Below are 72089 nucleotides of genomic sequence, written 5' to 3' on the forward strand. Positions count from 1 at the left end.
ATAGGGACTAAACATCCTGGCTACCATCCCTTCATTCCCTCGACAAGAAAAGGTTAGTCAGCTACAGGATCTTTGACCTTGTCATTGGCGTTGCGACTTTGTGACAGTAACTTAAGTCAGATTGTTAAAAGTGGATACAAATCAGGCAGTTAGACATTGCAACCATCCATGAGGAATGGATGCCAGTGCAGAACGAGAAAAGGTTGCAGTTGGAGGCTCCCTGCGGCACATATCTGTGATATGAAGCACATCCTTCTCACGTGTTCCTCGCCAACACCACTGAAGCCTACACCAAGAAGGATCACCCAATGTAATACAGCTACAGTGGGGTGAGAAAATGAAGACTTGTATGGACTAGAGAGGATATTATCTTCATTAGTTAGATAAATAAAATGTGTATATAAAAATTTAAAAATACGTAACAGTGCAAGACAAGACAGCAGTTGGAGGCCACTCAAGGCGCACGTCATGACAAGAGGTGCTAACACTGAACACCGAGGTGCATTAATTCTGCTTCCCCTCAGGAAAGATGTGACATTTTTAGATGCTAGCTCATTGTCCACAAGTGCCTGGAGTAGGGAGGCAGACAGCTTCATGGTTAACCTGAGATGAGATGACAGGGTTCACACTGTGAGAATATGGTCTAACACAAGAGGATGACCAAGCAGCTTTGGGATGAATTCTCTTGACTTACAAGGCACTCGTGAATAAGTCTGAAATAGCCAATATGTAGCTGGCACAGTATGACTGCATCTTTCTGAGAGGCTTGGAGAGAAGTATCCCATGCCTTGCAGGCCCCCTTTATTGTCCTCAGCTTGGTGCCATTCCATATCCTGAGCTGTCAAAATCTGATGTCTCAGTTGCAATCACAGGTCTGTGCCTAGTACTCTGACTTCAAGTTTTTCTCATGTGGTTGCTTCTTTAGGTAATTAGTCAGTGAGTTCATTTCCCCATATGCTCATGAGGCTTGGAGTCCAGATGAATGTTATTGTGGGTCCAGAGTTGTGGAGGTCAACCAATAGGTCTTGGATGTTAGCATTCAAACATTTGACTACGAAGGCTTTCCCAGCGTAATAATTGATAATATTCTTCTCGGGTGTGCACCCGGATCATAACATCATCTTGACACAATATTTCAGTGGTCCAACTGGCCACCATCTTCAGGTGAGAGTGCTGGTACACGATCTCGCCGGAACTGATCATGTACCAGCACTCTCATCTCTTGACTTACAAGGAACTCATGGGTAAGTCTTAAATAGCCAATATGTAGCTGGCACAGTATGACTGCGTCTTTCTGAGAGGCTTGGAGAAAAGTAGGTATGGAGAACTGAATAGGATAGGCATCTCTTAATGGTGGTGTCTGCATTTTCCTTAGTACCATGGAAAAAATCCATCAAAATCACTGTGTTACAGCATAAAGTCAAACACCGGCACGTCAGTTGGGAACGATAGAGAAGAGAGGGCTGTGAGCAGACGTCAGCCAATTGCACGCTGACTGACCCCTCTCCAGGATGACAACGCGACAGCCCCTATGTGAAGAGAACATATGCGCCATGCCCGACTGGCCGCAGCCCTGTCAAAGAGAAGTTTCAAGACTAGTGACTCAATAGAAGTGTCAACTGTATTACTTCACTTGTATTAGAATGGTTATACTGAAGAAGCTTGTTTATTTCAGATGTCGCCCTTTGCTTGTGATACATCTATGTAATTCTCAAAGTTAAGTATTCTCATTTACATACAATAATAAAACTCATCAGTATGATTTGTTTGAATGTTGTCTAGCAATCCGAGAAAGCAGATTTCCTAGACAGCCCATATTCAATGACTAGGCAGGTTTAACATTTGGCAACAAAGTCAAAGCATCCCATAGCGGCAACCCTGTGCCTGGCTGCCACAGGTTTTCATGTGTTTTTCTGTTTTGCTAGCACCTTAATTCTACTTTGTCTTTTCTTTGCAGGAGTGTGTTTACATGTTTTAGCAATGTCTCATATAGTGTTTTTTCAATTCAGTGTTTTCAGTTGGGTGTGCAGAAATTTTCTTTGCTTGTGTACAATTGCTTGCCTTATCCATTTATTGCATTTTTCTCTTCCGATATGTCAACGCATCTCTCCCACCACCTGCTCAGGAGCCTCAGCTGCAAGTGATAAATGGAATGCAGCTAACACCAATGTTTCGGTTTCAGACCCAGCAAATTGTCTCACTGCTAAACATGGTACAGCATCTCCTGACAACTCAAACCACCAACACAGTCTAAAATACAACTCTAGCTCTGAGTGCCATACCGCCATTTCGCCAGGTTAACGAAAAAGACGAGTAGTGGCTCAACTGGTTGCAACAGTTTGAACCCCACGTAATTGCTCATAATGTACCAGGTACTGTGAGACTACATTACTGTTTGTCAACGGTAGGAAGTGCAGTGTTTCACCCCATTCAGAAATTCTTCTCTAATGCCACTCCGAAAGATCTTCCCTAGGGATCGGGTTGTAGATTCGCTAACTAACTATTATGACCAACAAGTGAATGTAGTGACAGCTAGGTAGCAATTCTTTCATTGCAAGAAATGGTCAGAACAAACTTATCGCGAGTGGGTAATAGATTTGCAAGGTATGCTGAGGAAATGCAAGTTCATATGTGTTTGTGGTGCTTTATATTCAGATTTTATGTTGTGTGATCGTGTATGGTGTAACTGATGTCAGACATAGAGAACGGATTTTGAAGCAGTCAGATCCACCATTTCAGAATGTAGTGCAAATTCTTGATCAGTATGATTCAGGTGCCATGTCAACTGATAAATTTGAGCATCCACCAATTTGTTGGGTTGAGTCACCCCTTGCTTACGACTGGCCCACTAGGCAGTGAGAGCATGTGTACACCGTGCCATTTGAACAGTACTCCATGCAATGTAAACAGCTCTCTAGAAAGGCGAACGGAACTAAGTCATGTTCTCGGTGCCATTCACAGCACAGACGCCGAGACTGACCATCCAGACAAGGACAGTATTACACTTGTGGCAAGAAAGGTCATGTACAATCTGTATGATTGCAAACTTAAGAATTCTGTCTACTCACAAAAATATAGTCACAAGGCCCATGTAATAAATGCAGTGTATTCAAAACCTGCTGCAGGCATTAGCAAAACTAGCAAGCGAACAATTTCTTCCGTGCTATGCCAGTCCAAAAAACTTTTTGTTCATTTGTATATTAGTGGAAAACATGTGAAATTTCTGCTGGACATGGGTGCCTCTGCTGCTTGCTGAATCGTAACACACATGAACTGTTGTGCTCCCCACGCCTGTCTAAAACTAGTATGCACTTGACGGCTTGTAATAGACGAGACATTCCCATTCTCTGAAAATGTACTTTGCTGCTACGTATCACTCACATATGCGAACTGTGACTTTTACTGTGCTACAATCATGTGATTGTGATAACATATTTGGCCTTGTTTTGTTTGGCTTTCAAATTCAGGACAATGTGCTTTCAGTGACTGCATTCAATTCTAAAGACAGTGTAGTTAGCTTACTGAAAGAATTCCTGAACTCTTTTCTGAAGGTTTTGGCAAGGCTAGCAATTTTGTTGCACATATTACTATGAAAGACATGCTCAGCCAAAATTTTGCCAGGCCAGGACTGTCCCCATTGCATTACGGGACAAAGTCACTGTTGAACTTAAAGAATTGCAAGATAGCGGAACTATTGCACCCACACGAGCTAGTCAGTGGGGAAGTCCACTGGTTCTGCTCCCCAAACCCTCAGGTCACTTTTGTCTCTGTGTTGACTTTAAGTCTACAGTCTATCTGCAAACTGTGAGTGATTCTTATCCATCACCAGCCAGGACGGTGGCTACTTTTGCAGAAGCATATCATCAAATACCACTAGATGAAGAATCTCAAAAAGTATGCATATGTGTGGTAAACACTCATTTGGGCTTGTTTAAATATTTGCATTTGCCTTTTGGCAGTGCTTCCCCACCCGCCATTTTCCAACGGTATTTGGAACAGCTGACTGCTCAAATACCAAACTGTTCAAATTATTTGGACAATATTGTCATAGCAGGTAATACACCTGAAGAACACATTGCAAATATGCATGCTTTATTTTGCATGTTATCTGATGCAGCACTAAAGTGTAGACTGGACAAGTGTGATTTTTTTAAACCTGAGTTGCAGTATCTTGGTCATGTCATAAACAGCCAAGGTGTACATCCTCTTCAGTCACATTTGTTAGCCATATGAGATCTGCCAGTTTCTCAGAATGTCACAGAATTGCAATCAGTCTTAGGAAAATGAACTATTATAATCAGTTTGTACCAAATACTACACAAACTGCAGCTCCATTGCATCGCAGCAACATCCCCTTTGTTTGGACAGATGAGTGCCAAGAAGCTTTTCAAAAACTTAAAGACGCATTGCTCAGTGATCGATGCTTGGTTCACTTTGATCCTAACACACCAGTTGTGTTGCAAGTTGACGCTTCTTCTTAGGGAATTGGTGCAGTGTTTTCACACAGATTTGGTGATAAAGACAGGTGTATTGCTTTCGCATCAAAAGTGTTGTTCCAAGCTCAATGTAACTATTCACAAATAGAGAAAGAGGCATTGGCTATTGGATATGGCATCACCAAATTCCACCACTATGTGTATCGCAGAAAATTCTACTTAGTAATGGATCACAATCCAGTGCAGTCTTTGTTTCATCCAATGAAGCTGGTTCATATACGAACTGCCCAAAAATTGCAATGATGGGCTCTGTTGTCTCAATACCAGTACGAGATTTTGTATCATCTGAAAGCTCAACATGGTAATGCAGACGCATTTTCATGTCTTCTGATTGACCTTGATACAGACTTTAATGCTTCTGCTGCATCTTGTCACATCGATGCCAAGGATTCTGAATTGCTTCAATCCTTTCCTCTGAACTATAGGAAAATTGTACGGGCCACAGAAGCTGACTCAGGTTTGAACATTTTGCTTACATTTTAACATCTTGGCCTCACTCATTGCATAGCGCAATAAACTATGTAGTGTGCTGATACCTTGCATATTGGCATAACCTCTCTATACAGCAAGGTGTGATTCTTGTTCAAAATGACAGTGGCCAGTCATGTGTGTTGGTCCCTAAAGCTTTGCAAAAAGAAGTGTTGCAGTTACTTCACTAAGGACAGTGTGGAATTGTTTGTACAAAACAGGTAGCATGTCAACACTGTACTTGGCAGGGTATGGACACTCAATAGAAGAGATGACGTGACAGTGTCCCACAAGTGCAGAAAATCAGTCCACTCCACCACAAAAATTCTCTGCTTGGCCTAAGTCACAATCGCCATGGCAACATGCGCATGTTTAGACTTTGCGGGACCTTTTTGGAACACTCATTGGTTGATTGTGGTAGACTCTTATAGCAAGTTTCCTTTTGCTGTGCCAATGAACTTGACAATGCCACGCAGCACAATTCAGGCGTTGTCCTCTATTTTTTGCCTAGAAGGTTTGCCTGAAGTCTAAGTGTTTGACAACGGCCTTCAGTTCATGTCAAATGAATTTGCAACATTCTGTGAACGCAAAGGTATACAACATTTAACTAATGCACCATCCCATCCACAGTCAAACAACAAAGCGGAACATTTTGTCAGAACCTTCAAGCAGCAGACGGCCAAACTTTGCACTGCACACACCAGGAATCAAGCACTGCAACTGTTTCTCGCCCCCTATTGTTCGTATCCATAAGATGGACCATCACCAGCGGAATTGCTTCACAGCTGGTGCCATCAGACACTGCTCTACCTGCTCCACCTCCTCAGCATCTGGCGCCAAAGGAAGGCCACAAGTATCACTTTGTGCCACATGTTATTGTGCTTTTCAGAGTTTTTTATGGCAGCAGTCAGTGGGCGCGAGGTGAGATCATTCATCAACTTGGTGCATGCATGTATCTCATTTCAGGACCAGACGGACTGCAGTGCCGACATCACACTCAGATTCACCACTGTCATGTACACAGTGGTCCTTTTGTATCTCTTCCCCCAGATTCACAGATCCCGAGGACAGTGCGGACAAAGCAGCCGCCAGAGGATGTCATCACGACACCGCAAGATGACCCCATGGAGACGGAGCCTTCGTCTCCTCTCGTCCTACCGATGGAGCTGCACCCGCCCATGCCACAGCAGCCAATGCCTTATGGGCCTCAGGACATGCATACCTTTCTGGGCACATTTCCACCAAAGCGAAAACCAGATGGCGGGGTACAACTGGAAGCCTGATGTCCCCTGCAGCCACAGATTCCAGTCCACTACAGTGCCCCTGCTCCTGCCTCCCCTCCCGTTGTCATGCTCCCTAAGCAATGACAGTCCATTGCTCGGAGGGTGGGGGTGGGGGGAATGTTATGGCATATAGTCAAGTGCTGAAATGCCAATTGGGAACAACAGAGCAGAGAGGGCTGTGAGCAGATGTCAGCCAATTGCACACTTACTGACCCCTCATCAGGATAACAACGTAAAAGCAGTGGCCCCTATGTGAAGAGAACATAAGTGCCATGCCTGACTGACCACAGCCCAGTCAAAGAGAAGCCACCGAGCGAGGTGGCGCAGTGGTTAGACACTGGACTCACATTTGGGAGGACGACAGTTCAATCCCGCGTCCGGCCATCCTGATTTAGGTTTTCCGTGATTTCCCTAAATCGCTCCAGGCAAATGCCGGGATGGTTCCTTTCAAAGGGCACGGCCGGCTTCCTTCCCCGTCCTTCCCTAATCCGATGAGACCGATGACCTCGCTGTCTGGTCTCCTTCCCCGAAACAACCAACCACCCTTCGTCAAAGAGAAGCTTCAACACTAGCAACCTGAATAGGAGCGTTGGCTGTGTTACTTCACTTGTATTAGAATTTTTATACTGAAGAACCTTGTTTATTTCGGATTTCACCCTTTGCATGTGACACATCTATGTAATTCTCAAAGTTAAGCATTATCATTTACTTTTTGTAATAAAACTCATTAATACAATTTGTTTGAATATTGTCTAGCGATCTGAGAAGGCAGGTTTCCTAGACACTCGATATTCAAAGACTAGGTGGGATTCAACACACTGGACTGAGTACACAACTTGTGAGGTGCTGAGAGTTTGTTGGTTGGTTTGGGGGATTCAAGGGACCAGACTGTGACAGTCATCAGTCCCTTGCTGAGAGTGAACTCTATGCACACAGATAAGAGGAGAATGAGAGCCTTGCACAGAGGCTCAAATTGTATCCCAGCTGGTCTACCTACTTCTAGGCACTCCATAAACAGTTTACACTGTTGGTTGTGAAATGTAGTTGAGTAATGTAGATGGGTCAGCAGCTGACAGTGTGTTGTTGCACAGTTCACCAAGAGTTGCTGGTATCTGACTTTCTGGTGGGATACTAGAATCCATCAGGAGGCTATGGAGCTGGTAGGAAGGCTCCAGTTGCCAACTGCTCATCACTGTGATGGACAGAGTTTAGCAAGCTCAGTACTGATGGCGCTGACGAGCAACACATTAATAGTCTGGGCATGATAAGGTCAAAGCTTTGTAGAATCATAGAATAACTGTGTGGTCTGTTCACCAATAGGTTTTGCTGAAACATCTGAGAGTATTAAGTTTCCTCATGCAGTTTTAGCTGACATGTGTGGTAACTACTTTAACTTATCGACAAATAAAAGACCTAAAATTTAAAATAACTTCAACTAAGTGGTTACCTACATAAAGTGGGGGTCAGAATGCACAGCTCTGAGTTTACAAAATTACATGATGTTAGTTCCACCAGCTCATGATACGGTGTGTACCTGTCTGGGGATAGATAAACATTACAAACTGTTTCCTTAACTGACAGGTGGACATGGACTGCCACAGCTTTTAATGCAATGTTTAATAACATCAAATCATTGAAAGTCTCTGGACATAAGAGCCTGTAGATTCTTCCAGACACCTGTTGACATTAATGCAATTTTTTCAGTAATTTGTAATTTCTAACAGAGAGAAATTGGGTTTCTGAGAATCGTGTTTCAATTGCCAAACCGACTGCAAAGTAAGCAGCCATCTGATGACAGATGGCTGCTTACAGGAAAGGGATTAAGGGGAGAATGAGTTACTTTGCTGTTGAGTTGTGCTCCATCTGAATGTGGTTCTACATTGGAGTTCACGACTTGACTAACTGGAACAGCAGAATCTGGTTTCATTTTTGAATTTATCTTTTTTTTTTTCAGGGAGCTTTCAGTTTCTGCAAGAAGTTTTCTGTCTTGACCTTTGGGATGGAAGGTGACTGGCCTTTTCTATGGCCCTCTCAGCCACTGGTAGGTGTTGCATTGCTAGTATGTTTTATCCTGGAAGGTAGGCATCTTGGCAGGTATCCTCTTCACTGGTGATGCCAGAGGAGAACAAAGTGTCTTCTGCTGTAGCGGTGGGGTTGTTGCCACCACTACTGTGGATCTGAGGAAGCTGATGCCCTCACCTCTGACTGAAAAATGCAGCTGGGGACGGGAGCTGTTGTTCAAGTCATCTTCATGCTAGGTGCAGATTTTTGCACAGTGACATCACATTAACTGGGTAGAGTCATTCATACTTTTTCTTGGCATCTTGATATGACAGGCAGGCAAATGTTTTATACTCCTATATTTTCTTCTTCTTCTTAAAAACTGAACATATCAGTGAACAAGGGGGATAGCATTCTGAGCACTTTACGCACATAGCGCACTATTCATAAGGCCTGACCTTGTGCATTATCATTCAACACACCCACAAGTTGGTTCATTCATACAGTTGGAGGATATTTTTCCAAAATGCAGGCACATAAAGCATCTCACAGGTGATGGGAAATAGTGTTTGACATCACACCCATAAACTATGACCTACCTTTCTCAGGGAAAACATTTTCATTGAAGGCTAGCAAAAAAGCTCCAGTGTCCATCTTCCTTTTGTCTTCTCTGAATGTGATTAACAAAGTGGAATTTGTGCCAAATAAGGTTAATGTGCTGTACTTCAAGTGTTTAAAGAGAGATGGTAACTGGTATATCCCTAGGATTGTTATAGGCTTGAAGACCTTGTGATTGGTTAGTATTCAAAATTTTGATCAACATACATCCAGTTCATATTTTTGCTATTGCAGCACCTTCTCCAGCCTACATTTAATATTTTCAACAAAAAACAGTAACTTCATTGTTGCAAAATACTCTCCTTCGATTCTAGAGCATGCCAAGATAAGCATACTGTCTACCTCCTTTTCTTTTTAGCTGACTCTCATCCCATTGTTTTGCCAAAGTGCACTGAAATCTTATTTCCTATCTGCTGAGATGGCCATGAGGCAATGGCTATCAGTGTGGATAAGTCTAATCCAATTCATTGTTGACTGTTTGCCCTGATGGAGGCACTCCCCTTGGGGACCACCCACCACAGCAAAGGCTATCTAGCTCAATAGGCAGTGCCCTGAGACCTGGGTCAGCCAGGCACCTACTCCTTGGTGTACACAGGGAGGTTACAGGGCAGGCATCAGCAGTGTGATCTCTGTATTCTCAGAAGGTCAAACTGTGATGATACATGATGACCCTCCCACAACGGACTGACCACCGCATTGGATTTCAGGTGTCAACATAAGTCCACTGCAATATCCTTCCCCAACAGCCTGCACTTCTGTGAAATTTAGAAAAGTGGAGGTCAAACCCTAAAAGGGGATCATCAGTAATTAAGCCAAAAAGGTTGACTGAGAGGTTGTGATGTGAGGAAAGACTTATTGTCCTGATAATAGCCAAGTTATCGAGCAGGGCTAAGCACACTGGGCTGGCATTATTGACGTTTTCTCAAATCCCTGTCCAGACACCCAGATTTCCCTACATTACTTAAAACAAATGCCAAGATTTTTTTCTGCGTTTTTCTTAAAGTGGAAGTTCGACTAGGTATAGGACTCTTTAAGTAATTTCTTACAACAGGCAGGAGTTCTCACTGGTCTATTCTAGCCTCTGATACTGCAGGAGGGAGGCAGAGGGGGGAGCTAATCTGGAAGAGATACATCCACTTGGTGTGGATTAAGCTCTTCAATTAGCATGGCTTGTGTGGATATACCCATAGACTGTAGTTTGAGCATGCTCAGGGCTGGACCCCCAGCTTTACTTAGTTGGAAACTGCTGCCCTTACTTGTCAGCTCAGCTTTTCGTGTATCTGTAGTTTTAAAACACAATCTCAGACTGTGAGAATGTGTTGGTTTGTTTTAAAAAATTGGTGCTGCTGTACGTCATACTATGTTCACTGAAGAGGTAGTACTCCACCGCAGCTGACTTGATTATTCCTCATGTGTGTGACACTTCTTTCCTGTATTGTACAGATGGTCTGACCTATGGACATTTTCTTGCGGTGACGTGGGGTACAGTAGCTCCTGCTTTTTTGAGTTCTTGATTGTCCTTAACTGACCCCAATAAGGTGGTACATGAAATACACACTTGATGCTTTATTTATGGAGTAATCTGCCAATTTTCATAGATATGTTGCTGACATAAGGGATTAAAGCCCTCACAATAGATTGTTCTTTTTCATCTGCAAGCCATGGCCTAGGCTCTTTCAGTTTTATGGCCCCACTTCAGTGTATATACATAAAATCATACCTATACGAGACCAGTAAGGTCTCTGGAATTGCAACATTTCATTTGTATAAGTAAATGCTCCTGGTTTCAGGCTGGATCCTCCATTTACATTCAATGTAGAGGTGCTATTGTAAGACATGGAGGGCCTCAACAATTCTGTTTGTGTACACAATATCATACTGTTTCAGACCAGTAAAGACTCTGGAATTGTGTCATTCTAGTTGTAGAATCACCAATTATGATTGCAGTGGGCATGAGATCATCGCAGTCAGGCCATGGATCAATAGAACTGTGTCACTGGGTTGGATAAATCACATAAAGTTGTTTGCGAAACAAAAACTTTGGTAGATAAAAAAATCAGTCTCATTACTTATCTCTGTTAATTTGCGCAAACATAGATACTGCAAAATGCCTGTTTCCAGCTGTGTTTTTTGAAACCAACCTGGCGTCATTTAACAATGCTTACGAGTAATACAGCAGCTCTTTGTCGTTTGTTATCAGAACTTTAAGAAATTCCTGAAAGGTGATGGTCTGTCATCTAGGCATTTCTAGATCATTCAAAATGATCATTCAATTTACACAACATTATATAATTTTATTATTTTAATTTCCGAGTAGTATCAGCATGAGTTAACCTAAGTCAAAAGTATTCAACAGATCACTGTTACTAAGAACCAATTAAATATCATCTGAAACATTAGTGACCAGACGACTTGTGCTCTTAGCTACATGTGTCAGAGAAGGCACTGGCTTTTCATGTTCCTTCCACCATGCAAGAATATAAATTTCTGTCTCTGCGATCTTTTTGGTAGCAGAGATGGAGAGACACAACAATACTTTGTGGTGTTTGTCCTCATGGTCCAGACTTCTCGCACACCTCTGGAATTTCAATGAATGCACCCTGATGTACTTTCAGGTGAATCACAAGTATCTAGAAAGAACTGAATCATAATTTGCAGCCACATTCACTCATAATCATGTTTCAAGATCATAGAATAATAGCATAAATAGTTATTTACTCACCTGAAATGTTTACTCACTGGTACCAACCTCTTTGAAAACTGCCTTCAGTGCTCAGAATCAAAAGGTCATGATATGGGGACCCAAAATGTTATGATCCTGTGGAGCAAGTGCAGTTCAATCTTACCATTCCTACTATTCAAGTAACTTCTGTATCTTAATTTATTGTATTGCCATGGCATCACTATCTGTATCATCATGACTCACGTGATCATCCAGAAGTGTACACCTCCAGAGAAACCAAATGAAGGGCTGGATAGTTCTCTCATTCTAGATTATTATAACTTCTTTGAATAGCCTGAGGAACATGATAAGCCCATTTATGGCTTGCTCATCTATATTCTGAAGTTTACTCAACTCTTTTCGTGGGTGCAACTACTTAACCTTGATCAGAGTATCATGTACTGAAACCAGCATATCTAGCAAAGTGTTCCAGAGGACTTCAACCTCTTGTTTTGAGTGATCCTGAAAGTCCACCTCTCTTGAAATACTCCACTAGTGCTTTACATGAGTTTATTGTCTCTACACAAGTTAGTTCTGTATGCAATCCTAAAATCTCCTACTATTTTCGAACGTAGTGCTAAGACAATGACAGGCGTAAGGAAGAGACATGAAGTCTTTCAGACCTACCACTATACTAGAATCTTGCTCTGTTATGAAAGGTGGTGACATTGCAGGTTGGGGCAGGTGGAGAAATCGGCCGTGGCAGAGCATGCACTGAGTGGGACCGGCCACGTAATAAAATTTGCCAACATGGAAGTTCTAGCTGCAGAGAAGCACCATCACACCCGCTTGTTCCAAGAAGCTGTAGAAATACAAAAACACACGAACAGTTTCAACAAGAAAGAGGAAAGCCTTAAGGTAAACGGATCCTGGCTTCCCGTACTGCAGCGAACGACCATCGCAGGTAGCAAGAGAAGAACCGCATCAGAAATGACCGCGGAGAAGCCCTCGGACGTTGGCATGCCAGGTACATATAGTCTGCAGCCGCGAGCTCAGCTCCAGTTCAGTACCGGCAATGGAGGGTGAAGCTTTGACAATGTCAGCCACTTGAGCTGGCGAAACGTCAGTAAAATCATCAGATGAACGTTGGCTGAAGAACCCGAGACAGAAGCCAATAGGCAGTTTGTCAAAATAGGTAATGTTTTCTCCTTTTCTCGAAAAGTAATGAGGGGGCAAGTACTGCAGTAATTCACCAGTATTCTCCTCCTGTTTCCAATTTTTTAAATCTCTGCTCAAAAATAATTTTGTAACAAGGACCATGGCACTATTTGGGAATTACAGTGCTAATGGGTGAAAACCATTTCCAAGGGCTACAAGCAGATAAAGGCATGTGATATAGTCAGAGACAGCAGATAAGCAACTTTCTATTTTTATTGTGAACTATGAATGAATTGTTAAGATTGTAATTTATTACTGTTGCCATAACTCCCTTTCTCTTTTATTATTTCATACAAATGACACAAGTTTGATAAACTTTTGGGTAAAATTTACAGAATTCTTTTTCTTTAATTATTTCAAATGAAAAATGCATTTATTAGTCAAATATACACTACTGGCCATTAAAATTGCTACACCACGAAGATAACGTGCTACAGATGCGAAATTTAACCGACAGGAAGAAGATGCTGTGATATCCAAATTATTAGCTTTTCAGAGCATTCACACAACGTTGGCGCTGGTGGCAACACCTACAACGTGCTGACATGAGAAGAGTTTCCAACCAATTTCTCATACACAAACAGCAGTTGACCGGCATTGCCTGGTGAAACGTTGTTGTGATGCCTCGTGTAAGGAGGAGAAATGCGTACCATCACATTTCCGACTTTGATAAAGGTTGGATTGCAGCCTATCGCGATTGCGGTTTATCGTATTGCGACATTGCTGCTCACATTGGTTGAGATCCAATGACTGTTAGCAGAACATGGAATCGGCGGGTTCACAAGAGTAATATGGAATGCTGTGCTGGATCCCAATGGCCTCGTATGACTAGCAGTTGAGATGAAAGGCATTTTATCCGCATGGCTGTAATGGATTGTGCAGCCACGTCTCGATCCCTGAGTCAACAGATGGGGATGTTTGCAGGACAACAACCATCTGCACGAACAGTTCGATGACATTTGCAGCAGCAGGGACTATCAGCTCGGAGATCATGGCTGCGGTTAACCTGACGCTGCATCACAGACAGGAACGCCTGCGATGGTGTACTCAACGACGAACCTGGGTGCACGAATTGCAAAACATCATTTTTTCGAATGAATCCATGTTCTCTTTACAGCACCATGATGGTCGCATCCGTGTTTGGCGACATCTCGGTGAATGCACATTGGAAGCATGTATTCGTTATCACCATACTGGCGTATCACCTGGCGTGATGGTATGAGGTACCGTTGGTTACACATCTCGTCACCTCTTGTTTGCATTGACGGCACTTTGAACAGTGGACGTTACATTTCAGATGTGTTACGACCCGTGGCTCTACCCTTCATTCGATCCCTGCGAAAGCCTACATTTCAGTATGATAATGCACGACCGCATGTTGCAGGTCCTGTACGGGCCTTTCTGGATACAGAAAATGTTAGACTGCTGCCCAGGCCGGCACATTATCCAGATCTCTCACCAATTGAAAACGTCTGGTCAACGGTGGCCGAGCAACTGGCTCGTCAGAATACGCCAGTCACTACTCTTGATAAACTGTGGTATCGTGTTAAAACTGTACCTGTACATGCCATCCAAGCTCTGTTCGACTCAATGCCCAAGCGTATCAAGGCCGTTATTACGGCCAGAGGAGGTTGTTCTGGGTACTGATTTCTCAGGATCTATGCACCCAAATTGCGTGAAAATGTAATCACATGTCAGTTGTAGTATAATATACAGGGTGTTTCAAAAATGACCGGTATATTTGAAACGGCAATAAAAACTAAACGAGCAGCGATAGAAATACACCGTTTGTTGCAATATGCTTGGGACAACAGTACATTTTCAGGCGGACAAACTTTCTAAATTACAGTAGTTACAATTTTCAACAACAGATGGTGCTGCAAGTGATGTGAAAGATATAGAAGACAACGCAGTCTGTGGGTGCGCCATTCTGTACGTCGTCTTTCTGCTGTAAGCGTGTGCTGTTCACAATGTGCAAGTGTGCTGTAGACAACATGGTTTATTCCTTAGAACAGAGGATTTTTCTGGTGTTGGAATTCCACCGCCTAGAACACAGTGTTGTTGCAACAAGATGAAGTTTTCAACGGAGGTTTAATGTAACCAAAGGACCGAAAAGCGATACAATAAAGGATCTGTTTGAAAAATTTCAACGGACTGGGAACGTGACGGATGAACGTGCTGGAAAGGTAGGGCGACCGCGTATGGCAACCACAGAGGGTAACGCGCAGCTAGTGCAGCAGGTGATCCAACAGCGGCCTCGGGTTTCCGTTCGCCGTGTTGCAGCTGCGGTTCAAATGACGCCAACGTCCACGTATCGTCTCATGCGCCAGAGTTTACACCTCTATCCATACAAAATTCAAACGCGGCAACCCCTCAGTGTCGCTACCATTGCTGCACGAGAGACATTCGCTAACGATATAGTGCACAGGATTGATTACGGCGATATGCATGTGGGCAGCATTTGGTTTACTGACGAAGCTTATTTTTACCTGGACGGCTTCGTCAATAAACAGAACTGGCGCATATGGGGAACCGAAAAGCCCCAAGTTGCAGTCCCATCGTCCCTGCATCCTCAAAAAGTACTGGTCTGGGCCGCCATTTCTTCCAAAGTAATCATTGGCCCATTTTTCAGATCCGAAACGATTACTGCATCACGCTATCTGGACATTCTTCGTGAATTTGTGGCGTACAAACTGCCTTAGACGACACTGCGAACACCTCGTGGTTTATGCAAGATGGTGCCCGGCCACATCGCACGGCCGAAGTCTTTAATTTCCTGAATGAATATTTTGATGATCGTGCGATTGCTTTGGGCTATCCGAAACATACAGGAGGCGGCGTGGATTGGCCTCCCTATTCGCCAGACATGAACCCCTGTGACTTCTTTCTGTGGGGACACTTGAAAGACCAGGTGTACCGCCAGAATCCAGAAACAATTGAACAGCTGAAGCAGTACATCTCATCTGCATGTGAAGCCATTCCGCCAGACACGTTGTCAAAGGTTTCCGGTAATTTCATTCAGAGACTACGCCATATTATTGCTACGCATAGTGGATATGTGGAAAATATCGTACTATAGAGTTTCCCAGACTGCAGCGCCATCTGTTGTTGAAAATTGTATTACTGTAATTTCGAAAGTTTGTCTGCCTGAAAATGTACTGTTGTCCCAAGCATATTGCAACAAACAGTGTATTTCTATCGCTGCTCGTTTAGTTTTTATTGCCGTTTCAAATATACCGGTCATTTTTGAAACACCCTGTATTTGTCCAATGAATACCCTTTTATCATCTGCATTTCTTCTTGGTGTAGCAATTTTAATGGCCAGTAGTGTATATATATGCTTTTTAATAGGTATTTGAATACAATTAATTTTTTACTGACAAAACTGAAAATGCTTCTTTAAAAAAATTCAAATAACTATTTTGTTAGTAGAAAAAATATGCAATTTACCATAAATAATTCAATGACAAAAGCAAAATTTTCAATAATGAATTAATCCACTGCCCAATATTTATCGTCCAATCCATTCATAAATACTCATTCTATAATGTCTTGATCTGTAAGTTGACTCCTTTCATCAGTATTATTCAAAGATGATATCAATCTAAAGTTTTATCATCACTGCTATGGTAAATTGATGTATTCATTTTATACCCAGTCGTCAATAAAAATACCTATTACAACCAAGATAAAATAAATACCAAAAATACCAGTTATTTGGAACTATGATACAGGTATCAGTTTTAACTGTTTGGTTTTTCCCATCCCCACTTTTATATGGAACAAGTGACATCATAATCATGCTGCTAAATTCCTATGCCCTGCTGCCTTTCATGGGCACACTCAGTGATAAAAGATGCTATGAGTCACCAGAAAGCATTAGCAAACATTTTGTCTCTAACCAAAGTTGTTCCTCATGGCATGATCTATCACTCCTACACATTTGAAGCAAAGATTTGAAAAAACCTTACATGTAAACAACATGGCACGCAACATCAATAGTTTCCTAAGGCTGTTCACTGATTATGTTGTTGCATCCAGGTACCCAATATCATTCAACTGCACAATCAGTGATCAATCCCTGGAATCGGTGGTGAATGCCATATCTATAGGAGTATTTGTCTGGAGTGGTTTAAGGTAGAAAATAACACATGCACCCAGTCACATGGATTGTGGTAGATTTACTATGCATTGCATTAAACTCGAGCACACATTACTTTCACCAAGCTAAAATCTTGCATAATGCTCATGAGGGCAAATCAAGAGAAATTTACATATTTATTGCCAGGTATCATTCTTTATTGCCACACATGACAGGAAAAAATAAGGAGCATGGAGGGTAAGGATTATGACGCGTACCCTCTGCCACACAACATACAGTGACTTGCCGAATGCAGATGTAATTGTTACAAAATGATTCTTCTTTTCCTTGTGCCCTTTTCCTGAGTTGGTACAGGATCAGCATGGTTAGTAACGGATCTGGCATGGTTACCTTAACACATTGATTGCTAAGAGGCATCCGGCAGACACAGCAGAGGTTCAAGCCTAACACCATGCGCTTGGTGGCAACCACACACCTCACTGTTGCATATAATGCAGTACTTTGCGTTAATGTGTATTTCTTGATGCACAGATTCTAGTGAACGGGAACTCAGTTATAATATCATATTTAACATTTGGAACTTTTTTCCATCTTTATACACTGTCTGAAGATATACTGCTTTCAACAGAGTGGAGTGTCTGGCCACTGGCAGGCACATGGTGTCAGGCTGCCTTGTTGCAATCGATATGCTAAGAGGTAGCCAGATGCCCTTCCTGTTGCCACCTTATTACCCCCTGGGTTGGAGTACATGTACCGAACTATCTGTATGTAGTGTTACTCGTGTGAAAGTGAGCAGAAATTTTCTACATGTTTGCAAGTTGTGTAACTGAGGTAAAATTTAGGTACCAGCTTCATATTCACATGGTGGGATGTGGAGAACTACCTAAACACCACATCCAAGCTGGCTAGCACACTGCCCTTCATCATACTGATTTGATCCGGGGCTGGCGCACCTCCCATTCTGGAAGTAGCACTTTAACACACATAGCTATCCCACCAAGACTGTTATAAATCAAGCAGATATGATCTAGCCTTCGAATGTATCCTAACTGATGGCCCCTTCATATAATGTCAAAAATTTTTATGGTTGCTTCTTTTAGCCATTTTTCTGCACTGTGCTGAAGTTGTGTAATGGAACATGTAGGGTATTTTTTTCATGCAGTAGTTTCATGAAAGTAAGTTGTTTTCTAACTTTAATTATATACATATCCAAATGGGGTAAGTTAATGTGAGGCTGTTATGGGGAAGACCCTGTGAGGGTAAACTTAGCTAAATTAAATGTAGAAATTTTTTCCATAAACATTAGCTGCAAAATTTTCTGTACCCTTGTCACCTATAAGTGAGCAAGTGGGTCTACAACCAACTTTGTTATAATTTTTATAATAGTTAAATACTACAGAAAGATATCATATATATGTACAGTGTGTCCATAATTAGAAGTTCCAGTTTAAAAATGCATAGAAATAGAGAGAATTACTGCTCTGAATAACATCAAATTTGAACAGCACATGTACAGAGGGAAATGCCATGGGACAGGGGAGGGGGGGCGGGGGGGGGGGGGGGGGGAAGCTTTACCAATAGACTGCAATCTAAGTGTGTCAGCATAAATGGGGTTGGCTACAAATGACAAATTAATCACAATACAACGGCTATGGTTTGATTTGCACATTACATCATCTATATTGTTCAATGTGCATGACTGCAAAAGTTCAGCAGTCAACAGTAGTGGCTCTGTTAACTATGTAAGCCCACCCATCACGGCAGGATCGTATCACATCAGGTGGGAAAAATGGGTTTTTAACTGTCCTGAGGCCATAAACCACGTAAAAAGCAAAATGACATTGGGTTTTAATTGTCATGCACCAAAAACTGCATAAAATTGAAAATTCCATTAGTTTTTAGTTGTCCTGGGTCCAAAACTGCATAAAAAGGAAAATGACATCAGTTTCTAATTGTTGTGAGACTGGCACAAAACATGTTCAGTATGCTGTCCACCATTTTCTGTCACAAGTTGAAATCTAGAAACAGCATGTTCCATAACACGGTTGGGGGTCACGTTTAGAATGCATGGCGCATTGCGTGCCTTCAGTTCAGCTATGTTCATAATTGGAGCTCTGAACACAACATCTTACAGATAACCCCACTACAAGAAGTCACACAATATCAGGTGATCTGGACGGCTAGGCTGTAAGGAAATGGCTGAAGTTCCAAAATGCCTCCAAAGCAGCGGCTTCACTGGCTGTGAATTTTGCGGAGGAATGTCACCTTGCATAAAAATAGTTCTATCCTCTCGTCCATGCTGTTGAAAAGTTGGAACGATGATACTCTGCAAAAGATGTTCATAGTGTTTATCAGTAACGGTACAGATAATGGACATGCATGACTCATTTCGTCAAAAAAACATGCCCCTACAATAAACAATGCTGTCTGCCCATACTATACTGTCACGTTTGCAAAATGAATGGTAATGGTTGATTTGCCTGTGGATTTTCCATTCCCCATATTTCGCTGTTGTCCAAATTGGTATGTCCTTGGAGATGTAAATGGGCTTCACCTGTCCACAGAATGTTCCATGACCATTCATTGTCCACTTCCATGTCAACAAGAAATTTCAGAGTGAATGTTCGTCTTTTTGGCAGGTCAGCGCGAAGAAAACTCCTGAACATGGGCAATTTTGTATGGACAGCAAGGCAAAATGTTTTGTTGGATTTTATGCACCAAGTGTAGGATTTTATGCACCAAACTCACAGTAATGCTCAACATTCGGGCAATTCCCTGTGCACTGCATGTTTGCACACCACCGCTCGACCCCTCCTACAATGCTGTTGCCACACCTTCAACAGGTACTGGATCAACTACATTCCTCCCTCTGCCAAACTGCATTTCAAAAGAACCTGCCTTTATGAATTTTGTAATCATTTTCTCCAGACCTTTAGCAGACATCAGACCAATGCCCTTTTTCATACCCTTGAGTGTCCAGAGCTTCTGTAGGACTGCTGGTGCACTGACACCATTATAATGAAATAGCTTTAACCAACAGTGTGTGATCCATCATGTTGGTTGTCTCTCGGATGCACACTGAGAAAAAGCCGTGTGCTGTGGTTCTGTTGGTATGCATATTCGGACACTCACAGTGCCACCTATTGGTCATATTTTCATTAATTTCCCCCTCCCCCCTATGAAGTTTCCCCCTGCATCACTAGTATGCTGTTCAAATTTGACATCATTCTGAACAGTGCTTCTCTTTCTGCAGTGTTTTGAAACTGGAACTCTTCATTACAGGCACCCTGTATATGACATGTATTGGTACAAATATTTGTTTTTTATTTTATTATTTGTTTGAGGTACTCGTAGCGCAATGTGTGGTAGATGGAGTTCATCAGCAGACACCACTACGTCACAGCAGGTGTTGCATGAAGCTAACAATGCCATATAGATTGCCAAGGAGGACCTCAGAGTATTACATCATGAGAGTCATTTACAACAATGTCAATAAGAAAATATATTTGGAACTCTTGTTAAGACTTTAGATTTCAGTACGAGCCAAGTATCTGCTCGAGACGTGTTTGTACTCATATCTGTTTAAAAGTTGGCTGTTATTTGCAACTGCTGAAAAATCATTTGGAATATAATATTAGAAAATTATCACCTGGTTACAATTTAAATGACGATACATACAAAATTGGTGACACAAACCAGTTGACACATTGCTGAGAATTTCGGTTGGAAGAACAATATCTTATGAAGATGCAAAAATATCCTGGTTTAGTAGAAAAACTTCACTGATATTACTGTATATGGCTGTAAGCTGGGGGTAACAAGAGCTGAGCAGATTGCTTTTGACTGAAATAAAGTCTCTTACCTGTGCCACACCTGTTGCTACAATTAGGAGCTGGATAGGCACAAATAATAGCTTGCAGCTGAACACGAGGGATAAGGAAAGATTAAATGAGCATCTAGCAGAAAGTTTAAAGGGGGCCCACAAGCACTCGAGACAAAATCCCTGTGTTTACTCAGTCAAGGAAGGAGGCACATTTTTTAGCTTAGAGTCAGAGTATAAACAGACAATACTGAAAGAAATTAGAGTAGAGCAGGACCATAACATATGTAAGTTTTCTAGAAAAATAAAATTAATTTGTTTCATCAGAATATTAGGGTGTTGAAAAACAAGATACATGAGCTTCATGTATGCCTCAAAGATGTAGGAAATTCCAAATTGATACATGTTCTGCCCCTCTCTGAACACCATGTAACCACAGAGATGGAAAGGTTATGTATCAGGAGTTATTGTCGTGTAGGGTTAACACGAAAAAATGAGGAGTTGCAATTCAGGAGAAATCTATATGCTTTATTGAGCTACATTTCAGACATGAAGAAACAGCTAGTAGTTTGTAGAGATATCAATGTGTATTTCTTAGACATGGGCAAGAAAAATAAATCAGAAATATTATTTGGGTGTTTCAGTCTAATTTCAGGAGTCAGTTTCCCAACTTATTTGCAGCAAGATGACAGGTAACATTCTCACACATAGTGTTCAGACAGACATGCACACATTGTGTGGTACAGCTGCCAGATGTTAGTTCATGGGATGTAGACTTCCATGCCTGTTGCATTTTATCGGTCAGTACAGGGACGGTTAATGCTGGTTGCGGATGGCAGTAAGAGCCGTGTCTGACGATCTCCCATACGAGTTCGATTGAGAGAGAAATCTGGTGATCGAGCAGGCCAAGGCAACATGTTAATACTCTGCAGAGCATATTGTGTTAAGACAGAGGTATATGGCCAAATGTTATCCTGTTGGAAAACACCCCGTGGAATGCTATTCCTGAATGGAAGCACGACAGATCAAATTATCAGACTGATGTACAAAATTGCAGGCAGAGTGTGTAGGATGTTCACAAGAGTGCTCCTGCTGTCAGACAAAATCACACTCCAGTTGTAGGTCCAGCGTGTTTAGCAAGCACACAGGTTGGGTGTAGGCTCTCAATGGTCCTTCTAACCAACACATGGCCATCACTGGCACTTAGGCATAACAAGCACTCATCACAAAACACAACAGACACTCACCTACCTTCCAATGAGATCTCCCTTGATACAACTGAAATGGTTTGGTGTCAGTGGAATGAATGCTACAGGGCACCTGGCTTGGAGTTTTCCTTGAAGTAAACAATTTGTAAACAGTTCATTGTGTCACTGTGGTGCCAACTGCTGCTCAGATTGCTGCTCCAGATGCAGTACAATGCACCAGAACTATACACCAAACACGATGGCCTTCTCTCTTGTTAGTGCCACGTGGCCATCCAGATCCCAGTCTTATGATCGTACATTCTAATGACCACCACAGTCAGCAATCATGTACAGTGGCTACATTCCTGCCAAGTCTCTCTGCAATATCCCAGAAGATACATCCAGTTTCTCATAGCCCTATTACATGACCTCGTTCAAACTAAGTGAGCTGTTAATGGTGTCTTTGTCATCTTAAAGGCATTCTTGACTAACATCAACTCACCACATCAAATCTCAAAAGTACTAATGCTCAAGACTGTTACAGTGGGTATTTAAAGCAAACCTAATTTTCATCCTCGTAGTGGCACTAATAGTGCCACTCTTATGTAAATGGCACGATATTTGGATAGGCATCATCATTCATTTGTAGAAACACACCTACCAACTTTTGTTTATGTTGTACAACTCCTTGTTGATGTTGCGATTTTTTCCCCATGTTGTTGTTGTTGTGGTCTTCAGTCCTGAGACTGGTTTGATGCAGCTCTCCATGCTACTCTATCCTGTGCAAGCTTCTTCATCTCCCAGTACCTACTGCAACCTACATCCTTCTGAATCTGCTTAGTGTATTCATCTCTTGGTCTCCCCCTACGATTTTTACCCTCCACACTGCCCTCCAATACTAAATTGGTGATCCCTTGGTGCCTCAGAACATGTCCTACCAACCAATCCCTTCTTCTGGTCAAGTTGTGCCACAAACTTCTTTTCTCCCCAATCCTATTCAATACTTCCTCATTAGTTATGTGATCTACCCATCCAATCTTCAGCATTCTTCTGTAGCACCACATTTCGAAAGCTTCTATTCTCTTCTTGTCCAAACTATTTACCGTCCATGTTTCAATTTCATACATGGCTACACTCCATACAAATACTTTCAGAAATGACTTCCTGACACTTAAATCTATACTCGATGTTAACAAATTTTTCTAACTTCAGAAACGCTTACTTGCCATTGCCAGTCTACATTTCATATCCTCTCTACTTCGACCATCATCAGTTATTTTGCTCCCCAAATAGCAAAACTCCTTTACTACTTTAAGTGTCTCATTTCCTAACCTAATTCCCTCAGCATCATCTGACTTAATTCGACTACATTCCATTATCCTCGTTTTGCTCTTGTTGATGTTCATCTTATATCCTCCCTTCAAGACACCATCCATTCCGTTCATCTGCTCTTCCAAGTCCTTTGCTGTCTCTGACAGAATTACAATGTCATCGGCGAACCTCAACATTTTTATTTCTTCTCCATGGATTTTAATACCTACTCCGAATTTTTCTTTTGTTTCCTTTACTGCTTGCTCAATATACAAATTGAATAAAATCGGGGAGAGGCTACAACCCTGTCTTACTCCCTTCCCAACCACTGCTTCCCTTTCATGTCCCTCGACTCTTATAACTGCCATCTGGTTTCTGTACAAATTGTAAATAGCCTTTCGCTCCCTGTATTTTACCCCTGCCACCTTTAGAATTTGAAAGAGAGTATTCCAGTCAACATTGTCAAAAGCTTTCTCTAAGTCTACAAATGCTAGAAACGTAGGTTTGCCTTTCCTTAATCTTTCTTCCAAGATAAGTCGTAAGGTCGGTATTGCTTCACGTGTTCCAGTATTTCTACGGAATCCAAACTGATCCTCCCCGAGATCGGCTTCTACTAGTTTTTCCATTCGTCTGTAAAGAATTCGTGTTAGTATTTTGCAGCTGTGGTTTATTAAACTGATTGTTCGGTAATTTTCACATCTGTCAACACCTGCTTTCTTTGGGATTGGAATTATTATATTCTTCTTGAAGTCTGATGGTATTTCGCCTGTTTCATACATCTTGCTCACCAGATGGTAGAGTTTTGTCAGGACTGGCTCTCCCAAGGCCGTCAGTAGTTCCAATGGAATGTTGTCTACTCCGGGGGCCTTGTTTCGACTCAGGTCTTTCAGTGCTCTGTCAAACTCTTCACGCAGTATCGTATCTCCCATTTCATCTTCATCTACATCCTCTTCCATTTCCATAATATTGTCCTCAAGTGCATCGCCCTTGTATAGACCCTCTATATACTCCTTCCACCTTTCTGCTTTCCCTTCTTTGCTTAGAAATGGGTTTCCATCTGAGCTCTTGATGTTCATACCAGTGGTTCTCTTATCTCAAAAGGTCTCTTTAATTTTCCTGTAGGCAGTATCTATCTTACCCCTAGTGAGATAAGCCTCTACATCCCTACATTTGTCCTCTAGCCATCCCTGCTTAGCCATTTTGCACTTCCTGTGGATCTCATTTTTGAGACGTTTGTATTCCTTTTTGCCTGCTTCATTTACTGCATTTTTATATTTTCTCCTTTCATCAATTAAATTCAATATTATTTCTGTTACCCAAGGATTTCTACTAGCCCTCATCTTTTTACCTACTTGATCCTCTGCTGCCTTCACTACTTCATCCCTCAAAGCTACCCATTCTTCTTCTACTGTATTTCTTTCCCCCATTCCTGTCAATTTGTCCCTTATGCTCTCCCTGAAACTCTGCACAACCAGGTCCCATCACCTTAAATTCCCAACTTTTTGCAGTTTCTTCAGTTTTAATCTACAGGTCATAACCAATGGATTGTGGTCAGAGTCCACATCTGCCCCTGGAAATGTCTTACAATTTAAAACCTGGTTCGTAAATCTCTTGTCTTACCATTATATAATCTATCTGATACCTTTTAGAATCTCCAGGGTTCTTCCATGTATACAACCTTCTATCATGATTCTTAAACCAAGTGTTAGCTATGATTAAGTTGTGCTCTGTGCAAAATTCTACCAGGCGGCTTCCTCTTTCATTTCTTAGCCCCAATCCATATTCACCTACTATGTTTCCTTCTCTCCCTTTTCCTACACTCGAATTCCAGTCACCCATGACTATTAAACTTTCGTCTCCCTTCACTATCTGAATAACTTCTTTTATTTCATCATACATTTCTTCAATTTCTTCGTCATCTGCAGAGCTAGTTGGCATATAAACTTGTACTACTGTAGTAGGTGTGGGCTTCGTATCTATCTTGGCCACAATAATGCGTTCACTATGCTGTTTGTAGTAGCTTACCCGTATTCCTATTTTCCTATTCATTATTAAACCTACTCCTGCATTACCCCTATTTGACTTTGTGTTTATAACTCTGTAGTCACCTGACCAGAAGTCTTGTTCCTCCTGCCACCGAACTTCACTAATTCCCACTATATCTAACTTTAACCTATCCATTTCCCTTTTTAAATTTTCTAACCTACCTGCCCGATTAAGGGATCTGACATTCCACGCTCCAATCCATAGAATGCCAGTTTTCTTTCTCCTGATAACGACATCCTCTTGAGTAGTCCCTGCCCGGAGATCCGAATGGGGGACTATTTTACCTCCGGAATATTTTACCCAAGAGGACGCCATCATCATTTAATCAGTAAAGCTGCATGCCCTCAGGAAAACTTACGGCCGTAGTTTCCCCTTGCTTTTCCCCATAAGTGTATATAAAGAGATAATAAGTTATGTCCTTAGTGATATATGTAAAGCATCAGTGGCAAAGAGATTTTTCCAGACAGGTTAAAATATGAAACTGTCAAACCCTTATCATCCTGATAACTCAGATAGTAAAATATCATCAGGTGCTTTTTTTTTGTAAATTGGCCAAGGCATCTGATTGTGTGGATCATGCGACACTCTTAAAAAACTCAAGGTTTATGGAATCGATGGCTTTACATACAACTAGTTTGAATCATACATAATGCACATAATGCAAAAAGTTATGCAGAATAATTCAAACAATGTTGGAGTAATCACAAAGGGAGTCCCACAGAGTTCAATTTTGGCTCCACTCCTACTCCTTATACATATGAATGATCTTCCACTTAACATTCAACAAGCAGAATTGACACTTTTTGCAGATGCTACTAGTGTTATAATAAATCCCATTAGAGAGAAAGCAAAAGAAGAGATTATAAATGATGGTTTCCAAAGAATTATTAAATCGTTCTCAGAAAAAGACTCTCCATGAATTTTGAAAAAACAACTACATTCAGTTCTCTACAATAAATAAGAATAGTACCAACAACTGATGTAATATAGAGCAAGGGTCAGTAAATAGGGTACAATGCTCCAGATTTTTGGGTTGAGATACTGTTGAAACGTTGAACTGGAAGAAGCATATTACTGAGCTTCTCAAAGAATTAAATTCAGTTCCTTTTGGTCTTCGTATAAGTGTTAATCTTGGAAACAAACAAATTAACCTCCTGACATTTTGCATAGTTCCACTCAATAATGTCTTATGGAATAATTGTCATGCACAGCTCATGACTTAGAAAGAAATTACGGATTGCACAAAAGTGAGAAAAAAAATGGCTCTGAGCACTATGGGACTTAACTACTGAGGTCATCAGTCCCCTAGAACTTAGAACTACTTAAACCTAACTAACCTAAGGACATCACACACATCCATGCCCGAAGCAGGATTCGAACCTGCGACCGTAGCGGTCACGCGGTTCCAAACTGACGCGCTTAGAACCGCACGGCCACACCGGCCGGCTAAAAGTGAGAAGAGCAACTATTTTCTAATAAAATTCATCATAAATAATCCATCACAATTTGAGAAGAATAGTTCAGTCCTCACCTATAACGCTAGACAGGAAAATGATATTTGAAAGGAGTTCAACGTGCAGCAACAAAACTTTGATCATTTGCCCAACAGCATAAAAGTCTGACAGAAAGCACCCAAAAATTTTTAAATCTAACCTAAATTTTTTTTCTCCTGGGTGAATTTTTATTTCAAAATTGGTAGCTAGAAAAAACTTTATTAAGTGTAGAACCATGAGTAGGACTAAAAACATGTTTTCATTAATATTAACAATAATTACGTGTACATATGCTGTAAACTGGCTCTTTGCACATTATTTTGACAAAAAGAGTCATTCAAATTATCCACGGAACAAGTAAATATCTAACTAACTTAGTGTCATTTATAAGCAAGACTTACTAACATTTAATACTCTCAAAATAGAATGGTTTCAGAGCGTAAGTTCTGCCCCCCACCCCCTTGCAGAGTCAAGTAAGGGCTCCTGCAGGATGCTCAGGATTTGGTTCCTTGCAAATTTAAATGTAATACCTTAGACACTGTAGCACATCATTCAAGGAATAAATAAGGGAATCTAAGGTTGTGATTAATTCTCTAACACCAGTCATCAGGGGACAGCAGACATTATTTCACACCCTCTCTGCAGAGTGTATTGTCGCTTAACTTACATGAATGATTACTGTTTTCTTTATTCCTTTTCAAAAGACAACAATATTACAAACAGAAGTGTGTATATACTTGAAGAAATTTTATTACTTGGTAATATTACAGCAATATGTTGTAAGCAGCACATATATATTACAATAACTGTAGCATTATACTTTCAGCCTTGTTATATAACGAATGACCATTCACTTAAATAAGAATAAGCTCACACATTATATCACAGTGACTGAATAATAGAAATGACAAATTACCATGGCCATTAGTGAAGGCCTTGCTATTTAAAACAACAATAACACAGCAGAACCATCATACTGCAACATTTACACATGAATTACAGTTCTTCAACATTAATGGTCAATATTTATAACAAATTGCAGCTAACTGCAACAAAATAAAACTGGTTTTTCATTTGCAACAATAAAGGAAACTACAAAATGCAACATTCACTTTCACTTGATATAAGCATTCTCTAACAACATGAGTCTTGAAAACAACTCCCAGTTTTTATCTTAAGATTGGTAAGGGCTGCCAACATTAAACAGGTTTGAGGCAAAAAAAGACGAAAAAATAAGGTATACACAGTACAATAGAGTCAGTTTTGGTGTATAAGACAAAACACTACAAAATGAGCAATTTAAGATTTTATGAAGCACCACATACATTTATATACAGCATTTTAAGCATGTAATTAGGCTAAATTTGTAAATATACATGAGAGCACCTTAGAACACACACAAAAAGAAAACTTTTTCAAGGAATGGCACCATGTAACTTGAATTTCTAATGCTTGTTGGAATAAATATACGAAAAAGTAAAATAAACTTATTGTACTGAAAAGTGACTACATAGTATGGCACATTTTGTTACTGATTGTGCAACACAAGGCCAGTTTGCTCACTATTTCCTGGACACAATCAATAACAATGAAAATTGTAGTTCATGTACACTTCCTTTATGTTGCGTGACTAGACTCTCTCTCAAAAACTCGCATGCATACGTACGTACAAACACTTCTGTACTGAGGAGACCGTGTGTGTTTTTCATATATGCACAATATGTATTAGAGTTCAATAGTTGAGCTAGAGCAAGCATCATCATATTTATGTGACTATTAGGTGTTAAATGCATCTTTTACATGATGAATGGTTGTTTTTCCTAGTACAACAGTTATTTGCCATCCATGATGGTCCATTACTGTATACAAAGCTTACGGGTCATAATAATACACAAAATGAATAAAAAGAGGACTTTTAAACAATGGTGGTGATAATCTTCCCTAACACAATTATTCCACTGAAGTATCAATATTGTGTCTGAACAGAAGCATAGTACTCGAACAAATTTTGTTTCATGATTTTAGGCATTTTAAAAATCACATGCATCATTTTAACATAGTCACCACAGGAAGTGCCACACAGTGCTACACTGTAATGTGTATAACTATGATTTTATTGAAATAAATGTTTTACCATATGGTAACATCTATCAAATAATCAGACCATAAACAAATAATACAATTACAAGAGATTGCACATAACAATGGAAAGGTCTCGAAAAATTCCATCAAGCTGCAGCTGCATTTGCATTCAAGATAGTAAAATACATTACAGAGTTAAATTATGCACAATGTTAACAGCACAACTTTAGACCTGATACAAAAAAAGAAAGAATACAAAGAAGTAGCTGAAAAGGTGACAATGACAAAAGTGAGATCAATGTTTTGAAAGCACAAGCTTAAGTATCACTAAGCAAATCACTCATCTATCAGCTGCCTTATAAAACAAATGTAAGACCACTTTATACAAAAATATAAATTATCATACACTATACTGACACATGAGACAACAGTTACTAACTTTAGCACAAGCACATAGTGTCTCTCGCATGAAAAATAAAGGAAAATAAAACACTGAATATCAGTTTCATGGATACACCTTTGGCTGTTGCCAAAATGAATGAGAAATATAACAAAGTCTATCTTATTCCATCTGTTAACCATGTGAGTGCAAGAAAAATTGCATAAAATAAAATGCAAGTCAAAAAATATTGCTATTGAAACAGCTTTCTTATAAAGTATAAAATTATATTAAAATATATGAAACAAGCAACTATATACTTTTAGATCTGTTACAACAAAGAGGAGAGATGGTGATGCCAGATATGACAGGAATGGATTTTGGGAGAGCACGTGGAGGCAGTGTCACTCTTCCCCAGGCAAATATTTACAATTGCTCGATACATTCTCATTGCAACTGAAAATAACAAAATTACATTGAGAAAATTGTCTGTCTATTCAAAGTACCTGGTGCTATCAATTCTTTTTAATACATTGGAATCATTTATTTGCAACTGTTATCAGCAGTGTTTGGTCTGAAATTTACTGGTTACTTTCATGAGATCGCAATAATGAATATAGTATACAAAGAACTGTATGGAGATTGTATTTATTTACATTTTCAAATAAAATACAAGATGCATTCAGCACATAAATTACGTGCTTCAGTGAATATCCATGATGATCAATATTATACCTTTTCTTAATCATGTCATAAAGGCCCTAAAAAGATCATGGTCAGGCAAATTTATGAACAGGATATGTCACTTAACATATTTTTATGTAAATCTGTGACTTTTTGGCCACACAGAATTCTTTTCTCAAAATTCATGTTTAACACGATATTCACAGGGTTGTAACAAAATTTTGTGTGTTCAACATAGTCAAGAAAATAGTAGAAAAGGATGATGATGATGAAAAGCAAAGACATGAAATCAAAGTATGTCGTAGTCAGTTGGAAGTATATCTAATCACTAAGAAAAACAAAAAATAAATTTCAACCACACAATAATAGTCAATACCATCCACTCCCATATTAAAAGATAAAGAACTAGTTCTAAGTGTCATAACAGCACCATGTTCCTGCTGAAGTTGTGTTTCATAGCAAAAACACCAAAACCAACATTTTCATGACACACCATGTTGTAAAGACCAGATTTGCTCAGAGCATCTTTTCAGACAAGGTGAATAATACTACATACTACAGAACCATTTTCAAAGACTTTGGTCCTCAACACAAACATTATTAATACATTTTAGCATGAAATATTAGTATAATGTAGCAGAAACTATTAATTTAATAAAGTCTAAAATTCAACAGGAATGTCTTCTCTTTAACTGTCACCATGAAGATGACCACAAAACACAACCACGAACATATTACTGAACTCAACTCCTGAAAGAAACATTATCAACAGCTACCCAACTTCTCTGCAGACTTCTGAACAACAAAGCAGGTTGCTAAATGAAGGTAAGTTTTTCACTGTAACACAGTACAATTGCTAAAAAGTACTCTACTTTTCATTGAACATAGCATTGTACAATGTGGAACCAGGTTTTACAAATCAATCTTCTATCCCTTAATTATATATATATATATATATGACTAGGAGCTGTAATGTTTTGCCCACAAAAGAAATGGTAAACTATTGTGGTTTGTCTCCAACAACCAATCACTACCAGAAATGAATATTTGAACTACCACCATTGAGTGATAATTCGTGAATGTATGTGCATATTGCACATATAAACCAAATTACATGGAAATGAGCAGCTGTGCTCACGAACTTAAGTGTGAATATTTTCACAAAGCCACTGAAGAAACAACAACAATAATCATAAAAGTAAAGCAAATTTTCAATTTATAAATAATTGTATTACAAACAGGACACTAGAAAACTGGAAAATTATAATACATTCCCAGCTGTGTTGCATATGAAGAATATTACACTTAAGACAAATGTTTTTAATTATAGTTTCCCATCAAGGTACAACAGACCACCTGAAGTTGTTTACAGGAATAATTAGGAATTTATTTCTTTTTACTGACAGTACATTTACAGCTTAACTAGATACAACAAATAAGACTTCGAAACATAATGACAACAGTATTTTTTTGTTTCATTTTTAAGCATATCTCCAACTGTATGCAAGATACGGTATTTCAGATATAACACCAATGGACAGCTCTCTACACCTACTTGTTTTCTTGTTTGGTAACTACATTCCATTACACACTGAACATCAAGTTGACATTTTCTTAACAACAAGTTTACATCAATAAATATTTAGATACACTATTATATTTTAAACAAAATCTGACATACATAGTCCACTTTGTGCTACAATTTTTGTTATACAGTGCTCATTTTCATAAAAGATAAAAGAGTATAGCCATAACAAGCATCAAAAACACATTTCCTCTTCATGATCTTATGAGTAAACAGATATTTGCATATTTCACCTGCTGACATATCACTTCTCTGCAAATTATCCGTTTCCCATGGTCTCAAATGAAGTAGTGTTACAAGTGTTTATTCTCCCTGTGATTCTTTCTTTCTTTCTATCTTTCATTTCAGCTAAAATTTTTACATTTAGCAGAGATTCAAATATTAATAAAACTGCACAATTATACAACCACATTTAGGTACTACCACGATACAAATATTCCATTACATTTACTGATGCTACGTTCTATAACAACAACATCAGTCTGATGCTGAACATACAATTCCCTAAATAGAAACTCGTGAATAATGACACAAAAGTCTATAATCGAGATTCTGCGCGTACTGGCACAATACTCCAAAAAATACACTGCGCAACTGCAATATGTAAGTAGTTTTAGAATACTGCACATATTTTTGTCAAACACAAACACTGTCCCACTTGGAATCCTGACTGTTTCAAATATGAGTTGGATCCAAATTATGTGCACGAAGCAGTAATTAGGTTTATCAAAATTGAGCATGGTCATGTGAAACACTGAATTAGTTGTGTTCACATTTAAATGTGGACATTCTTTTGGTAGGTGAGGTGGGAATTGTTGAAAAACTAAATTAGCAGTGAACAGGACACTATCTGGATACTTTGGCCACAATTCCAAATGGCACACATTTCCTTCTTACATAAACATTATCTAGTGTATGGTTGAGATTTAATAGCCTCTTCACCAAATTCATATGCAGGGAATGAATTTATACAGTTGTATAAATGTGCATATAAAATTGCAGTATTCATGCGCTGGAAGAAGAAAGTGTTTCAAACACATATATAAGAAGTATTTGAACTCATGACAATTCTACATCAGACTGAGTTGATATACATGAGTTGTTTAAGGAAGCTAAATATCTTAATATTTTCCCTGGTCAAAATTGTTGACAAAATGTTCACAATATAAAAATAACAAATAATTTTAACCATCCAGTTACTTATAAAGTACAAAATTTTTAATAGTGGAATTACTATTTTAATATGAATTGAAACATTTTGTTCAATAGAGAGACTAGTAACATCTTTGGCAAAACTAAAAAATGATTTCAAATATTTCAATGGATGTATGATTTCTGGATAATTCATACTAATATGTAATTTATGATCTAACTGAAAATGATATTTCTTTGGCTTAGGAAAAGAATGATATGTTCACATTCCATAATCACAGAGAAGGGTATGTAACTTCCTTGACAAATCTTTAACATTTATCTCACAGTCACTCTTTTGGTAACGACTAGTACAAACAACAAATTAATAATTGCAAGACTCACCACTGCATCAGTTAGGATCAATAAACTCTATCAGACGGCAATGGTCGAAATTGTTGTGAAGTGATATCATGTCCAATTCTGAACTGAAACAATGCAAGATTAAATTGGCGTATGTTATATGTTTATTTTACCTTTACACTCATTAAGTCAAAATAAATAAATATACAAAGTCTAATGCTATTTCCTGAAGATCATACTGAAAGAGAGTGACACCAATAAAATAACTGTAACAGTATGTTGCTTATTGTAAATTCTCCACTCTACTCGTATTTAAAAAAGTTACTTAGAAAAATAGGAAGAAGTTTACAGAATATTTCTACAGCAATTATATAAATTACATAGTTATTAAAATTTAATATGAAACACTTGCTTTTCTAGTTAACTACATTACATTCATAAACTAGCACAGATGAAAACAGATTGATAGTATACATTACCTGATGCAAGTGAGATCCTGCTTGTATCGAACTAGTCTCTTTTTCAATTTCACAAATGAATAAAAGTATGCCTCAAGTTGAACATCCAATTTTTCACAGAGTATATAACAAAGAGATGGTGCTGCTTGTTCTCTTACAAATGGGCCACAAATACTGAGCTCTCGTAATGATTTACGACCACAATGATATAAAAACTCTATTATAACATCAGCGGTCACATTGCAGTAATCTAATTCAAGACGACGTAAGTTTGGATACGCAGAAGAATTTGCAAATGCGTTATTGAATAACTCAATATTAAAAAGAGGTGAGCCAGAGAGAGAAAGTTCTTCCAAATCTTGATTAGACAGCAGCCATTCCAAATATTCTGATGGAAAATCACTGTCTCCAGAATTAGAGCCAAATAGAAGTCTGCGAAGCCCAGGAAATGGCTTTGAAAGAGTCAAATCTTCAGGGATAATAAATGATTCTTCCAAATAAGAGTTGTAGTATAAACCTAAGCTTACTAAATTAGGGCAGAGGTGTTCAATCAGCTGCATATCAACAGAAACAATTCCCTCCAGTGTGAAAGCATACAGATTTCTGCCACGAGCTTCTAAAATTGGCACAATACTACAAGCAAACAGATTTATAGCAGCTGAAGCAGGGTCATCCCACCCTTTGTGTGTACTGTCACCACAGCACTGGACATCTAGCTCTGTCAAATATTGAAGTTTCGCTAAAGGTGCGAGTGAGTCAGCTGGAGCACTGGCATCAACTTCAACACGGACTCGTTCAATAGCTGGACATGATGAAACAACTACAGCTAACATTCCAGGATTATCCTTCTTTGATATCTCAAACTCAATGTCTCTCAACTGATATGACATCATAGTAGAAGACAAGAGACTCGACTCTACACGTACCAACCAAGTTCGAGAGGAATGCATTTTATAGAGCCCACGCACTACCTCTGGATGATGTAAGCTACGCAGCTGAGGGTTGTGTTTTAAAACAAGACATATGCCTGATGCTGTAACCTCTGTGTCCCTTATGTCGAGCTCTGTGAGAGTATTTATATGCTTCAAATGCCCCAGTGCTTTGTCATTGAGAACACATGATCGTAATCCAAGAAACCTGAAATTCAGGGAAAATGTGTTACTGTTAATATGTATTATTTTATTACTGATATCGCACTACAACACAATAAACATGAGAAGGAGCTATACCTGAGATTTGGGCAATGATTCCGGATATACTTCAGTGTGGTGCTGTTAATATGTGCCATTGTCACAAAGTTAAGTTTCAAACAAGGTGCTATTGTTTTGAGACATGGGAGAGCTTCATATACATTCTTGATGTCAAGGTACTTCAGGTTCTGCAACAAAATTTAAAATGGTTATGATTTATTGAAATTAGACAGAACTCAGTAAATAGTGACGTGTGAGAATAACAAGCCTGAAATATTAAATATAGCATTTAATATACATTGATACGTTACATTTGACTACACTAAAATATAAGCAGATATCAATCACTTCCAGAAATATTACAATCCAAAATATACACACATTATTACAGTTTACTCACCCTACATGTTGCAGCAATGTGGAGGAGGCTTGCCTTCTCTGTGTAATCTGTTATTGCAAGTCTACTGATGTGTTCAGTTATAAACAGTCTCCACTTTTCCTGATGCTCCAGCCAGAAGTTATACCTGTCAGGTAGACTATGAATGCGCACATAAGTGTCCAGCAGTTCTTGCTCCAATGATGCAGCTACAAGACAAAGGAGGAAAATAATCTACCAAATGTAATACTGCAGCACAAATGTAATACCACAAATCATTAATTATATTCATCTGGAATTTTTTTAAGGTCAGTGCCTCTGCTTCCATAAATTATGATTAAGAGGATGCACTTTCTAGTGAAATATAGGCTTTCATTTTCTTTTTTTTTTAAAAAAAAGCTAGAAGGGGGCCACTTTTATTCATATTAATTACATGCCTCTATGAACATCTGACAATATAGCACATTCTAACAAAACTGTTGCATTTGTCAATAAGAACTCTTGGAATCATAACAACAAAAAAATCTTTCTGGACTAAATTGTACATCATATGTGAAATGCCAGACATCTCACTAGAAGTCAGTTTAGTACTGGTAGGTAAACTGTATGACCTTCTCACTCTAATCTTACAAAATTTGACTCCTTTTGTTTTTACTTTTGGAATCCATATTCAGGGCTTAATTTTACTTGCCAAGCTCACTGACTGGGGGAACCCAACCACCAGCTTAAATACGGCAGAAGCTGACATCAGTGGGATTTCTACATTTCACGAACAATAGTCACACCAATACAGAATCAATTTAATGTCAAAAATGTTTGTGTTAAATTGTAATAAATGACCAATGACCACCTCCTGTCATGCTGTGTATACATCATTGCACGGAATTCATTTTATAACAAGTAAAAATTTACAAAAACAATGAATAAAAGCTATTAAACATGCATATGCAAAACAGAGTCACTCATTACTATTATTACTACTTGTGTCTTGTCAATTCATCTATGCTTTGAGAGGAAAGTTTAATCTCATCTTACAATCTCAGTGCAGAAACCAGCTGATAAACATCACAATTTTAAAAGATCTTTTAGAATAGCAGAAATTACAGTATTTGTGCAATGCGTACATTTGACAGTTGATTGTGGTCATCTTCATGCTGCTGCAACCTCCCTTAATTTTGGTTAATCATTTTATCTGAAATTTATTTCAATTTAACATCTACTAGCCATCCTCTGATTTGTCTCCACTTCTAAACAGCACCATATCATCCTCCTTCCCATCTAAATAGTTTCAGTTTCCCAATCCTAATATCTCCTTTCCTCCATATTTGTCAACTTTCTCACTGTTAGTTCAATTATTACTTGCCTCCAGTAATAGAAGTCATAACCAAGAAAGTGCTTTTCATATCTGCGCATGTTATATCTGAAGCAGGACTGTGGCCAAAAGTTTAGCAACCCTTCAATAATCTATAGTCAGACACTTAATTACATTATATTATGTATTTTCATCATTCCACTATGAAATATGCTAGACAGTTTAGTCGTAGAGATTGCTAGTGAATGTTCTCCTTGCACACTGTTGGCTTTCTTGGTTAATTATTTTATATGGAATGGTTGGATGGGAGACCGAGGGTTAAGTTCAGCACCCTAACTGGAAACGTTTTTCTTCCACAGTGGTCAATGGCATCTTCATTTTGCAAATTGAGAGAGTTATGTATAAGTATATCTGTAAAGCGCAGTCAACTGTAATGGGTGTGTACAGATTGTAGAGTCATGTTGGCACTGTATCATGTTGAAAGAAGGAAGAGGATGACATCAAATACTAGTACATAGAAAACTCTTCAATAGTACCAAGAGCAATGTCAAGCTTAGCATCTCCTTACAATGGACAGATCACCATCAACAGTTTCACATGCCTTCCTTCTGTGAGAGACTTTGGAGATGTTGAGAATATAAACCAAGACATTGGAACTGAGTATGGTAATCCCTAACTGTACACCATGACCCTCCCCTTCCCTCCCCTCCCCTCGCCAATAATAGGGATGAAAATTATTTGCTGCCAGTACTCAAACCAGTAACTTCTGAGTTGAGCTCCACTACACAAATGAGTATCGGAGCCTTCAGCTATGTGAACAGGCCCAATGTGTTGCAGTGATGAAACATGCAACTGAATTCCTGCTAAATTTCATAATGATAATAGAGGAAAAACAGGAATCAATGAGGAAAAGATAAAGATGTAAAGCAATTTGCAAAGCAGATTGATTTTTCTTAAGATAGACAATTCTGTTCTGAAATGAAATATAGTTCAGGCTTCAATTAGCAATGAGATATGCCACTTGACAAATACTGATAGACTCCGCAAGATCAAAGCCAAGACAATGGCAACAACATTCCTGTCTGGGTAACACTTTAGTGTAACCATCTTAGATTTGTTGAAAAGTTCTCTGGTTCCTAGCTGGGTGGTGAAGTTAAATACTATTGTGTCTCAATGAGAGTCATATTCATCATCTTCTGCTGAAGTGTCAACATACTGCAGATGTCGCCATATTTATAAACGAGAGGCACCCCTCCTCTTGGGTGTGAGTGCCATAGAGTTGCACACAACTTGCAGGTTGATAGCCCTCAACCTCATTAACAAGATTACTTCAATTGATTCCTTTATTATTCTGTCCTAATAACCAATGGCTTGGCACAACAACATAGATTTCTCAAAATCAAACAAATGTTTCATTTAGGCTGTGCTCTGCTACCACTGATTTCTCTGTGTGTCTCAGACGTATACATCTAATACGTACGTAGCAGTTTTTTAGAAATCATTAATATCAGTCATTTACATAGGGAAGAATTCCTTCAGTTCAAATTGCACTGTTACTTCATTATTGAATTAAATCACAATGAAGATGGATTTTATATTGATACAACTTAGAAGTTTATTGTGCTTCATTTCTGCAAAGACTATTAGAACAGAGAACTTAAAATTTGTGTGTGTTTCAGCAGTTCTGATGCTCTCTGAACAGAATGAAAGTTTTGTTATTGTTATAATTAGTTTGATGTGGATGGTGTCATCCCCATCCTCCAAGACAGAATCAACAGACAGGTTGATTGCTCTTTACACTAAGTAGTTCAAAGCAGGTAAGAAACAAGGAGCTAATCACTTGAAGATACATGGCAAGGAATTCGGTGCCAGCTGAAACTGGAGTGGACTATTAGCAAATGGAAACATCTGTCAGTTAAGATGTAGTGCAGCTCTTGCAGCTTTGTGCTAGAGAGAGGGAGAGGGAGAGGGAGGGGGAGGGGGAGGGGGAGAGGGAGGGGGGGGGGGAGAGAGAGAGAGAGAGAGAGAGAGAGGGAGAGAGAGAGGGAGGGGGAGAGGGAGGGGGGGAGAGGGAGAGGGAGAGGGAGAGGGAGAGGGAGAGGGAGGAGGGAGAGGGAGGAGGGAGAGGGAGGAGGGAGAGGGAGGAGGGAGAGGGAGGAGGGAGAGGGAGGAGGGAGAGGGAGGAGGAGAGGGAGGAGGGAGAGGGGAGGAGGGAGAGGGAGGAGGGATGAGGGAGGAGGGATGAGGGAGGAGGGATGAGGGAGGAGGGATGAGGGAGGAGGGATGAGGGAGGAGGGATGAGGGAGGAGGGATGAGGGAGGAGGGATGAGGGATGAGGGAGGAGGGATGAGGGAGGAGGGATGAGGGAGGAGGGATGAGGGATGAGGGATGAGGGAGGAGGGAGGAGGGGAGGAGGGAGGAGGGAGGAGGGAGGAGGGAGGAGGGAGGAGGGAGGAGGGAGGAGGGAGGATGGAGGAGGGAGGAGGGAGGATGGAGAGGGAGGAGGGAGGAGGGAGGAGGGAGAGGGAGGAGGGAGAGGGAGGAGGGAGAGGGAGGAGGGAGAGGGAGGAGGGAGAGGGAGGAGGGAGAGGGAGGAGGGAGAGGGAGGAGGGAGAGGGAGGAGGGAGAGGGAGGAGGGAGAGGAGGAGGGAGAGGGAGGAGGGAGAGGGAGGAGGGAGAGGGAGGAGGGAGAGGGAGGAGGGAGAGGGAGGAGGGAGAGGGAGGAGGGAGAGGGAGGAGGGAGAGGGAGGAGGGAGAGGGAGGAGGGAGGGGAGAGGGAGGAGGGAGAGGGAGGAGGGAGAGGGAGGAGGGAGAGGGAGGAGGGAGAGGGAGGAGGGAGAGGGAGGAGGGAGAGGGAGGAGGGAGAGGGAGGAGGGAGAGGGAGGAGGGAGAGGGAGGAGGGAGAGGGAGGAGGGAGAGGGAGGAGGGAGAGGGAGGAGGGAGAGGGAGGAGGGAGAGGGAGGAGGGAGGAGGGAGGAGGGAGGAGGGAGGAGGGAGGAGGGAGAGGGAGGAGGGAGGAGGGAGAGGGAGGAGGGAGAGGGAGGAGGGGGGGGAGGAGGGGGGGGAGGAGGGGGGGCGGGAACTTAATTATGTTTATTAAGGAGGAAGATGATGATAATACCAACGATAACAATTATTTTGTGTGGCTCAGTGGCATGGTACAAGTCTTTCAATTAGACACTATTTTGGCGACTTGTATGTCCCTAACTTACCTACAGTTTAATGTGGACTCCAAACCAGGTGTAGTTTCTGATTACTCCTCACATTGTTTAAAGGTGACAGCTAATTTAAAATGAAGACTGAAAATCTAAGGCATGACCAAAAATTCAATTCCTCATCCTCTCGGTTTCCAGATACACGCTTTACTGGTAGACAACCAGGGCTGACATGCATATACACAGATGAGCCAAAACATTGTGACCACCTGCTTAATAGCTTGTTTGTCTGTCTTTGGAGTGACATACATCACTGATTCTGCATATCAGGGATCTGACAGTTTGTTGGTAGGTCAGTGTAGGTATGTTGCATTAGGTGTCTACACACAGGTTATGTAATTCGTGTAAATAATGGGCTGCTGATTTGTGTATGTGGTAATGGCATTTTACAGCAACCCAGATGTGTTCTGCAGGATTTACATCAGGTGAACTTTGTCATCAAGACATCAACATCGTGAGTTCACTATAATGCTCCTCAAACCACTGTAGCATGGTTCTGGCTCTGGGGCACGCACAACTGTACTGGTGAAAGATGACATCCCCGTTGGGGGAGAAATCCCGCATGAAGCGATGCAGGTGGTTTGCAGCTGTCAGCGTGTCTTGAATTACTACCACAGTACCTATGCAAGCACATGAGAATGTCTCCCATAGCATAATACTGGTCCTACGAGCATGCATTTGTGGCACACGGCACATTCTGAACCACTGTTCACCTCAATGACAGCATTTGTAGGGACAACTACATAGTGTAGCAAAAATGTGATTTACCAGAACACCCAACATGTTTTGATTGATCAATGGTCGAATCCCGATGGGTCCCGTCGCCACTGCAATCGAAATTGTTGACGTCGTTGGGTCAACATATGAACACATAGGGGTGGTCTGCTGCAGAGCTCAATTTTCAAGAACGTGTGAGGGGGGGGGGGGGGGGGGTAATTTCTTAATATTTTTACATCAAATTTTGATCACCTTTGAATTATTCTTCATTGACCACAACACGCTTCTTCAAATGATCTTTCCATTGGCCAAAACAGTTTTTAAATTCACTTATCAGGATGTTCTTTATGCCTTCCAGCAATTTCTGTTTTATCTCATACACAGTGGCAAAATGTTTTCCTTTCAAGTCCCTTTTGAGTCTGGGGAACAAAAAGAAATCACGGTGGACTAGATCCGGTGAGGAGGGGAGGGGGGGGGAGGGGGGGGGGGGGAGATGGACAATGGGTGCCATGTAGTTTTTGGTCAAAAACTGCTTTATGGAGAGGTGATGTGGGTCAGCACATGGTGAGAACCATTTGCCTGTGTGCCAAAGATCTGGCCTTTTCTTCTGGATACTCTCCCTCACACTTTTCAAAACCTCCAAGTAGAATACCTGGTTGACAGTCTGACCCAGGGGAACAAACTCTGCGTGCGCAACACCTCTGCAATCAAGAAACAAATGAGCATTGTCTTGAAGTTTGACTTCACTTGGTGAGGTTTTTTGGGAAGCCGTTTGTCTTCCACTGCTTTGTTTCGGGGTTGTATCTGCAGCACCACAATCCATCACCACTAATCACCTTGGAAATAATTCAGGGTCTTCTTTGAGCTGATTTTGAAGCTCAAAGCATGACTGAAGTCTATACTCCCTTTGCTCCTCTGTGAGGAGGTGAGGGACAAATTTGACTGCACCCCTTCTCATGTGCAAATCTTCAGATAAAATCCTCTGAATTGAACTGCACGATATTCCAGACATCTCACAGAGCTGATTAATGGTTCAGCAACGGTCTTTATGAACGAGGGCATTGATTTTATCGACATTTTCATCACTTCTTGATGTTCAGCGGCGCCCTGAACGGGGTTGGTCTTCAACTGACATTTCTCCATTCTAAAACATGAAAACCACTCATAATGTCTGGTTTTGCTTAGGACAGCATCCCCATAAGCAATCTTAAGCATTACAATAGTTTCCACAGCCAATTTCTACAACAGGAAACAAAATTTCACAGCCGTGCACTGCTCTCGACAATCTGAAATCACGTTTTTGCTGAAATGGAAAAAGTTATTTTACTAAAAAAACTCTCACAGTCGAACCAATGCACTCCAAGCAACACAACTTTGCACATTGTCTTAGGTCGTGTGACCGTAAAAGACACCTGGTCTAACAATGGGTTCTGCCACTCCCCTCCCCCCCCCCCCCCCCACCGCAGCACAATTCCCATTACTTTTCGGTCTCCCCCCCCCCCCCTCGTATGACGAACGGTACGTACTAGCAATGTACTCTTTTGGCAGAGATACCACAGATCACCATCTATCCTACTTTGTACAGCAGACAAGCCTCCAAACCCCATGTTCGTGAAGAGTCGGGGATATCCAAACATTTAGCACCTACTGGTAGTTCCAATGTGCTAACGCTTCCTGTACATGCTCACGACAGTAGTATGTGAACATTTCGGCCAGCTTTACTGTTTTTGAGATATATTCATAGGCTCTGCATAATAATAATTTGACCTTTGTCAAAGTCACTTATCAAAATGGATTTCCCCATTTGCAGCCCATATCTTCGCTATGTCATTGTCTCCTCCATTTACATACTTTTGTTACTGTGTCACATGCCCGCAACACCACTAGGCTGCATCAAGCATCGTGGCGGGCAGTGATAGATTTTGATTAGTGAGTTTGAGATTATCTAAATATGTGATGTAAATGGCTGTATCTTTTGATTGCATGGACTCAGAAGCTTAAATTTTTTACTCTGTCAAGGCACTATAGACCTTCATATTTGACATAGATTTCACATTAATGCATAAAAGATGTCTGAACAGAACAGATGGACAACAAAGTGATCCTATAAGGGTTCCATTTTTACTGACTGAGGTAAAAAGATTCAAAAATCTATTTAGAAGTGCACATCATATATGTCTCAACCGATAACATTGCTCAGCTAGTCTTTGCTCTTCTTTACAAAGTGTAGAATACAGATTTGACTGATGGCTTTAAGGGATCAAACTGCTGGACCACTGGTCCCTCTAATCTATGAAAATCAAACTAATAAAATTATTCTAAAAGGAATGATATGGGTAGCCATATCAACACTTAGCACGTTCATCTAAAAAAAAAAAAAAAAAAAAACCACAGTGGAGTACTGCATGCTGGGGAGAATACGCAAACTGAAAGCAGCTTAAGACTATGTACAATTTACTTTCATATCATTTCTGGCAGCTACATGCGTGCATCTCTGTTAACATAAACACCCATTCATGTATGTTACTCACATGTAATTTCTTCACTAAGGACATCTACCTTCATGTGTCCACTCAGGAAGCTATTCAGATCATGAAGGAGAAAACAAAGGGAATACAAGCCAATTGTGTAAGAAAGCACTGTGTTTGGTTTGCTGATCACACTGGGATAGCTGCAACTCTGACAACAAAATGAGTAGAATGCCACATGTGCTATCAGATACCCTTAAAATATGGGAATTAGAAGTGAGCAAATGGTAAGCAAAAGTAATGGTGGGGCAAAGAAAAATTTGGGAGAAGTTAAAGCTAACATAAAAAATGATTGCACCAGAAGTGATTCAGAAATAATCAGGTGAAACAATTTTGTTGTCTTTGCACTATAGTCCAGAGGACAAAGTATGCTTAATGCGAGTAAAAAGTAGTATTGGATTGGTAAAACAGGCATTTATGTCTAAGAAAAACATATGAACTAGAAAATATATGAACACAGATAGAAAATCCATTGCAAAATGATTTTTGTGGAGCACACTGCTATACAGAAGTGACAACTGGGCTCGGTAAATTGGAAAGGAATCAACTTGAATCTTCTGCTTCTGACTTGTGGATAAGGTGGACAATGATAAGAACAAATGGTACATGAAGGAAAACCAAACCCATCTTAAGGGAAGTAAATGAAGAGAGCAGATTATTAAAGGAAATGAAGAGAGACAAATGAAATGTACTGGAAATATCATCACACAACACTTTCATCATTAATATTCTTGAAGGGAAAGTTCTGGGAAAGAAAGGAAGAAGATGGGCAAGGGCATGGACAACCTCTGGTGACCCATGGGCCTGATTCACAAACTTACTCGAGCTTGAGGGCTGTCTCGTCACAACACAATAACAATGCTCTTTGCACATGAAATCAAAACATAACGTCCGTAAAAATTTTTATGGGGTAATCGACTGATATGAATAGCACTACCCATTTCTCAACATGGCATGCTAACAAATTATGCCTCAAAACCTGTATTTTTGACAGTACATTCACTTTTGTTCACCCCAACTTTCTTTACTTACGACATTTTTACAATAGCCTTCTCAAAAATTTCTGTTGCAAAATTCTGAAATACCTCACTCTCTCTCCCACAAATTCCTTCTGTGGGCAAGACTGAAGTCAATCGTGGGCCAGATCTGGCCCACAGGCCACTGGTTGTCCATCCATGGCCTAGGACGAATTGTTTGGAATTCATGAATAAGATGACAGGTTGTGATAATTCAACGGAACTGAAATGAACAGCCAACTGTAGAAGAGAATGGTTGCACTAACAAGCTGTCAACCTTCAGATGTGTATGGAAGCTTTTTCATTTATGGTTTATCTCTTATGATTTTCCAGGACACAATGTGTGTGGTACACTGCCCTTATTTAATGCAGTTCCATGGTTCAAATCATATTTTGATGTATCACAATTTTTAATCTCAGTTCAGTTTGTTGGCAATTATTTAATTTGTTTTATCAAATTAGCCATGTGAGGTATGTGTTTGTTTCTGTGTGTTTCTAGTTCTGTTATGCAATGTGATGATGACTGCGTTATAAAACATGGATATAGGAAATCTTAAAATGAGCAAAAAATCACCCTGGTAAGGCATTCTTTTGTATCTACATCTCTCTCTGACCCCGGACTTGTTCAACCATACATGTGTCTAAAATCTAAACATACACTGAAAACTATGCAGTCAAAAGAGAGGCTGGTTGCTCTTTACAACCAGTTGGTTGCACAAGAAAAGATCACTGAGCCAATCACTTAGAGATGTCTTGGAAGTATTCATTGAGAAATATTTTGAAATACCTTGTGAATTCATTATCACCTAAAGAAAATAGTCCACAGCTGAAATTGGGGATGGACAATTGGCAAATGACTAGACAAGACTATGCACTAAGCAATATGTTACACAGTGAGGAACAGCAGATGAACAGAATCACAGTTCTGCAACACTGCACACACACACACACACACACACACACACACACACACTGAAAGCAAGACTTGTTCTAAAAATATTTGATGCTATTTTAACTTGTGATGTGTATTTTCACTCTTGTACGGTTTTCTGACATCTGTAAATCAAATTCAAATTAACAGGCAATGCCTTTATGTTGTTGTGATCTTTAGTCTGAAGACTGGTCTACAGGCACTCCTGTCAACCAGTTCCGTCTTTTAGTCAAGTTGTGCCATAAATTTCTTTCTTCCCCAAATATGATGCAGCGTGTGCTCATTAGTTACACCACTTACCCATATAACCTTAAGCATTCTCCTGTAGCACCATATTTCAAGCCATGTTTCAGTTCTGCACAAGGCTACACTCAAGACAAGTATCTTCAGAAGAGACTTCCAAAACCTTAAATTTATGTCAACACTTTCTTCTTCTTCTTTTATTTTTAGAAAGGCCTTGGCCATCATCAGTTATTTTGTTGACCAAATAGCACAACCCACCTACTACTTCCTAGTCTACTACCTTCAGCATTACCTGATTCAATTAGACTACATTAAATGCCCTTGTTTTACATTTGTTGTTGCTCATCTTATAACCTCTTTTCTAGGCACTATCCTTTTCATGCAACTGATTTTCCGGGTCCTTTACTGTCTCTAAAAAACTTATGATACCAGCAAACCTCAAAATTTTTACTACTTCTTACTGAACTTTTGATTACCTCTCAAAATTTCTCCTAGGGTTGGTTTCTGTTTTCTTTTTCAACAACACACATTTTTGTTGAGCACAAATTATTTATGACTACATCACAGAAAGTTACAGGTCATGTCTCTTCTGGAAGCATGGTAAACAAAATGGATGACTTCTGGTGGTGAATTATTCATTGTCAATACAGTGCTCTGGAAGTGTGTTGAATAACTCACACATCAGTGCTGGAGAACATAATTTATTAAAATAGTTCTGTGGCAGTCACAACTGTCAGCACATACCTTCTTTGGAATTGGAATTATTACATTCTTCTTCAATTGTGAGGGTATTTTGCCCTGTCCCATACATACTGCACAACAGATAGAATAGTTTTGTCACGGCTGGCTCTCCCAAATATCTCAATAATTCTAATGGATTGTCATTTACACTAAGGGCATTGTTGTTTTGAATGTTCAGTCAAATTCTTCTCGCAGTATCCTATCTCCAAACTCATCATCTATGTCCTCTTCTCTTTCTATAATACTGCCTACAAAATAAATTTCCCTTGTAGAGCCCCGCCATATATTCCTTACACCTTTCAGTTCTCCCTTCTTTGCTTAGTACTGTTTTTTCCATCTGAGCTCTTGGTATTCATACCGCAGCTCTGTCCTCCAAAGGTCTCTTTTAATCTTCCTGTATGTGCCACCTATGATTCCCCCAGGTAAGCATGCTTCTGCATCCCTGCATTTCTTATCTAACCATTGCTGTTCTGACAGTTTGCATGTTCTGTCAATCTCACATTTAAACATCGGTATTCCTTTTTGCTTGCTTCATTTGCTGCATTTTTTGTTTCTTCTTTCGAAAATTAGATCAAGCGTCTCCTGTGTTATCCAATGATTTTAACTGGGAGTTTGTCTTTCTACGTAATACCTTGCAAGGCTCTCCATTTGTCTACTACTGTGTTTTATACCCTTTTCCAGTCAATTGTTGCCTAATTTTTCAGAATGTTCAGAGCTGGTAAAAAAAAAAGAGAGAGAAGAAGGACTCTCTGCCGCACAACACCTTCACTCAATAACGTTTGGGCTATATACAGTACCCAATTAACAGGAAACATCTGCTGCTGAAAGGTTTTGCACTGAAATAACTCTAATTACTTCTCACACTTCACAGTTCACATTTTTTTTTAATACAGTGCTTATGTTTTAAGCATTATAACAAGTGAATACATGGAAAAAAATTACCACACAATTATATATTTGTTTCATTCTAGTTAACAGTTGCAGTCATCACAGTAACTGACATTGCGTACCTTTTGTAACAGGAGACAAGACGATAAAAGGCCAAAATTTAAAGACGATATATTGCCTGCCATTTATCTAAACTGTATGTAGTCGTAGGGGTTCCGCTTTGCCAAAAAGTAGCTCATGGTGTTAAACCAAAGAGAAGCCATAACTCATCAGACAATATTACGACTAGAGATTTTTTGTTGCTGAGAGAAGTGTTTTTTCGGGAGGCCTCACATATACTACAGTCTGTAGTACCCTTATTAAAATCTTTTGACCCATGTGTGCTTAAAATCATTACAATATTTTAAATGTCCTCTTCCTCTCCCCACAGATTCCATTAACATTTGGTGATTTCTGAAACATACTATAAGTGATGAAGTTAAGTCCAGTGGCAATTGATAAGTCACTGCAGCAAAGGCTGGCTGAGCTGGACACTACACAACAAAACTCAAATTTTATCCTAAAACTGGCCATGTTCATCTCTTAAGCAAAATAAGAGGAAAGTCCTCGTTTAAAGCTATATTTTATCTCTTATCAAACTATATAATGAATTCTGTTCAATGTTGTGTATACTTAAAAGGAGGGGGGGAGGGGGCAGGATGGAGATTACAAGTGGTGTAGTGATTCGAGAATTTCTGTGCAAATTCTAGAACCACTCAGCTTTCTACCATCTCGAACACACAATATTCTAGATACGAGTGTGGGATGGGAAAATTCTACCTACTACATGTTACATGCTTGTGTGTGCAGCTTTAAAATCACCCACAGGAAGGAAGTAGACGCGGCGGTTGTATGGCATCAACAAGTACCTGTCAGGCAATCCACAGAGGTTTTAATGTGTATGTAACAAAGAACCATGGAGTTTTTATGCCGCTTTGTGCTTATTGTGTCATTGACTACTGTTATTCAAAACAAAAACAGTTGAAAAGTGCTCTTGTAGAATCTTGACTCAGCCTTGGTAGAGCCAAGACGTATTTTCTGATTCATTTAAAGAAAGTCATGGCAGTCAAGCCAACTTTCCTTTAACTGTAACTCATTTTGTTTCTAATGTTCAACGGTATGAGATACTTATACAAAGTTGCATATGTATGTAGAAAGTGTGAATTATGTTCCGCATGAAAGCCAAAATAACTGACGAGAAGGAAAGCTTGTATGTCTACTCATTTTATACGTAGAAAGAGGCTTAAAAGTTGCTGCGCCTAGCGCTATTCAACGGAGAAGAAGACAAGAGATTTTCCAGCAGTCGACTATCCTGTAAAGAAGAGGGGCTGCAAAATTCCAAGTAAGTCACCTCATAAAGAAGTGGAAGGTGATTTGAGGAAATAAATCAGTATAACCCACACCTACACTTTAAGTCGCGGAACATTAGAGTGAAGCAGCAGTGGTTCTCACCAGAATTTGAAGCAATGCATAAATGGTGAAGAGGCTCTACATGGAGAAGACTATGTTGTACAGTTTGGGAAATAAATGCATTTTATGTAAAATGTTATGAATGACAATGAATTGAAACCTACTTAAAGAATGCATTCTGTCTCAAATCTTGCAAATCTAAATCAAATATGAATTTTGGTCAAAGCCAAGACAAGTTTTAAAGCTTTGTTTGGCAGACAATACCAACATTAAAAAAACCACTTCCGAGTAGCAATCCCTCATATTGATATCAAGTGACATTGTTTCGTGAAGATTTATAAAACTTCAATCAAAGTGAGACAGTGAGTGATGTATTCTGCAAAACAATGCAGGATGAAGTACACTTTGTATGCTTCAGGAGTTGGGTTTTGATGGAAAACAATAGTTCACATGGTTTTACACACAGTGATTGTGAATCAAGTTGTTTGTGGCCTAATCATATGACAGTAAAGAAATATTTTGACATAGGCCTAAATTGATTACAATACACACCGACAAGTGTACATATTTTGTTTGGGTCATACACAGGCTACATAAAACTAAAGCAGACTGTCAAATCCCTATGTCTTGCTCTTCAAATGCTGCAGAGCTGTGGCGAACTGTACTCTGAGTTTTGTAGCCAAGGAGGAACTTCACTAACAGTAATATGTGAAATAAATTAGAAAAATACGCAAGCATTTCTGGACCACATAGCTATCCAAGAGCATTATTCCGCAAAGTAGAATAATAAGCCTTCACATGGTAAAAGCCACTGCCAGTGCAGAAAGCTATAGCATCTCCAGAAGGGTGTTTATTACCAATGGTAGAGAGAGGCATCAAAAAATGGTTTAAGATTATTACCACATCCAAGTATTGCATCACAAGCTGTATTTCATATTTATTCATCATGTGCATGATACAGCTTCTGATAATCTTACAATAATAAGATTTTGCATTAAAAATTACACATTACATTTAGATTTTACATTAAAAATAATGATTTATATTTTGAATACCAGTATAGTTTCCTTCTACCTCATAAACATAACTGTTAATAGGTTCAGTAGACAACTCTCAAAGTAACTATGTTGGCGATCTCTACTATATTGGTACTTACATAATCTAGTTTATTCTAAATCTATATTACTCCTGTTTCTTGTTCCACAAAAGTGGGTGGCACTTCTGTCTGTTAAAAGTGCCTGGCTGCTTTTCACTGAGGCATGGCAAGCTTTAATACATAGGGAAGGTGCAGTTAGTATTTTTAGTTCTGGTTGGAATGAATTTCAGTCTGTAATGCTTGTTATTTTTATCACTGCTCTTTTGCTTTTGCGACATAAACGTTTTCCCACCATAATAGTTGTCCCATATGATATTTATGTTTGTCAAGTGTGATTGTAAGAAAGCACAATATTCAGACAGAAGCTGTTCTTCACTAACACAGGCTTTTAATTTGCACAATAAGAAAATCATTTGTGATTGTTTATGCATAATTGCTCTGGGTGTGCACTGCATTTCAAATATAGGTCCAAATTGATTCCTACTAGTCTGAGAGATTCACACCCATTTACTTTTTCAGTCAGTTTATACAAAAAATTAGTATTTATAGAGACAGTTTAGGTGAAAAAAGTATTTAGATTCAGTTTTGCTTTTATTTTTATGTCACCATAGTGCAGACTTGTCACTGTTTCCCTTTTCACTTTTCATATATTGGGTTTATTTATTACTAGGGTTGTACCATCAGTATACATTACCACCATAGTAACTGGTACAGAATTCGATCTACAATTATTTACTGTGACAACTCATTTCCTGTCTAAAATACCATTTGATTAATGACAGTTTGTCCTCCTTGACGTCATGTTTTTCAAATTTAGGTATTAGGCTACCATGTGATAGTGTGTCAAATTCTTTACTCAGATCAAGGAGCACAACATGGGCAAATGAACAGATTTTGAAACATCTGAGAAAATCCGTAACTACAGACTTCACAGCTTCAATAACAGATAGTCTTTCAGCCATTGAACAAAGAGATTAGATTGGGTATCCGATTAATGAGGGAATTTTGGGTATCTGATTAATGAGGGAATTAGTATATTTCATCAAAATATACAAGGTATTAGAGATAAAGTTAGTGAACTGCTTATAGATGTTGACTCTGAAATTATTGGTATATCTGAACACTTCTTAAATAAGGAGATAATTCAGAGGCTTCCTTTACCAGGATACAGGTTGGCTGGCAGCTTTTCTAGGAGCTCTTTGCGGTGTGGGGGAGTAGCCATGTATGTGAAAAACGGTATCCCATTTGAGTCAATTGATGTTTCAAAGTACTGCACTGAAAAGGTGTCTGAATGTTGTGCAGGTGTGGTTAAATTCAGTGGAGCTAAACTTCTTACTGTTGTTATTTATAGATCCCCAGACTCCGATTTCACAACATTTTTGCTAAAGCTAGAGGAGGTTCTTGGTTCACTTTATAGGAAATACAAAAAGTTAGTGATATGTGGTGACTTCAATATTAATTGTATAAGTGATTGTGCAAGGAAAAGGATGCTGGTAGACCTCCTTAATTCATATAATCTTATGCAAACCGTATTCTTTCCAACGAGAGTGCAAGGGAACAGTAGAACAACCATAGACAATATTTTTGTTCATTCATCATTATTAGAAGGGCATTCTGTTAGGAAAAAGGTGAATGGCCTTTCAGATCATGATGCACAGATTTTAAGTCTAAAAGATTTTTGTGCTGCAACACATGTTAAATATAGTTACCAACTTTTTAGGAAAGCTGATCCAGTTGCTGTACAGACTTTTGTAAACCTTATCAAGGAACAAGAGTGGCAAGATGTTTATAGTGCTGATACAGTAGACGATAAATATAACGCTTTCCTCAAGACTTTTCTCGTGCTCTTTGAAAGTTGCTTTCCGTTAGAACGTTCAAAACAGGGTACTAGCACAAACAGGCAGCCTGGGTGGCTGACTAAAGGGATAAGAATATCTTGTAGAACAAAGTGGCAATTATATCAAAACGTCAGAAACAGTCAAAATCTAAATGCAGCAGCCCATTACAAACAGTATTGTAAGGTGCTTAAAAAAGTTATTAGGAAGGCAAAAAAGTATGTGGTATGCAGATAGAATAGCTAAGTCTCAGGATAAAATTAAAACCATATGGTCACTCGTAAAGGAAGTGGCTGGTCTGCAGAGACAGGTCGAGAATATAGAATCAGTGCGTAGTGGGGATGTCCGTGTTACTGATAAGTCACAAATATGTACAGTACTTAATAATCCCTTTCTGAATATAGCAGGTGAACTAAATAGAAACCTAGTCCCAACAGGGAATCATATAGCGCTCTTAGAAAAAAGTGTTCCGAGACTGTTACCTGAAATGCTCCTCCATGATACTGACAAGAGGGAGATTGAGTTAATAATTAAATCACTAAAGACCAAGAACTCTCATGGATATGACGGGGTATCTAGCAGAATACTGAAGTATTGTTCCACGTATGTTAGCTCAGTACTTAGCCATATCTGTAAATTTTCCTTTAGGAGTGGTCGGTTTCCTGACCGATTAAAGTACTCGGTAGTGAAGCCACTTTATAAAAAGGGAGACAGGGATAATGTTGACAATTATAGACCTATTTCTATGCCATCGGTGTTTGCTAAAGTTATCGAGAGGGTTGTATATACAAGGTTACTGCAGCATTTAAATTCACATAATTTGCTGTCAAATGTACAGTTTGGTTTTAGAAATGGCTTAACAACTGAAAATGCTATAGTCTCTTTTCTCTGTGAGGTTTTGGACGGATTAAATAAAAGGCTTTTGACTGTGTTGACCACAAAATATTACTGCAGAAGTTGGAACATTATGGAGTAAGGGGAGTAGCTTACAATTGGTTCGCCTCCTACTTTAAGAACAGAAAGCAGAAGGTAATCCTCCGCAATATTGAGAGTGGTAATGATGTTCAGTCCCAATGGGGCACTGTTAAATGGGGCGTTCCCCAAGGGTCGGTGCTGGGGCCACTGCTGTTTCTTATTTATGTAAATGATATGCCTTCTAGTATTACAGGTGATTCAAAAATATTTCTGTTTGCTGATGACACCACCTTGGTAGTGAAGGATCTTGTGTGTAATATTGAAACATTATCAAATAATGTAGTTCATGATATAAGTTCGTGGCTTGTGGAAAATAATTTGATGCTAAATCACAGTAAGACTCAGTTTTTACAGTTTCTAACCCACAATTCAACAAGAACTGACATTTTAATCAGACAGAATGGGCATGTTATAAGCGAGACGGAACAGTTCAAGTTCCTAGGCGTACGGATAGATAGTAAGCTGTTGTGGAAAGCCCATGTTCAGGATCTTGTTCAGAAACTAAATGCCGCTTTATTTACCATTAGAACAGTATCTGAAATAAGTGACATTTCAACACGAAAAGTAGTATACTTCGCATATTTTCATATGCTTATGTCATATGGTATTATTTTTTGGGGTAATTCTTCTGATTCAAAAAGGGTATTTTTGGCTAAAAAACAGGCTGTTCGAGCTATGTATGGTGTAAGTTCGAAAACCTCTTGTCGACCCCTATTCAATAGTCTGGGAATTTTGACATTGCCCTCACAGTATGTATTTTCTTTAATGTCGTTTGTTGTTAGCAATATTAGCTTATTCCCAAGAGTTAGCAGCTTTCACTCAGTTAATACTAGGCAGAAATCAAATCTGCATGTGGAATGCACTTCCTTGACTCTTGTGCAGAAAGGAGTGCAGTATTCTGCTGCATCCATTTTCAATAAGCTACCACAAGAACTCAAAAATCTTAGCAGTAGCCCAAACACTTTTAAGTCTAAACTGAAGAGTTTCCTCATGGCTCACTCCTTCTATTCTGTCGAGGAGCTCCTGGAAGAGCTAAAAAATTAAGCAAATTCCATTGTTACATTCTTGATTTTCTTTATTTAAACTAACGACTTGTCGCCTGAATATGTTTCTTATATTTCATTTTATCTGTTTCTACAATCGTGTTATAATTTCATGTATTGACTCGTTCCATGACCATGAAGACTTCTCCTAAATGTGGTCCCACGGAACAATTAAAAAAAAAAAAAAAAAAAAAAAAAAAAAAAAAAAAAAAAAAAAAAAAAAAAAAAGAAGATTATTATTCTCAAAGTAGTTACTTGGTTGCTCTTTCACACAGTGTTCTGTGACTATACATATTATGAGAATAATAAACTGGGACAAAAACTGGGAATTTCATGTCATCAGGGACTTTTCTAACTTCAAACATGCAGTTTGTAAGTTACGTCAGGAGCCACCATAAGTTAATATCATTATGTTTTTGAATAAGTCTGACAAACCTAAAAGATATCCTCACTATGTCAGTTATCAAGTTTGCATAAAATTCAGTATACAATGTAGCAACTAACAACAGTCCACTTGAAATAACTTACAAGTTATTTTTATCTATTTCCAGTGTAGCAGGTTTTCCATGACCCGTGCAGTTCATCAAGAAGTTGTGTAATACCTCAGGTGAGATTGGTGTCACTTGTGTGGTTCTTTGTCTCCTTGCTATGCTGTCCACTACCTTCATTTGTCTTTAGAACACTCATCAGTAACAGGGAACAAAAGGTGTCACCAGTTGCGCTGGAGAATGTGGGATGGACTCTTCAACATTCCAATTGACTGTATTTTTAATATGATATGCTGATTCATGAACACTGTTCCAATTTCCTAACATATCTGTACAGCACCCAGAGCAGGTTAATGCAGCTTTGACAGCTTATCAGTTTGAATTTCTAGTCACCAAGTTTAAAATAATGCATTTTAAAGAAATATTCATATTCAACTATTTTTGTGGAGATTCTTATATTTTATGTGATTCACTGTGATACTGTGTTAGCTAATTCATTTACTTACAATAATGTTTCAATTTCTACCATTACTAGTTTTTAGCAGTCAATATGTCAACTGTTGAAGTAAGATTGGACCTTGTTTATGTAACTGGTAATTAGACTGCCATATTACTTTCTCATAAAACTACAAAAAACCAAATTTCCTGCTAATGCTTACTTGCAAGAGGCAAATTTCAGCACTGCCAATGACATTTTGGAGGGGGGGATTGAGACTGTCGTGTGGATGGAGGGAGATGTTTTCGCCTCGTGAACGTATGGACTCGGTATCCATCCCATCTCTTTGTAGGTCTATAGCTTTCTCATGTGAAATTTTGTTTTGATACAGCTAAAATAACTTTTTCAGACCTTCAAGCTTCTTATTGCCTCTGAATGATGTCTAGTACCCTTTTTAAAGATCAATATACTGCAAGATCTGGCAGATGGATAATTTTCATTAATGAACAACTGCACAGGGGAATCTGAAATCAATGAACTACATATACTGGTGCTACAATACATTTGGTTTAGATTTAATAATAAAATCAGATCAGTCAACGGAAGCATGCAATTCCACCAGTCTGCTTTAACCCGTGACGTAATAATGGTGTGGTGTGCGACATAACTAAGGCCCGGAGTTTATGAGTTGGTTGCGTTTGTAGATGTTATATTGTTGTATCTGCCTTGTGGCAGTGGATGTGGACATACTGAGTTTAACATGTGGTATTGGGTTTATTTGAGTTTTGGCGCTAACTTTGTTTTGAGTTTAGATACTTGTAGCACTAGCTTGGGTTGTGGAAGTGTTTTCAGTGAGTTACTAAGGTTTTTTGTTTATGTGTTAAGTGTTTTTGTTAGGTTTGATTAGTTTGGTGTTTGTTGTGCGGAAAGAAGTCTAATTAGGCTACTTTTACTGATTTTTTGTTAGGTATGGTTAGAACAGTGAAGTTCCCAAGTGTATCATTACAATCTGAGATGGGTGACGATATGATGTCTGACACAGTCTTATTGCTGAATATGTTGTCACATTTGTGGCAACAACATGCAGTTGACGAGAGTTCCAATGACCCGGACCAAGGACATGAATATGTGGCGTTGTCAGTGTGTGTGTGTGTGTGTGTGTGTGTGTGTGTGTGTGTGTGTGTAACCTAGGTTGTATTGCCTTGCCGGATGCTTTTGTTGGTAAGTAATTTTTGTTTTAAATTTATTTTCTACCAATTGTGATGTTTTGGGTGTTTTTTATTTATGTTAGGTTGGTAGTGTTTTAACAGATGTAATGATTATGGTATATTCCGGTTTTTGAGATGTTGGTTCCACTTTTCTGAGATGTAGATGCTGATTTTTTGGTGTCGATAGCTATGGTTGAGCCATATAGCTCAGGGGAAATGTCTGGTTCCTGTGGTTCAATTAGTGTAGTGGAATGTTGTAATTTAAATTTTTGTATGTTATTTGTTTTTTTTCTTCTTGTATGTTTAGCTTGTTCCCGCCCAATTTTCCATGGATATCCTGTTTAGTTTCATCTTTTTTTTTTTTTGGTGTAGATGTTATTGTGACAGTTTTATTTTTGTCCATGTTTGTTGACGTGTGTGTGTGTACTATAATTGTCGTCATTTGGTGCATGTTGAAGTAGCCATTTCTGCCGTACTGATGATGCTATGGGTCAAAGGCAGGCGGAATCTGAAGCTTCTGCAATCCTAGCATAAAGACAATTGTTTATTGGCACGTGCTTAGTTGGGCAGTTAGCAATATTTGGACTATATAAACCATTTAAAGAAAACATCAATAATGAGGTCCTCAAACTCCACAGATTTATGTCTTACCAGCCTACACTCTCTGTAACTAACAGGGGTATTATTAACATTCATTTTACTTGTTAATACTTACCTGCATGAGACAAAATTTCAGTACTGCCAATGACATTTTGGGATGGAGGGGAATGTCAGGGAGAGAGGGAGGAGGTAGTTTTCGCCTCCCGAAACCGAAACTTAAATAAAATCAAAATTGAAACCATGTAATACTCCGTACGTGGTTGTATCTTATCATGATGGAATGTAACGCTTGTCTGATAACAGAGTACCGAGTGTTTTGAGAGATTTAGACATTGCTTTTGCTTCAGATTTTTGTGTCCAATATAAAGACAATATTGTATCACTTGTTAGGGCAGTAATGCAGTTGTCCACAACAACTTGTTGCACTCTGGCACACATAAACTTTAGGCTTAACTACTACTCAATTTTTTACCACAGTCCGATCTTCTGCTTTCACATTTGCTGGCTTGGCCAACTACATACCTAACTGTGACATTCCAACCTAATTAAACTTTGAGCCGCACTACAGATCAGTCTGTCGCCACAACCAGGATTTCAGGGGTGTGAGCTCCAGTACGTGACTTTAGCTTTAAATTCTGATATAAGAACAATTTCTTGAGCGATACTCTTATTATGGAGTTTATTGCAAAATATACAAAATAACAGAAGGATAACCTCATCAAATTACACAAAGTCTGCATAATAATAATAATAATAATAATTTGTTTCTTTTTCCCTTTATTGTACACAGAGCTCCCCATACTGCATTCATCCTAATCAAGGCTACTCTTTCAAAGACAACATACTGATTTAAAAATTCGTTAGAGCCAATAAAAACTCTTAACATGCATACTGCTGGATTAAAGTAGTTCTACATGTGTGGATTTATAAAATTTGAACAATAGTTCAGAATAAAATAAATTTCCTGCTTTTAATCATCCCACATTAATTAAAATGTCATTACATGGCGTCTTTTTCATGACATATTCTATAAAATAGGTCAGCTACTTTTCCTGAATAGAAGAACACAGCCTCTGAGAAAAACTTCATTGTTTAACAAATTGCATGAGTAAATTATAGAATTGGCAAGTTTTACATTGTGTCTACCTACTCACTCGGCACCATATTTAACTCAAGATATAAATTTCTGTCATTTAGTTTACTACAAGTAGAATCGCTGAAGTGTGAAACATTTCTATTGTTACCAGGAGTTTAAACCATTTACAGCGGACACTATGTGCTCACCGTGCATATTTCCGCTACAACGTACAACGAGTATTAATAAACAATTTTGTCGCATCTTTACGCTACAACGTATAACGAGTCTTAAGGGACAATTTTTCAGTACTTACGCAAGACGCTAAATGGGCTGTATTTCTTCCCATTTTTGTCATGGTCCTTCTTCAGTTTCAACCAAAAGTTGACATTACACACAATGCTATTCAGACATATGTTATAAAGGTTCTGAACTCTGTACGTGGGCATTTTGATACTCCTGCAAGAGTTGAAACAACTTTTATTGAACATATATGGTTAATAAATGGTACTATTTTCAAAAACATGAATTGAGCCTCCCACTCTACACAGGTGACGCTAACAAACGCCGACAAATACTTTTCCAGAACAATATATACATTTACGTACATTTACTTATATTACCAGAACTGATACTCTTCTCGTGGGCAGGTAAAGCACTCTCAAACTTAAATAAACTCCATTTTAATAACACTACACTGCTTTACGTCGTATTTGAATATCGATTTGTTTACAACCTACATCTTCACCCACACGCCAAAGACCCACTGCTAACAGTCGACTCCACATACTACTGCCACAGCTAATGCGACAAGTAAAATCATATTGTCGTGATCTTACTGAACAGTCGCACTTCGAAGAGCGAGCAAGTTCACTTATAATTCTTTCCAATGGCAATAGGCACCAATAACTCGGCGCAAAACAGATTCACATAGTAGAATATTTCTACTGTTTCGGTATTATAGATATATTTTACTAATTCCATACGCCATAAATGTTAATTTAAATACTTGCATGCAATACGATTCTCATAACTGATGACAACGTAATCGGAACTGCTGTTTAGGGCACAAACAAAACGCCATAGGGAGCTTTCTGGGACGCATAATTAATGACAAATTGTTCGGCAGCATTACTACGTGATAGAGAAGGCCTTTGCTATGAGTATAAGAGTGACAGAAAACCTTTCTTGTTATAAATGTACCAGTCAGCTATACACTTGTGTAGTCCTTAGGAGGAGTCCATATGTTTCACCTGAAGAAGAGCAGATTTTGGTAATGCAATGTAAAAGGTGGGAAAATGGTCAGATTTTTCGGAGTGTGTGTGTGTTTTCATTTACAAAATAAAATGACGACATGCACATCCCAAACGTCTGTACTGATAACGAGTCGGTGGTGGTAACTTCCTCTTGGAAACATTGATATAAAAGCCACTGACAGTTTACTATCGATATGCAAAATACAGGCCCAGGGCAACTAGAAATAATCAGGTAGGTATACTCGGAGGGAGGTTCGTATTGCTAGTGGTTAATCATTAAAAACTTGGCTTCAGATAAAGCACGGTTTAAACCGAGTTTGAAAGACGTTTTGATAGACAACTTATTCTATTCTACAGATGAATATCTTAATAGGGACAGTTAGATAAGCTTAAGTAGAAATGTCTGTTAGATTTCATTTTTGACAACACTTGGTCACAACAGTCAAGATTAGGTATTTTGTGTATGATAAGTTTACTAAAAGTGCATAACAATGTTTCATTCTGACAGTGTATTAATTCTGTAAGTGTTAGCAGTTCCAGTATTCACGTATATTGGAGAATCTCCTGACAAATTATCCGGATAGCAGGTATTATATTCAAATAAAGTTTTATGTTTTTTATGTTATATTTTCTGACATGTTCTATACCCACGAGAATGATCCCATTTTTGGATTTATGGAAGGAAGACTGAATCTAATCTAATCTAACATGTATGAAATAATCAGGAATAGATTAGATTCAATTTTCGTTTCATAGACTCAAAACTGAGATAGTTCTAGTGGGTGGGAACAAGTCAGAAAGTATAACATAAAAACATAGAACATATGATTGTTGATTTGGGGAGAGAGCAAACAGCAACGTCATCAGCCCGGACCATTTGAATATAATACTCACTTAACTGATCATTTGTAAGGAGCTTGTCAAAGTAGGTGAATACATTATAGTAAACTGCAGCTGCTAATATTTACAGAATTAATTCACTGTCAGAATAAAACATAATTATGCATTTTTAATAAATTTATCATACATAAAATACTTAATATTGGTTATTATGACCAAATGCTGTCAAAACTGAAATGTAACAGACATTTTTACTCAAGTTGGTCTAACAGTCTCTGCTAAGATATTCATCTACAAAAAGTCTTTCAAACTCAGTTTAAACTGCACTTTATTTGAAACCATGTTTTTAATGGTTGCTGGCAATTTAAAGAAAATGTGTGTTCCTGAATATTGGATCCCTTTTTGGACCAAGATAAATGATTTTAAGTCTTTATGTAGATTGTTCTTATTCCTTACATGCTTTTGCACTCTAGAAACTTTTGTTCAGTTTGATGAGTTACCCCAGAATATGATCCCATATGACATAATGGAATGAAAGCAAGCAAAGTATGTAAGTTTTTTTAGATTTATATCTTTTACATTTGACATCATTCGCATTGCAAATACAGACTTAATTAGGCGCTGCAGCAATTCTGTGGTATGCCCTTCCCAATTGAATTTATTATCATGTTGTGATAGCAGAAATTTAACATTGTCAACTTGAGTCTCCATAATGTGGTATATGATGCTTAAAACACTGCTCTGTGTTGCTAACAGATTTTCAAAACGCGTCTTGTTGAAGGTCATGATGTTGAACAGAGTTACTCCATCATCCAAAACATGAATCAAGACACAAAGGAATTAATGATGTTACCTGCCAGTGGGCTTGGGCATTGACTTATACCAAAGAGGGAGGTTGAAAATTTGTTCCAGATTGAGATCTGAAATCGGGTCTCCTGCTTACTAGGCAGATACTATTGCCACTGTGCCATTGGACACAGTGGTCATTGCAACTACATGGATTACCCATCATACCTCCCATCAGACTCAAAAACTCAACTTATCCATACACAGCTGATATAGTGCCATTTTCACATCATACTCATTACTCACGCTATTTTGGCGAGACTCATAAAGAGTTGTGTGTATCTGCACTGAAGTGATCAGTTGATTGCCTTCACCTTATTATGTATGTATTGTCTATTTTTTCTGACATGTCTGAAAGAGCAGACACCACATATATAATTAATGTGAGGACAACCAATTGATCACTTCAGAGTGAATGCACACCATGCCCAAACGCTTATGGGAATCGGCAAAATGCCACAAGTAATGAGGATAGTGTGGATAAGTTGAGGATCTGGGTCTGATGGGAGGCGTGCTAGAATAATCTGTGCAGCTGCGATGGTGCAGTGGTCACTGAATCAGCCTATAACCAGGAGACTAGGATTTAAATCCCGATCTGGCACAAATTTTCTACTTTCCCCATCGATTTAAATCGATTCTCACTGGTAGCTAATGTCATTAATTCCTCTTCACCTTTATTGATTCATAATGGCTGGTGGGGTCGAAATTGTGTCCGTTCTTTCAGACATATCAAAAATAACGGACATCACATGTTTGAAACATGGTTTCTAAGCAAATTACAGGACATCACAAAGAACCTACACTCTTCTCACTGGATCAATAGGGTTTGGAAAATAGGTTTTTGATGTGGAAACTCGGAGCCCTTTCCAGTCCTTCGAGTTCTTCCCTCCCATATTACAGATTGCTGCTGCAGTTTGGGTTTCAGCTGCTTCCAGCTGCTTTATTATGTTCAGAATTAGCTAACTAGTCTTTCTGCTATCGAGGTCAGAATATACAGGCTGTTTCCATGTTGACAACAAAACCATGACCCATGATTACCGTAACGTTTTTGTTAGGTCCTAAAATGACATCATTTGATAAGTTGTAGCACAAGCGACCATCTATATTGCCGGTCGGTGTGGCCGTGCGGTTCTAGGCGCCTCAGTCTGGAACCGCGTGACTGCTATGGTCGCAGGTTCGAATCCTGCCACGGGAATGGATGTGTGTGATGTCCTTAGGTTAGTTAGGTTTAAGTAGTTCTAAGTTCTAGGGGACTGATGACCACAGATGTTAAGTTCCATAGTGCTCAGAGCCATTTGAACCGCTTTTGAACCATCTATATTAATCTTGTCAAAATATAGGACTTCTATTTTCTCTAGAGGTTTGACTATTTCTGTCTTTGCTTTCATAAGATTCAGCACTTCTTTCAGAACCCCAGGTCAGGCCTCTCTGGTGCCATATCAGTAATTGTCACTCACCCACCTTCTTGTCCTGTGTGGGCTGGTGGGTGTACTTCCCTATTCTTCATATCAGGATCTGTTGTCTGTGTCTACGTTGTATCTTTGAGTCTTCTTATGTGTGTGCATGTATCTTCATCCTCATCTCACCATGTGGACCATTGTCATTCGTCTTGATGCCATCACAGTCGTCTCGCCAGTCCTGTCTCACTGCCACCACCACTGCTGAAGTCTACTCACCACCTCCATCTTCTCGTCGCTGGCACCTTCATCAGTTTTCCATCATCACCACATCACTCTAAACGTCGCTGCTGTCTTCCCTGTCACATCAGAGACATTCATCAGAGACATTTCATCGCTAGCTACCGACTTATCATCCACCACAACTCGTCATCATCATCCTCAGCGCCATTACAGCGTCCGCTCACATCACTCAACACTGCCAGCTACGAACTGCCATCTTGATCATTCCATGATGACTCATCTATACATCCTCATTTCCTGCTCCCATTGTCACCACATGGAGCACGTCATCCTGCCTAGCCCCCTACGTCTGTCCATCCCCACCTACAATATCCTTTCACACCACAACAGCAACACATAAATATCTCTCCATTTCCAAATCTCCATACCATTTATCTTTCAGCTGTGACTAAAATGCCACCACATCTATCGCTGCTGTACATTTAACAACTCGCAAAGGAACAGCAGCAACAAATGACATCACAATCAACCCTTCTAGAGCCTCATTACTCCAATCACATGCAAGTCATGCTGAAATACCTACTCAAAGCCAAGGTAACCTGCAACAACCCAATATACTGCCGCAACCCCTACAATCCCATTGTCGCTCTTCCCTCCAACAGCTGCTAACAAGGGAACCGCCCCATCGCACCCCCCTCAGATTTAGTTATAAGTTGGCGCAGTGGATAGGCCTTGAAAAACTGGAACTATGAAAAAATAAGCAAAATATACAAATTAAGTAGTCCATGCTCAAGATAGGCAGTATCAAGGAGAGTGTGACTTCAGGAGCGTCGTGGTCCCGTGGTTAGCGTGACCAGCTACGAAACGAGAAGTCCTTCGTTCAAGTCTTCCCTCAAGTGAAAAGTTTAACTTTTTATTTTCAGTTTATGTGACAAACTCTTATATTTTCATCACTTTTTTGGGAGTGATTATCACATCCACAAGAAAACCTAAATTGGGCAAGGTAAGAAGAATCTTTTTACCCATTCGCCAAGTATATTAGTTAGGTGGGTCGACAACACATTCGTGTCATGTGACGCACATGCTGTCACCAGTGTCGTATAGAATATATCAGAAGTGTTTTCCTGTGGAGGAATCGGTTGACCTATGACCTTGCGATCAAATTTTTTCGGTTCCCATTGGAGAGGCACGTCCTTTCGTCAAGTAATCGCACGGTTTTGCGGTGCGGTCGCAAAACACAGACACTAAACTTATTACAGTGAACAGAGACGTCAATGAACGAACGGACAGATCACAACTTTGCGAAAATAAAGAAAGTACAATTTTCAGTCGAGGGAAGATTTGAACTAAAGACCTCTCGTTCCGCAGCTGCTCACGCTAACCACAGGACCACGGCGCTCCTGACCTTACACTGTCCTTAATATTGCCTCTCTTGCACATGGACTACTCAGTTCGTATATTTTGTTTATTTTTTCATAGTTCCACACAATTTCTTCCTGTTTTCTCGATTGATCTGTGTTCAGTTTTTCAAGGCCTATCCACTGTGCCAACTTATAACTAAATCTGAGGGGGGTGCGATGGGGAGGTTCCCTTGTAAGAAATCAAAAAAACACCAAAATACCGATATCTCTCCCACCCTACACCTAAAAAACCGCAAATTGAACTTGACAACACGCAGTGTATGGACACAGCTGCTAACCCTCCAACATCTTCCCTGCCCTTCATACCTTTTTCTTCTCCAACTCAGACCCAAAATTCCTGAAACCCAAATCCCTCACCCACGAAATCAGGAAATACATTCCAAACTTCCAAACCCAACAAATCAGCCCAAGAAAAGACTCATTTTACTGAAGTCTCTGATCCATAACTTTCATTTTGACCTCTGTTCCACAATTTTGTGCATTGCCAGTCGTCTCAAATCCTCCTTAGCACCTCTCACCACCACATTCTGGTCAGAAAACAGACCACTTTAACCTTCCTGCCATCCTCCAACCCTCACCAGTGTTCTCCAGGGTCGATTGGTCAGTTGATATGGGGGGAGAGGACCAAATAGAGAGGTCATCGGTTCCATCAGATTAGGGGAGGATGGGGAAGGAAGTCAGCTGTGCCCTTCCAAAGGAACCATCCCAGAATTTGCCTGAAACGATTTAGGGAAGTCACAGAAAACCTAAATCAGGATGACCAAATGCAAATTTGAACAGTTATCCTATAGAATGCGAGTCCAGTGTGCTCGCTCAGTGATTGCCAAGGTTGATCTCGAGATTGTGGATGATGAAGTGGAATCTCAACTGAACACTACATGGATTTAGAAGTCTGAAGAGCACTTCATATCAGTAGTGAAATTGGCCCACTCACCTAGCCCATGTTTTCTCTAATTCTGCCTCAACTATAAATCTTACTTAAAGAGGGAGTCATAATACATGACCAACACCACAAGGTCAAACATTTCAAATCCCATCCTCAGCCCTACTGCTGCCAAAAGTGCCTCTGTTAAAATGATCACTTGACTGCAGATTGTAAAACTCGATGCATCTGAATGCACTGCAAAGCCTCTCATTTTCTTAGACATTGCCACAACCTTGCTTCCCCTCCTACCTACAATACCTGCAAAGAAACTCGCCCCAGCTATTCTGTGAAATGCAAAGTCAAACTAAATCTGAAGTCTCTGTCCCACTGATAAACTAATTCACCCCAACAGTTCCCTGTGCCCACTTCACGCTGCTGAAGGTATAAAATTCATGACAGTCGTCTTCCAAAGCATTCACCCACTTCAACACCCACAAAAGCTCCATCAAATCTGCCTTTCTCGTTCTCCATCTTCCATCTCTACACCCAAGCTACCTCCTTCCACAACCACATCCATTTCATCTTCATCGACATTGACTCCCTAGTCTGGGCCTCCTCTAGTCCTCACTCACACAAACCACTCTTATCCCTTATTCCCCACACTACAACATTTTGTATCACAAAATCCACTTCCTACCCCAAAAAACATCTTTTAATGCATACCCTGTCCCAACACTAAGTTCATACCTTCAACATGAATGAAACTTTCCTCCAAGCCTATCACAACATCAGAACCTCTCCCTGTATCTTTCACAATTCAGATAATCCTCTCCCCCTGCAATTTGCCATCGCAACAACATCCTATTTTTGCCACAATCTTTATACAATACTCCCACTGATCATCCTACAATTACCCTCCTCTTCAGAAACCCTATCATGACCTGTGCTGCTATCTACATCCAACCTAATCATCTCACACCTATGGCTTCCTGGTACACATCATATGGTCCACCTATACTGCCACTGTCCTCATCATCCACAGTACATCCTCTACAAAGGCCCAGCAGTAGCGTCAGTTTACACACTCCCTGGCAGATAACACTGTCCCCATCCCACACCACACCAGTCCCAGAAACAACACCATCTCAGATGCCATCCTAGCATCTCCCAATCTCCTAGAATGTCTCATTAAAGAAGTCCTCAATCTGATTGGAAGTGACCACCTGCCTTTACTTCTCACCATCTCCTCCCCACACATTCCATACCAATCTCTGTCCAAAACTTATCCAATATTACTCCTGTGCCAACTAGTATGCCCACTGGAAATCCGTAGAAACTTAGACTGGAAGCCACTCCCTGACCTTCCAGCAACCTGATAATATCCCTCATGCCACGTCTTTCCTGCAGCAGATCTTGCCAGGTGCTATATATATATATATATATATATATATATATATATATATATATATATATATATATACTGGAAATCCGTAGAAGCTTAGACTGGAAGCCACTCGCTGACCTACCAGCAACCTGATAATATCCCTCATGCCGCGTCTTTCCTGCAGCACATCTTTCCAGGTGCTATATCTGCCCACATTCCTACAAAGATCACATGCTCTCATCACCCCATTCTCTCCCCCACAAGCCCTACTCCTTCTCTGAGAAACCCATCACTTATGGACTTATGACTAGTATACACTCAAACACAGAGACACACCAGGAACTCACTGAATGCCAAAACACAGTGGACCCGGTGCCAGAAGTGTACCCAGCTCAATGCTACTCTCCCCGACAAGTCTTCTAAGTATTACAAAGTATTGCAGTAACTCACTGCCAATAACCTCACCTCTCGCTACGCAGTCTTCCAGAACAACTATTCCTTACCAAACAACCTGAGCAGAACTGACTACTTTGCATCCTATATCTCCAACATTTTCTCTACACACACGAAATGTGAAGCCATAAAGAAAGAAATCAGACAAGTAGTCCTGTGCTGGCAGTTGGCAAACCAAATGGCCAAGTGTGTTTGGTATTAGACGTATGGGAAATAAATAAAACAATTGCGCCTGTACAACCCAGACCTGAGTTGCTCGAGGGGCATGTCTAAAAATGTCTTGGGGTTTGGTATTTAACTCGTATCAGTCTGAGACCTCACATTGGCAGATCCTTTTATCAGATAATTTCGGAAAATACACAAAGTTTATTTTTGGAGGCATAAGGTAGCAATTTATAGTACACCCTTTGGCCTAAACCTTAGCAACAGAGTTTTTATTTCAGCATTGGACCAGAATTGTTGGACAAAGCAACTATCTATCTAGATGATTTGCTAACAGCTACATATATGGGAAGACAACTGGAGTTAATAGAAAGAAAGCTACATAAATTTTTACATTCCTGAGTGACCGTTAATCTAGAAAAATCTGAGATTGAAAGAGACCATCTCAAACTTCTGAAACATATCATATCACTTGGAGGCATTTTTCTAGATCCAAAAAAAGTCAAAGCCATTAAGAATTTTCCACCATCATCAACAAGGAAACAACTGAAAGTCTTCCTCAGTCTCAACTCATTCTTTAGAAGAGTTGTGTCACAGCAACTACTAAACAACAATAATTTTAAAAAATTATTAAGAAATAATATTCCATGTTACAGGGCATAGGAATTTCAGGTGGCATTCAACAAAATTAAAGGCACCTGACCTTTCAAGAACACTAAACGAACCTAATATGAACAAAGAGTTTTGCTCCTGATATTTCACGTTCTTAGACCATGTCTATTTCAAATTTTAGAATAAATGGAACATCTGAAGTACACATAATAATTTTTTCCAGCAAGGTGTTAACAGAATGTGAAAGGTCATATTCAGCCACAGAATTAGAGATATAGCCTGGTCTGGATTTAAAAAAAGACTCATTATCGCTTATATGGAAGACACATAAAAGTATACTGTGATCACTAAGCTTTAAGCTTTCTAAAAATGGTTCAAATGGCTCTGAGCACTATGGGACTTAACATCTGTGGTCATCAGTCCCCTAGAACTTAGAACTACTTAAACCTAACTAACCTAAGGACATCACACACATCCATGCCCGAGGCAGGATTCGAACCTGCGACCGCAGCAGTCGCGCGGTTCCGGACTGAGCGCCTAGAACCGCTAGACCACCGCGGCCGGCTAAGTTTCCTACTCAGTTGTAAGCTGTTACACCCAGCTATATGGTCGTTATCACTGCAGTGATACGACTTTAAAATATTACACATAAGCAGCAAAGATAACGTTAAAGCTGATGCTTTGTCTGCATTACCTTAAGGTCTACCACAATTTACATACATAGTGGCACAAAAGTCAAATTTTAAGGTGTACTTCTTTGAAGGCTGAAGTTTAAGAGACTAGTCAAGATGACTCAATGCACGAAAATTGGGCTACTGAAGTACTAAGGAATGAGAAGATATGGATGGAGTTCTCTGAGGCTATGAATACTGGGGTAATGAATAGCTCAGTAGGCAATTCAGGTGAAGAGGAATGGACATCTCTGAAAAGAGCAACCACAGAAGCTGGAAAGAAAAACACGAGTATAAGGAAGATTATTGTGAGGAAACCATGAGTAACAGAAGAAATACTTCACACTTCAGTTGATTGATCGAAGTACAAATATCTTCAGGGCAATTCAGGACTATAGAAATACAAGCCACTTAAGAATGAAATAAATAGGAAGTGCAGGGAAGCTAAGGTGAAATGGCTGCATGAAAAATCGAAAAAAAGGTGGTTGGAAGGACTGACTCAGTATATAGAAAAGTCAAAACAGTCTTCGTTAAACTAAAAGAAAGGGCGATAACATGAAGAACACAATGGAGATTCCAGTGTTAAATGGAGTGGAGAGAGTAGATCGGTGGAAATAGTATGTCGAAGGCCTCTATGAGGTCGGGAACTTCTTTACTGACGTGATAGTAGAAGAAACAGGAATCGATAGGGAAGAAATAGATTATCCAGAACTAGAAAAAAAACTTAAATGATCGTGTGGCATTGTTGGCTGGGAGGGCCCATTCGGCTTTGGCCTCCAAGTGCAAGTCTTATTTCAGTCGACGCCACATTGGGCTACTTGCGTGCCGATGATGAGGATGATACAATGATGAGAACAACACAACACCCAACCCATGAGCGGAGAAAATCTCCAACCAGGGTCTGCTGCATGGGAGGCAAGAACGTTGCCAGTCAGCTAAGCAGGCGGACTCTAGAAGTTGAATCAGAATTTAAAAAAGGTTTGGAAAACTTAAAATCAAATAAACAGAAGGGACAGAAAACATTTCATCAGAATTTCTAGAATCATTGGAGGAAGCGGCAAAAAAACGGCTATTCACAGTGGCGTGTAGAATGTATGAGGCTGGTGATGCAGAACCAGAGTTCCATAAAAACAACATCCACACATTTCCAAAGGTTGTGAGGGTCGCCAAGTGAGAACTATCGCACAATCAGTTTAACAACTCATATATCCCTATAATATATAGACGAATGGAAAAGTAAATTGAGGATCTGTTAGATGACGATCTGTTTGGCTTTAGGAAAGATAAAGGCACCAGAGAGGCAGTTCTGACCGTGCGTTTCATAATGGAAGTATGACTGACGAAAAATCAAGACACATTCATCGGATCTGTCGACCTGGAAAAAGCGTTCGACTGTGTGAAATGATGCAACCTTTTCGAAATTCTGAAAAATTAAGGGTAAGCTGTAGGGAGAGACGAGTAATATAGGACATTTACAAGAACCAAGAGGGAACAATAAGTGTGGGAAACAAAGAATGAAGCGCTTGGATAAAGAAGGGTGTAAGAAAGAAATGTAATCTTTTGCCCCTACTGTTCAGTCTACACATCGAATAACCAATTACACAAATAAAAAAAGTTTCAAGAGAGCGGTTAAAATTCAAGGTGGAAGGACATCAGTGATGAGATTTGCTGATAACATTGCTATCATCAGTGATAGCGAAGAACAATTATAGGTTCTATTGAATGAGATGAATAGTCTCATAAGTACAGAACACTGATCTAGAGTAAATCGAATAAAGATGAAAGTAAAGATAAATATCAGAAATGAGAATAGTGAGAAACTTAATATAAAAATTGGTGATGATGAAGTAGATGAAGTTAAGGAATGCTCCTACCTAGGCAGCAAAATAACCCGTGACAGATGGAACACGGAGCAGACTATCACAGGCAAAAGGGCATCATGGCCAAGAGACATCTACTGGTATCAAATATAGTTCTTAATTTGAAAAAGAAATTTATGTGAATGTTCCTTCGGAACACAGCAGTGAATGGTAGTGAAACATGGACTGTGGAAAAACCGGAATGGGAGACAATCGAAACATTTGAGATGTGGTGGTACAGAAGATCGTTAAAAATGAGGTGAACTGTTAAGGTAACCAATGAGGAGGTTCTCCACAGAATTGGCGAGGAAAGGAATATATTGAAAACATTGACAAGAAGAAGGAACAGGATATACGACATCTGTTAAGATATCAGGGAATAACTTATATGGTACTAGAGGGGCTTTAGCGGGTATTAACCGTAGAGGAAGACAGAGATTGGAATAGAGCCAGCAAATAGTTGAGCATGTAGGTTGCAAGTGCTACTCTGAGATGAAAATGTTGGCGCAGGAGAGGAATTCGTGGTGGTGCATATCAAATCAGTCAGAAGACTGATGGCTGAAAAAAACGCAATTAGAAATGCTGAATACACATTATATTATTTAGACAGGCGTCGTAGCAGGGGAAGAATGCAAGACATCGACCTCAGGTGCTTCAAAATAAAACAAGCACTAACACAAAGGCAGTCATGTACGATTTGTTTTCTAAATATGCCAGAATGTACGCCACAATATCAGTGACAGCTACTTCCGTTATCAAAAGAATTGGAGGTGGCTACAAACCGCCATTTGGCAAGCGATTAGTGCTTCTGTTTGACAATGCATCCAACTGCATATACAAAGAATTGAGACCATTGCTATAGGAAAATGAAATAAAATAAATTCTGATATCCAAATTTCACACAGGAAGAACTCAAGAAAGAATGATCACAGAATTAAGCATGTTTGATGCAAAGAAGGACCAAATAAACAAAGTGTATAGAAGAACATTTGAACAAGTAATCAGCAGCCGCCACACATTTCCACATCTACAACAGCAGTACAGATAGTCTTGGTAAAATTCGTGAACAACGAATCGTTAAACCCGTTGTCACCATTACAGTGAGAGGACAAATCTTGAGAGGGAAAGATCAAGCAGAACATGATTTCATTGACCAAGAGCACTCGTAAAACAAGCAAAGCATATGACAGAGTTAGACAAAACATTAGAATTTAAGGTAGAGAACAAGGTACTCCTTAGAACTCATTCAAAAACCTCACTTAAGATGAAATACAACAAGAAGTGACAATTTATGTATACTGAGCCATTTAGAGTGGTAAGAATTCTACATGGAGGACTTACCTGACAATGTACCCACACTAAAAAAATAAAAGGATTGTACCCTCACTGGGACTTTTTGTGTTTTGTATGGTGTGATACATTTGTAGTCAGAGATATTTCTAAAAATAGAGATGAAACTTTATAGTATAGTGTAGCTTTATATGTCAGAATTTCCCCTGTCAGTGACACTTATAAAGAAAACAAAATGTGAACATGTATATGATTTACCAAGAATTACTGCACACATTTTGCCAAACATAATGACTTTACTGTATGTATACATACGACAAGTGAGAGTAATAGTTAGGCATGACATACTACATGACTTATGTTGTATATAAACTGAGAAAAATTTAATGTTTCTACATTTAATGAATATTTTTGTCATGCAGTTTAAGGTAGCGTATGTCTCCAAACATAAGTATACGAAAAACTATGGAGTTAGTGCATGAAGCACAATAACTAAAAGTAAACAGGCATACTGGTTGCAATGTTTTTGGGTGTGACACACATAATGAGTGAACTTTAAAAGTTAAGACTATTAAGATGTGAACTCATTAATTTGTAGATAAAAATAGAAGTTGATGAACTCAGACTCAAGGTATTGGCAGAAATTAACATAATTAGATGCTGTCAATTGAGAAAAACCAGCAAGGCAGTTAATGAAAAAGGCAATTTCTGTAAAATAGCAATCAAATGCAGGGAACTAGAAATAAATATGTACGTAGACCATTTAAATGTATAAGAGGACAGAATTTTGGAAGTAGTTAGTAAGCCATTTTCTATGTTTATTTTCATGTATATGTAATTTAACATGTTTAGAAACGAGATGGGCTGGCTATGGTATGTTTTCATTTATCACCTTTCATCATTCCCATAAGAGTAGGGATTTGGTAAATGTGAGAATGAACAAGGATATCCTGATGGAATCGTTAATGTAACTGTAAGAATATGTGTACATGTATAGCTAAAACAAATATTAAAAGTAAAAAAAGAATACAAAAACCAATTTGTATGTAACAGGCCCTTGGTCATACATGAGAATCAAAGAAATAATTATAACGATTTTAAAATTTTGATGTGAGTATTAATGAAAAACTACTATGTATAATGAATTTAATAAAAATGAAATTTTGATCCATTGGCAATAAAACTATATAGGACTAGTCAACATAAAATGTGTAGGATGTAAGGCATGCTGAGAGACGGGAACAATGTGACTTGACATTGGGAGTGAAGTATTTGTATCGAAAAGGACAATTGTAGACTCTCCTGTGAGTGACACTCATGAAGCCATGTATTTTCAGTGGCTCTGAGAATAGTGACTGAAAAATTAGTGAAGTAATCACTTACCTTTGTGCTCTAAAACTGTGGAGTACAGAGCAGATCTGATGGTAGATTCTGCAGTGAATGAACTCTTCAACCAAAATAACATATGCCCACAATCACAGTAAAGGTAGATTTAGATGTGAACACCCACATACACTAGTAGCAATGCAGTGTGCCTGTGACTGCTTCTCTAGCCTTGAGAATTCGTATGGCAGCGAGAGTTAATTTCACTTTTTCAGTGTATGTGCATCACCACCATAGCTAAAACAACTGGAAACAGTCCCAAAACTTTCCACCGAACGACAATTTAAAAAGTGCTTGTGAGGTCACCAGAGCTAACATTCTAGCGTACTGAAGACCAAAGAATTGGTGTATTAACGCTATCGGTTTTCAATTAACAGTAAAACAGACTTTGTGCTACAGAAAGCTGATACTGCCAACGATTGTTACATGTGACCAGCCACAGTGAAATGTTATTCAATCTGATGGACATGATCAACTGAGAGATACTGGCGTCAATGGATCGCGACCCTGTGGCAGCCAGCAGCAAAGGCAACATAGCAGTAACAGCAGCAGTCTGACAGCCATGGTCTCGCCGATGTCATAATATTCCATGCACATATGCCACCCTTTGCCTGACAGCACATTCAACCTTACAAGCTAGAAATGAGACAGCAAAATC

At 39.4% G+C, this 72089-nt stretch overlaps 1 protein-coding gene across 2 annotated transcripts; it reads right to left on the bottom strand.

The window, feature by feature from the left end:
• Window positions 1-32704: 32704 nt before the first annotated feature.
• LOC124795311 lies at window positions 32705-57496 on the bottom strand. Of its 2 annotated transcripts, none has more exons than XM_047259281.1 (6): window positions 57358-57496; window positions 57066-57208; window positions 34978-35162; window positions 34617-34765; window positions 33409-34524; window positions 32705-33049 (listed from the first exon to the last, which is right to left on the bottom strand). In XM_047259281.1, coding segments are annotated over exons 1-6 (1656 nt in total). In that variant the 5' UTR covers window positions 57360-57496; the 3' UTR covers window positions 32705-32988. The 2 variants fall into 2 exon arrangements, with proteins under 2 accessions (XP_047115237.1, XP_047115236.1); XM_047259280.1 differs by having other exon boundaries at window positions 32705-33054.
• Between the last annotated feature and the right edge of the window lie 14593 nt (window positions 57497-72089).

Source organism: Schistocerca piceifrons, chromosome 4 (assembly GCF_021461385.2).
Source record: "Schistocerca piceifrons isolate TAMUIC-IGC-003096 chromosome 4, iqSchPice1.1, whole genome shotgun sequence".
NCBI classification, from domain to species: Eukaryota; Metazoa; Arthropoda; class Insecta; order Orthoptera; family Acrididae; genus Schistocerca; species Schistocerca piceifrons.

Excerpts from the sequence above, each read along its gene's own strand:
- LOC124795311 (XM_047259280.1), bottom strand. Across the intron at positions 34,766-34,977 it reads ACATTGCTGCAACATGTAGG|AACCTGAAGTACCTTGACAT; the intron begins GTGAGTAAACTG and ends ATTTTGTTGCAG. Across the intron at positions 33,055-33,408 it reads CAGGATCTCACTTGCATCAG|TTCAGAATTGGACATGATAT; the intron begins GTAATGTATACT and ends GCATTGTTTCAG.